This window comes from Vicia villosa, linkage group LG2, assembly GCF_029867415.1.
Source record: "Vicia villosa cultivar HV-30 ecotype Madison, WI linkage group LG2, Vvil1.0, whole genome shotgun sequence".
Taxonomy (NCBI): domain Eukaryota; kingdom Viridiplantae; phylum Streptophyta; class Magnoliopsida; order Fabales; family Fabaceae; genus Vicia; species Vicia villosa.
In genome coordinates, this window is record NC_081181.1 from 154,151,988 (window position 1) to 154,214,638 (window position 62,651).

The 62,651-nt window shown below is 34.6% G+C and overlaps 8 protein-coding genes across 9 annotated transcripts; 3 read left to right on the forward strand and 5 right to left on the reverse strand.

Annotated features, from left to right (window-relative positions):
- Window positions 1-1,060: 1,060 nt before the first annotated feature.
- Window positions 1,061-2,672, forward strand: LOC131652561 (protein CDC73 homolog). The gene is made up of 3 exons (XM_058922455.1): window positions 1,061-2,162; window positions 2,256-2,338; window positions 2,448-2,672. Exons 1-3 carry the CDS (start codon window positions 1,136-1,138, stop codon window positions 2,538-2,540), a joined length of 1,203 nt encoding a protein of 400 aa, XP_058778438.1. The 5' UTR covers window positions 1,061-1,135; the 3' UTR covers window positions 2,541-2,672.
- A 926-nt stretch (window positions 2,673-3,598) lies between these two features.
- On the reverse strand, window positions 3,599-4,920 carry LOC131652563 (non-specific lipid transfer protein GPI-anchored 5-like). The gene is made up of 3 exons (XM_058922456.1): window positions 4,324-4,920; window positions 4,085-4,147; window positions 3,599-3,984 (listed from the first exon to the last, which is right to left on the reverse strand). The coding sequence occupies exons 1-3, from the start codon at window positions 4,649-4,651 to the stop codon at window positions 3,866-3,868; spliced, it is 510 nt and encodes a 169-aa protein (XP_058778439.1). The 5' UTR covers window positions 4,652-4,920; the 3' UTR covers window positions 3,599-3,865.
- Window positions 4,921-6,384: 1,464 nt separating this feature from the next.
- On the forward strand, window positions 6,385-7,785 carry LOC131652565 (non-specific lipid transfer protein GPI-anchored 20-like). Its single transcript, XM_058922459.1, has 4 exons — window positions 6,385-6,944; window positions 7,045-7,071; window positions 7,156-7,224; window positions 7,396-7,785. Exons 1-4 carry the CDS (start codon window positions 6,605-6,607, stop codon window positions 7,611-7,613), a joined length of 654 nt encoding a protein of 217 aa, XP_058778442.1. The 5' UTR covers window positions 6,385-6,604; the 3' UTR covers window positions 7,614-7,785.
- Window positions 7,786-7,846: 61 nt separating this feature from the next.
- On the forward strand, window positions 7,847-9,574 carry LOC131652566 (non-specific lipid transfer protein GPI-anchored 25-like). Its single transcript, XM_058922461.1, has 3 exons — window positions 7,847-8,370; window positions 8,515-8,583; window positions 9,238-9,574. The coding sequence occupies exons 1-3, from the start codon at window positions 8,010-8,012 to the stop codon at window positions 9,420-9,422; spliced, it is 615 nt and encodes a 204-aa protein (XP_058778444.1). The 5' UTR covers window positions 7,847-8,009; the 3' UTR covers window positions 9,423-9,574.
- LOC131652564 (probable RNA helicase SDE3) lies at window positions 9,540-15,643 on the reverse strand. Of its 2 annotated transcripts, none has more exons than XM_058922457.1 (5): window positions 15,487-15,643; window positions 13,721-14,533; window positions 13,449-13,622; window positions 10,746-12,194; window positions 9,540-10,377 (listed from the first exon to the last, which is right to left on the reverse strand). In XM_058922457.1, exons 2-5 carry the CDS (start codon window positions 14,495-14,497, stop codon window positions 9,943-9,945), a joined length of 2,835 nt encoding a protein of 944 aa, XP_058778440.1. In that variant the 5' UTR covers window positions 14,498-14,533; window positions 15,487-15,643; the 3' UTR covers window positions 9,540-9,942. The 2 variants fall into 2 exon arrangements, with proteins under 2 accessions (XP_058778440.1, XP_058778441.1); XM_058922458.1 differs by lacking the exon at window positions 15,487-15,643 and adding an exon at window positions 15,233-15,369.
- Window positions 15,644-19,347: 3,704 nt separating this feature from the next.
- LOC131652567 (proteasome subunit beta type-2-A) lies at window positions 19,348-22,303 on the reverse strand. Its single transcript, XM_058922462.1, has 3 exons — window positions 22,014-22,303; window positions 21,801-21,924; window positions 19,348-19,910 (listed from the first exon to the last, which is right to left on the reverse strand). Exons 1-3 carry the CDS (start codon window positions 22,169-22,171, stop codon window positions 19,578-19,580), a joined length of 615 nt encoding a protein of 204 aa, XP_058778445.1. The 5' UTR covers window positions 22,172-22,303; the 3' UTR covers window positions 19,348-19,577.
- Window positions 22,304-24,957: 2,654 nt separating this feature from the next.
- LOC131650383 (uncharacterized) lies at window positions 24,958-26,715 on the reverse strand. The gene is made up of 2 exons (XM_058920096.1): window positions 26,457-26,715; window positions 24,958-25,930 (listed from the first exon to the last, which is right to left on the reverse strand). The coding sequence occupies exons 1-2, from the start codon at window positions 26,713-26,715 to the stop codon at window positions 25,119-25,121; spliced, it is 1,071 nt and encodes a 356-aa protein (XP_058776079.1). The 3' UTR covers window positions 24,958-25,118.
- A 20,062-nt stretch (window positions 26,716-46,777) lies between these two features.
- Window positions 46,778-51,070, reverse strand: LOC131652568 (type IV inositol polyphosphate 5-phosphatase 7-like). Its single transcript, XM_058922463.1, has 13 exons — window positions 50,665-51,070; window positions 50,457-50,556; window positions 50,274-50,351; window positions 50,078-50,162; window positions 49,886-49,990; window positions 48,850-49,582; window positions 48,574-48,767; window positions 48,360-48,468; window positions 48,120-48,268; window positions 47,760-48,016; window positions 47,603-47,664; window positions 47,278-47,476; window positions 46,778-47,147 (listed from the first exon to the last, which is right to left on the reverse strand). The coding sequence occupies exons 1-10, from the start codon at window positions 50,692-50,694 to the stop codon at window positions 47,794-47,796; spliced, it is 1,806 nt and encodes a 601-aa protein (XP_058778446.1). The 5' UTR covers window positions 50,695-51,070; the 3' UTR covers window positions 46,778-47,147; window positions 47,278-47,476; window positions 47,603-47,664; window positions 47,760-47,793.
- Window positions 51,071-62,651: the final 11,581 nt, after the last annotated feature.

The window sequence follows — 62,651 nt, forward strand, 5'->3', positions numbered from 1 at the left end:
TACCATTAATTTTTACAAGTTTTAGGTTAAAAAGGCGAAGTGCTTGTAGACCCTCCCCACCACACCCTCATTTTTTTAGGGGATATCTAAGATTTTAAGCTCGCATCCTACATATTGTTCGTTCCGCTCCATTTGTTTTTAGTGTCCTTTTGCGGAACAAACCTAAATAGGATGGACATGTCTGGTTGCCACTCATAATTAATCACAACTATAGTTAATTCTAATCATCAATATAACCACTATCTACCACTAACTTCCATTCTAACAACTAACTTAACCATCACAAATCACTATTCTAACAACCACTATTATGCTATCAAATAATGTTGTAACCATTATTATGCATAAACAGTCATTATAATTTATAACCACATTCTATTATCACCACTAATTGACCACCATTAACTATCACTCAAATCACTCTTATGACCGTTCCAATAGACTGTTGTCTATAATCCTCATTTTTATTCATTATTATTAAAACTACTACTAAAGAAATAAACACATTATATGTTTATAATATGAGAAAAATAATAGTGTACTAAAATATTTTTACACTGTCAATCAATCATTACAATGTATCTAATTAAACTATTCTTTTATTTAAAAAAAATAATGAGAGAACATATTAATAGCTTTACATTTTAACTTTTATAATATTTTAATTTTAATTATTTACTAAGATAATACTATAAATCATTTAAACTAAATTATATTTATAATAAATATGTATTTTTTTAGGGTTTAATGGATATGCACTGACAGTGTAAAATAGTTTTACACTGTCATCCAATAGAAAATAAGGAGTATGTCATGTCATTAAATTTTTTTTAAAATAAAAGTGTGGAGAAATTAGATACATGGTTGTGATTGGTTCACAGTGTAAAATTATTTTACACTGTCAAAATTATTTTACACTGTCAGTGCATGACCCCTTTTCTCTTTTTTTTTTAAATGATTTTAATTTAAAATTGAAACAGGTTTTAAATTTTGAAAATTTTTAATTGATTTTGTTTTTCCAACTTTCAAAACATTAAAAAAAAAACACACTCTAAACTGGCCCTAACCTTTATGTATTATTAAAAACAAGAGTTTAAGGAAGGGGGCGTGTGGTGGCGCACGGCACAGCAACAACATGAATCCGATGAGAATGCGAATGGATCCACTCACACTCCTCCGCGATTTCACCATGAGAGGTGAACTGGACAAGATAGTCCGCCACAACACCGACCTCTGTTTCGGCGACGAATACACCTTCCCCTCCTCTCTCGAAACCGCTTACCGCTCCACCAAAGGTAACCGTTACACCCTCGAAACCCTAGTTCACTATATCAAAAACCACCACCTCAAACACGCCGAGTATTTCCAAAACACCCTCGCTCTCGGTATCCCTTCTGTATCACTCCCTGATCGGAAACCGATTCTCAACTACCTTCAAGGCGTTATCTCCACCACCGATTCAATAGAATATCTCCCTGAAGAGCCTTCCTTCGCGCCGATACCCGAAGATCCATCTCTAAATCAACAACAACAATCTCTACTTCCCAATTCAAATTCAGATGAAGTCCTTTTTCAGGAGCCTCAATTGGATTTCATCTCCATGATCAGAGCAGCCGAGAAGCCTCTTAAGGACCGGCAATCCCTCCTCGAATGTAAGAATCGCGACTTCTATAGCGTGCTTGTTGCTGCTACGAAGCGCGAAGAAGAGCGACAGAGAATGGAGTCTCACCAACGGAAAGACGGGCTTGTTGCGAAGAGCCGTTTAATGGGGAGTTCTGATGATTTTGGTGATGAATTGGGATATGATCAAACTCCTAAACCTAAAATGCATCTCAAAATCGGGGAAGGGGTTCCGATTATTTTGGTTCCTAGTGCTTTTCAGACGCTTATTACTATTTATAATGTTAAGGAGTTTTTGGAAGATGGGGTTTATATACCTACTGATGTTAAGGTGAAGCAGATGAAGGGTGCTAGGCCTGATTGTGTTACTGTGCAGAAGAAGCTTAGTAGGGATAGAGCTGTTACTGCTTATGAAGTTAGGGATAAGCCTTCTGCACTTAAACCCGAGGATTGGGACCGAGTTGTTGCGGTTTTTGTCTTGGGAAAAGATTGGCAGTTCAAGGACTGGCCTTATAAGGATCATGTCGAAATTTTCAATAAAAGTAGGTTATTTTTCAATTTTCTCTCAAAATTCAAACTGCAATTTTCTTAGCTCGTTGTAATGTACTAAACTAATCCTTTTCAAATTACTGCAGTTACTGGATTTTTTATGCGGTTTGAAGATGATAGTATAGAGTCGGCAAAGACTGTTAAGCAGTGGAATGTAAAGATTATCTCGGTGGGTTGCTTGTTCAAACTACTGTTATGTTATGGTATCTACGTGTTTTTTTCTCTCCTGCTTTAAACTTGCATTGCACTCTAACTATGCTTTGCTAACTTGATGACAGATTAGTAAGAACAAGCGGCATCAAGATAGGGCTGCGGCATTGGAGGTGTGGGACAGATTAGAAGAATTTGTGCGCTCACGATCACATTCTTGATTTGTACCCATATTTAGAGATCAATGTATGTAATTTTGATTTTGCGCTCCTTGTATCCAATTATTAGAATTTTTGTTGTCTTATGATGTTTAAGGGATGATATGAGATAAATATTTCCAACTTCTAATATCAGTTTTTTGTAAAATTAGGGTTGTCCTCTTAGTGATATGCTTTTTTTGTATGCAAAAGATTAATATGCTATTGCAACTTCTAATCAATGGAATATTTTTAATTGTAACAAACTCTTAGTTATGCTAAGTCTCTCCGAATTTATACTACCAAAGTTCCTGTCCATATCAGATTAGTTTTCATGCAACATTTGGAACCTTTATCTTTACTTGGACCTATTTTCTTCATAAGTAATTGTAGGATGTAGACTCTTTTGAATGAGTTTTACTATGTTTTCTTCAAAGCATTTGTTTTGTTATTTGTGTCTCTGCTACTTTCATGTCGGCTGTTTATTCTTTTCCTGTCTTAATCAGACGTGGTTTGAGAGATATCCATATCTGTCTCTGGCTAGGAAAATTTAAAGATTCTTTCATTCCCATCCATGCCTAAGAAGATACTCCGTTTAGTACTAGAACATTCTGGGCCAATGGTTTTGTTGATCTTGGTCTACTTCTATTGGGTGAAGCTCAGTGTCGTTCATCATGACATATTCATGGTGATGACCGGAGATTACGCTCTGCTTCTGCTACTGCAATATGATATTCATTTGGGTAAACAGATTGTTAAATGAAGCAACTTCAAGATATTCTAGCATGCTTCCTGTGAATCCCAATTTTCTAATAGGAATGGAAACTAGACATATATCTCCTTCTGATTAGTGGTTTTTGAGACAGTCTTCCGTTTCTTACTTAATCTTTATATTTTTAAAATCAATTATAAATACCTGTGATAGAAGGATTTGGTAGTTGTTGTTATTCATGATGTGTTAAATAAGTTCAGTTACATTGATCAGTTTCAAGTGCTAGTTGACTCATTACTGCCTTGCTGCAAAGTACCGCACGACTGCATTGATTTTATTTTACTTTATTTTATTATTTGCGATCAGGCATTTGAATTCAGTGATATCCTTGTTAATGAAGACCATGATGGCACACAATAAATTTTCATCCATGTTTTATTTAATAAGTAGAGAATAAAGCCTTCTCATAATACAAATTTATGTAAACCCAATAGAGGTTACAAAATGAATAGACTAAACCCTTCAGCACAAGGGACCTTGAGAATATAAATGATTACACAACAACAATCGGTAATAACAAGCAAACAAAAAAATAGCATTTCAAATGGGAAGCCAACTGATTGAAGAATCAATATGTTCAGAAAACTGAAGCATATGTTGCTGCTGCCAAAATAAGCAACAGAGGAATTGACAGCTTGATTGAATTTCCACTGGATGATCCATCACCGGTTGAGGGAGTGGATTTGGATCCGGTTCCTGCAGGTAAAAATCAACTTAAATGGTTAACACGGAGAAGTGTCAATTTGGATAATCAAGCTGCGAAGCGTAACTCAATACTTCTTAAGTGTGGTAGTACCTGATGGAGCTGAATTTGGAGACTCTGCTTCTGTTCCTGCTGGTGAGATTGCTGGGGAAACAGCTGTTGACAAAATCATATATTGTAAGTTAGCAGAAAGACATAGTTTAAGGGGTATGCTTATCTTTGTGAGTATATTGGTTCTCTTATAGTAGTAGTTTCTAGTTGTTGTCTCTATTATAATGGTGGATATGTGCATACATAGGGTTGGATATTTTGAAGAAATTTTCTTCTCTTACCGGTAGTAGTTTTACACTGACTGGTGGGTGGGGTTTTCACCTTGCAAGCACCAGGCAAGGCCAGAGCCTGAGTTTGATTGATGTTGATTCCCAGTGATGATGCACCCCCGCCGAGAACCTGACACAAGCACAGTGGTGATGAACTCACAACATTGGCAAGGTTTGAGCAGCATCCTGAAGACGGGGTTGAGGAATTCCCTGTTATATAGTTAAGACAAGGTGACAGGCTGACTAACACATTTGTGCAACTCGATTGCGCTGCAGCTCCTGCACACAGCATTGCCATTACGACGAAAACCAAACCCATGTTCATTTTGCTGTGTGCCATTGGAATTGTTTTATGCAAATGTGTTGGAAATCTTTGTATATTCTTTTGTTTTTTGTTTAAGACCTTTGTATATCTCTGAAGACAATGATGGTTTTGGAAGAACAGGGTCTAAGATTTTATAGAGCAAGGAGGGAAGAAGCTGACAATAGTAAGTTGATGTGGGTGAACAACTCCTCCTACTATCCAACAGGATCTATTTGGTATTTTGTGGCAATATTTTTGTGGTAAGGTGTTCAAACATAGATATAATATTTAAGCTTGAGGTGGAAATTCCAAAGAGAAGTCGGTTAAACAGGTTACCAACTTTTGGCATCAGCAGCTAATTATCTGTTAATGATGATTGCTTTATTGTGTTCAACCTTGAAGACTTTGAAAACATGACTTAGATAATAAAAGAACCACGTGTCTTAGGGGAGAAATAGATGGCATATGCAACATTTATACAAGCAAGGAGATATTGTACTGTAACTAGCAGAAGATTAGTTAGTATGCTAAACAATTTGAAACCCAAAATAAGCATGGCAAGCAGTTGTGTAACAATTTTTGCCAATTTCTATTCGATAATTTAACTAGCCGAATTTCATAGAACTTTAACAACTAAAAGAGTTCTCCCATTTTATTATTACTGAATTGCCTCTAAATAGTTACCAAAAATATTTTTTATATTTAATTCGATCAACATATACAAGGAAGTTTTCATCAATGTTTTCAAACATAAAAGCCTAGTTAAGAGCGGTAAAATGGATTAGAACTAGTAAAACCAGCCAACTTGATCCGTTTTGTCTCATCGTGCTTTTAACTTGTCAAAACGGAGCCGACTAATTTGAATTGCTGAGTTAAAACTTCCACCCTTGGTGGACCGTGTGTAAAATAAAAAAGCTTTTAAAAAATGGAACAAACTAATTTGAACGGTACTTTGTCAAAATGGAGCCGACCAATTTGAGTTGTTGAGTTAAAACTCCCACCCTAGGTGGATCGGGTGTAAAAAAAAAAAGCTTTTAAAAAAATGGAACAGACTAATTTGAACGATCAAGACTTTGACTCTTATTTAATCCAGTGAATTAAACAGATCGATTCAAAACTTCAACTTGTCTTATTTAAACTAGTTGAGATCAATTCAGTAGATTTGTCATATTTAAAATAGCTTCAACTTGTCTTATTTATACTAGTTGGGATCAATTCAGTAGACTTGTCATATTTAAACTAGTTGAGATCAATTCAACCGCCTGACTTGGTAGACTCATTATATTTTGCTACTCCGACTTTATTTAGGTACTCCGATTATATGATGAATCATCTCGTCGTGCTAGACTTGATAGTTGGTTGAGTCATCTAACCACCAAATAATGTATCTAGACTTACAATCATAGCAAAATGATTTGTAAACATTTTTATTCAAGTTTTATGTAGAACTTTAATTTGTTTTTTAACCTACTGTAAAACTTACTAGTTAAATTGAAATTTAGCGATTAAACCAATTTGATTAAAAGCTCTAAACATCGGAATTTTTATTAAAATAATGTCAACCCTATAATTGAGAATTGCTAGTATGATTTGGTTATCCACCACAGCAACTAACCTAATAAAGAATGATTTGACTTGACCATTACCAACAAGTTTATGATCAAATAAGTCAATAATTTTGTGACAACATAACAAAGACCATAAACTGCTCAGTTAAAATGGGAGTTCTGTAGGGATCACAAGTCTATCAAAATGCCAATGATACATTCTTCAAAATCTTCATATCTGGTAGGTTAGTTAAAGTAGTTGAGCTTTTTAAACCAACTTTGGAGCCACCTATATTCCCTCCACAAGTTCTCTATCTATAAAATTCCATTCCCTTGTTGTATTCCTCATTCCCAACCATCAAACTCACAAACACATTTTGTTTTCTTTACTCTTGAACACATCAAATTCTCTTGACTATTCAAATTCCTAACATAAACACACATGGAGCATTTTCGGTCTCTCTACCGCCTAACTTTGGTATTAGCCATTGCTACTGTCATGGCTGCACCGGCCTACGCCCAGATCACAACTCCGTGTAACATATCAATGGTAACCAGTTCCATAAGCCCTTGCATGAGCTTCCTCACAAATAGCAGTGGCAACGGAACCTCGCCTACTGCTGATTGCTGCAATTCCATCAAGTCCCTCACAACTGGAAGCAAGGATTGCCTGTGTCTCGTTGTCACTGGCAATGTTCCTTTTCAATTACCAATCAACAGAACCTTAGCCATCTCTCTTCCTCGTGCTTGCAACTTGGCTGGTGTTCCACTCCAATGCAAAAGTACTGTTTCCTCAATCTTCATTCTTTCTTTTTTATGGAACAAAAATTAAAGTTTCTAGTAATTTTAAGTTATTAACACAACATGTGTTACTTTCTGCAGCCTCAGGTTCACCACTTCCTGCGCCAGGTAAACCGTGACGCGTTACTTTAATATGCCTAAAATTTACCAACCTGTTTTCATTTTACTAAATCTTATGAGTGATTTTGACAGGACCGGCGTCTTTTGGCCCGTCTCTTTCTCCAGCATCTACCCCAGCTGCTCCATCTCTTAGTCCTCAAGGTACATATTACCACGGTCAAGTTTCTACATTGTGGCTGCAATTGCTGTTGCAAACCGCAATTTGAACTGCGATTTCAAACCGTGTTAATATTTTAACAAAATTTTCAATCTTGCATACATAAAGATATTTTGAGTACTAATGTCTAACGTCACCTTATTTTGTTTGAGCAGGTTCTTCTGTACTCCCCTCACCAATTACACCTTCTCTGCCACCACAGCCCGAATCAACCACTCCATCATCTTCGCCAGTGAATCCCGATATCCCATCCGCAACACCCGGAAGCGGCCGCTCCAATGTCACTCCATCGTCTGCTGGATCATTATCTCACACTCTCCTATCATCTGCTGTGGTCATTTTATTTGGATTTGCTGTTTCTAAACACTACTAGGCTTCTGTTTTTGACATCCTACCTAAGTTTTCTGCAAGAAATCAATAGTTTGTTGCAATATGTGTGAACCCATATTGGGGGTGGATTTGTATTTTTATGTAATATATATATGTGTGCATTGAAAATTAATTAAATGTTTTTCACTTTTTCAGTCAAAAAGTTTGTTAGCCAATTTCTAATATCATTGGTGAGTGTTTGAAAAATAATAATTAATGCACACATAAAAAGAACAATTAATTAGACGCGCAATTTATCAACTACTAGAGTTAGTTAAGTACTTACTAGTCATAACCTAGAGATAGAAGGGTAATTCTGAGAATTCACCTGAATCAGTTAGTTTTTCTCCCGCCAAAACTGATAACCGTTTGATCGTTCTGTTTTGTAACTGCTTCCGGCATGGGAAACGCTTTCTTCTTCCTCCTCCTCCTTCTCGTGCTGAATCTGAACAACTTTGCCGTTACAGAAGCGGCGGCGCCGCCACCTTCATCCAGAGAAGGATGCACCGATCAGCTAATTCTATTCTCTCCGTGTCTTTCTTATGTTTCGTCTCCTCCAAACAACCTAACGGGGACAGCTTCAACCAAATGCTGCAACGCTTTCTCGTCGTCGTTCGCACCGAACTCCCTCTGTTTCTGCTATCTCCTCCGTGACAATCACATCCTCGGCTTCCCTATGAACTCCACAAGGCTTCTTTCACTCTCCTCCCTCTGTCTTTCCCCTCCGCCAACCATCTCTTCTCTCAACCTTCTTTGCGGAGGTTCGTTTTTCATCTTTCTTTTTCTTTTCTTTTTTACTTTTTTTTTTTTCAATTAGTCTTGCTAATTTAGATGCATAATACATAATTAACTATAGAAAATTGATTAATCAAAATTTAATTGTTGTTTGATTCACATTATTACAGATTCACCTACTCTTCCTCCTCTCGGTAGCGCTGATATTTTAAGGAATCCCAACAATTCTTCAGTAACAGGTATTTTGTTTATTTTCTGCTCTCAATTTTTGTTTTGTTAAAAATTATCATAATCACCATAATTATTAATTAGTTATGAAGGAGCTTATGTAAATAAAAAATTACTATTACATTTGTTTATTAAACAAATAAGAGAATCATATTTTTGTAATTTAAGCTAACTACTTGTAAATTTTATGTTACTATAGAAAGTAACATTTTATCATAAAAAATTATACTAGTTTTATTTTTAGTTATTTTAAAATATTTAGAGTGATAACAAGCCTTAATTATTATTTCTTGATGTATAGTTTTTGAATTGTTTTAAATATTATTTGGATGAGCACACTTCATATAAAGTTTAAAACAGAATTTTGATTCATGATTTTATCATTTTGGCAATCTTAATTTTTATGATTTATTTTAAAACAGTTTATAAGCATTACATGAAACACGAATATTTACATATTTCTTATATATTTATTTCTTTTATATCATTGTCAATATATTCACTGTATATTTTAAATAATATTAGACAGATTTTTTTTTATCTAATGATAATTTATCTAACTATTGGTTCAAAAAGCAACAAAAGCCAAACGATTGATTTTTCGACAATACCCTCAAAATCGTTAATTATTTATCGAAATTGACATGTAGTATGTGGTTAAACAGGGTCAGCATCCAGTGATTCAGGAGGGAAAACGGTACCCCGCAAAGGCAAGGATAAGGGAGCAGGGACAACATTGTACTTTCCAACGTCAAATGGTTCAACTTCAGTCATTGATGGCGGATACTGCTACAAGTTTTTGCTACTTGTTATGCTTCCACTCTTCAACCTCAACATGCTCTACTTTTAATGCTCAATGTTTCTCAATTAGTAGTACTTACTAGTTTTCATTACCATCACCCTGTACATTCATGTAATATGTAGTTGAAGCTCAAGTTTTTGTATCACCTCATATTGAGAATGACCATTACATTACAGACTTTTCCCCTTTGAGTGGGGTAGTGGGCCATTTTTTATATCCAATTTGCATAGTAAAAGTTGCATGCACCATTTGTTCCTTGCAATAATTCCTTAAGTTAGATAGACTCAGAAAACTTGATGTTGCCAACAAATAACCAAGTCAGGAGTTTAACATCATCTAATTAATCAATTCTTCTAGATTCAATGTCAGTACCAGATCATTTAAGAAAAATAAAATAATTCTAACTTTTCTTTTTCTCTAATCGCTGTCATAATAAAGCTCGCAGCAGTCTTTTTTTCAACATCATTTTAATTGCAAAACTCAAATGATGTTAAAAATCGGCATAAACTAATTGCCCCAAAAAGATAGTATAAATGTGAATATCAGAGTCCAAGTACTTGGTACTGGACTACTTCCAACCATCAGACCATTCAGCTTCATCGGTGACAGGCTTAGGGAGCTCTGGGAAGGTATCTTGACCAGATTCTACATTGTTAGAGGGTGTGTTCCAGCCATTAGAGCATTCACCATGACTAGATTCTACATTGTCAGGGGGCAATGTGTTCCAGCCATCAGACCATTCACCTTGACCAGATTCTACATTGTGAGAATTCCACCCATCAGACCATCCAGCTTCATTGGTGTCGGGTTTAGGGAGATCTGTCTGGAAGGAATCTTGACCAAATTCTCCATTGTTAGAGGGCCATGTGTTATCTTCGTTGAAGCCAAAGCCGGAGTTCTCTCCAACATCTTCATCAAAACGTTCTATCCTTTCTGGAAGAGCACAACCCAGATAGGATGAATTGTCCACACAGTGCCACAGCAATTGACTCCAATGATTGTCCTGCCAAAAATGACAAGTGAAGAATGATTTCATAAACAACCATGGTTATCAGAACAAAGGTCTAGTAAACAATCATGATTGGAACCTGTCTTTGTTTAGTATCAAATTTATTTTCATCTTTTATAACCTTAATTATGAAGCTAAACAGACAAACTAACTGTTAATGTAGAAAGTGGTAGTACTACATTGGTGAGCATCCCCTTTCCCATCACAGCGTAAAAATAAAGCTAATTAAACAAGTATCGATTTAGAGGTAGAAGGCTTTGTCTTACAGGCAATGTAATCAATGAAAGGATATATTGAAATGTTCTATTCACAGTAAAAAGTTGATATAATCGAGTCATGGTTTGTTAAATAAAAGGCAGTACCTTGCATATAATATGGGGATTTCCAATAATAACCAGCAATGATATAGCACGGGTTATAGCCACATTAAACCTTCTATGATTGCTCAAAAAGCCAAGACAGTGGACTTTGTCAAACTCATTGTGTTTGATGGTTGATCGAACAGTCGATACAATGATAACATCTTTTTCTTGTCCTTGAAATTGCTCAACACTGCCAACTTTGACATCAGGCATATCATGATTTTCAAGCGTATGTCTTATTTTCAATACTTGTTGCCTATATGGTGTTATAATGCCTATGTCTTCTTCAGTTATTTTACCACCAGCAATCAGCCTCTTAACAGTTTCTACAACCTTGCTCACTTCGATTCGGTTGAACCATGAAGGGTTATTCCCTTCTCTTTCATCGCACCCTTGGATACCAAAGAAAAGAACAGGGAAATCCTTATTAGGGAGAAAATCCGCAGTCATTGTGAAAGTTGTGGAATCTCTACATGCCATCAATTCCCCAGAATAGAACAGCTTTGAAGGGAGGTGTAGAATCTCTGGGTGACATCGGTAGTTTTTAACCAGTTTTGTAATATAATTGGCATCTCCATTGCCATATAACTCACATTTAAACAATCGTTCCATGTAAGAAACCCCCAATTGGAAATCATCTGCTTTCTTGGAAAATATTACTGGGCCTAACTGCAATGGGTCTCCAGCCAGAACAACAACAGTGTCTCTTCTGCAGAGATGGGCTATAGGGATCATGGTTTCAGGTTCTGAAGCTTGGCCAGCCTCATCCAAGAAAATGTGAGAGAAGTGACCGCGGGAAACATCTTCTGCAAAAAGAAGAGATGCACTCATATATGTGGATACCACAATCCTATAATGTTTGAGGGCACTGACTGGGGGGCACTTAAATATCATCTCGTCAAAGAAGGAGAAGCGAAGAAATTCAGGTTTTACATCCTCATATGGCCTGGTAGTAGCATTGAGCCTAAATACTTCACTATCTCGAAATTCAATATCCTTTTCAGCAAGGAGTTTCTCCAGTATGTGGTCTGCTGCACTGTTTGAGGGGGCACAGACAAGAATACGAGTATTCTTATAATGTTGGTAGAGCTGGAGGATTGCTTCAACTATTGTCCTAGTCTTTCCTGTACCTGGAGGCCCATGAATCACATAAGGCGGTGCACCTCTGCAACCCAGAATCATTTTGATAGAACACATTTGCTCCTCATTTAAAGAACCAGATATGGGAACCAGATTGGTGGTTTTAATGCACCTTCTTCTGGATGTAGATGGAAAAAGAAACTCAGTTCCTAAGTTTTCTGCTGCCTCAACTGCTTGATATAACCTTCTCATATTGATCCTATTATACGTGAAGTGGACATTATAGAGATCTTCATCTCTATGGTAATAGTGAAATTCAGGATCAAATTTCAAATAGACCTCGTCAGCTTCAACCCGGTGAACAAATCCCTGCAGAAATTAAAATATCATTTTAGTTTTTTGCTTAAAGAGAATGATCCTGACTGTAAATACATTTTTATACTAATTGAAAGTAAATTTGATTGCTTAAATTTGTGAAAAATAAAAGATACCCAAAATCAATTAATAGCATCATGTACTTCATACATACAGACAACGGTGGATTCATCTACTCTAAAATTACATATACAAACCTGCAAGTAGTATTTTCTTAAGAAAATACTCTAAAATTTTGGGATGGGCTTAACTCAACCCTAAAAAACCGACTTGTAAGGTGAGAGCAGCCCCCCACATATAAACTCATTTTCAGACCTTATCTCATTCAATGTGAGACTCTTAACAATACTAGTAATATAAATATAGTGTTTCCTAGATTCTACAATTGTGCATTTACCATTTATATGCATATCGAGAATACCTAACAATGGCATTGTAAAATATATCCAAATGAATTGAGACAGTTTAGAAGATTGAAAAATGTTAGTGCCAAAGCAAATTAAGTCTAACTCAGGCGAGAGCTGCATTATATGAACATGGAGGAGTTAAAAACAAATGATCTTTGGTTAGCCTTGTGCAAGGTCAACCGGCATATTTCAAGTGGCTAATTGCTGGTGATATATCCTTCGTAAAAGAGATTCCTAGGAGGTTCTCAAAGAGAAGAAAAGAGACAGACATGTCAAATTTATTACATGCTTTAATTTTATTTAAGGTTTTGAACCTACATAAGAGCTCGGTCCATCATAGCTGCCTCAGGACCATCAATGCAGAGGTAAGAACTGTACCATGTCAACAATTCTTGGCTTGATACTTTTCTCATTATTATTTCTCGTATATATAAAGGTTACAAGGCTATATCGGTAATTACACTAAATAATTACATTTAAACTAATTCCTATTCACAAGAACCATAAGCTATAAATAAATAACCACAGGGAATGCTATCAAACCAAGGCATTATCTAATGTAATTTTCTTACATGCATTAACACCAATGAAAGGGCATTGTATGGTCAATGATCAAGATACATGATAAGGACATATACTCATCTTAATACCTACAGACTACAGATCAGACTCCATTTATAACACTTCAAAAAATATATAAACATGTACATAATTACAATATGCATCTGATGAATAGGTTTGACGACCGAGTTCCAGTTCAACGAAGCTAAAGAATTGATTTATCCAAATGAGAAATACCAAGTAATAATGTGGCGGTATGCAGACAAAATAAGAACCAAACCTGATAAACAGGTGCAGAGTTCTGGTCTTGTTCGGAAGCCAGCTTGGCAAAGATATAATCCCCGTGCACCAGTGATGGCCTTCTTTCAGCAAGCCCAGGTACCTCCATGGACAAATAATTATTGCCTCTCCTTCTCATAGTTATACATTCCATGTCATAAGTTCTCATATCATCCTGAAAGCAGAAGTCAATAGCAAACAATAACAGAAACATACGTCAGACTTGTTATCTTATTTTAGTTTCTTTCATTTAAAAAAAAAAAAAAAGATTACCTCTAATTGTATCTCTTCCATTATGATTAGTGTTTTGAAAAAAGACGCATAACTCCTTCTTGTAAGACCATCTTCAACGACTTGAGGGACCTGATTCTGATTGTCCTCAAGCAAGAGTCTAATATCCTTGGGAACATCATATCTTGGAAGCCTATTAACGTATTTTCGATTTGCCTTCCCTGCAGGGCGTGAGCCGGGAACAAAAGCGTCAACAACAAATTTTTCTTTCTTCCTTCCTTTTGAATAAGGTCTGTTAGAAGCCAGAGATTTTGAGATCTTGTCTTCAACTAGGAGGAAAACCACCCTTTCAATTTTCTCATCTCCAATGTCAAAATACACTACAGATGAGTACATGCCCATGTCTTTTGTCTTGCAAGAGAGCCATATATTTAACACCTCGCGAGGCTGAAGCATCCTGTCCTCCACTCTAAAAGATTCTATAAAGCTCTCTGAATCTGAATTATCCCGTGGAGGCTCCATGAGAGAAAGAGTAAAAGAGTCCGGAGGATTTGATGCAAAAATATGAACACCCCACAGGTCCACTGGTTCATCAGTAGTATTATTGATAGTTATTAATTCCACAGCAGTGTCTCCAAGAAATACTGATTGAGGCTTCCCATTCACAAATGCAAACGGGACAGATACGACTACCGGAGCCCCGTCATCAGGAACGTAACTGCAAACAGATCTCTCTTCCTCAAAATCTAGAAATCCAATTTCAGCCTTTTCCCCTATAACGGAGCATTCCTCGTCTGACCTGTATCCAACAATACTCATTGCGAAAATGTTGCGTACTCCTTCCAAGTTTCAGTTCTGCAAAAAAATCACCCAGAAATGAATAAATAAGCATTGGATAAAATTTTCAGCAAAGGCAAAAAAATATATGAGAAAGATCTTGTTCCCCTTTAGAGTAAATTAAAATCATGAAACGAATACAATTCTCTTGTTTTACCAACTAACTAACAAAAGCACGAGAGGATCTTTTTCAATGAATGGCATACATTGTAAATCCCGAATAGCAGCGCAAAAGCGGCCAATTTCGAAATTGAGATAATGGTATACATGTAGGGTTACGACCTTAATCTAATATTATTCGAAGTAACAAAGAAGCAAAAAGCTGTCACTGGTGAAGAAACCCAAAACCCAAAGAGAGAAACAAATTCTTCATTAATGATACTCAGGCCCATCATTGGACTTTCTAAAAAGCCCATTATGTTAAATCCTAAAAAAGCCCATTATGCGAAACCCTAAAACCGACAACATCTCGTCTCCTATTTCCACAACCTGATCGCCACTATTGCGAATTCTGGCAGACATCTTGCTTGCAAAACATCATGACACCGGCCACCACAGCCGCAACATGAAAACATACTGCACAGCATTTAGCATTGCACAAGAGTAGACCTCATCGCTATTAACAACATACATTAATACATGAAGACATACACAAACCCAAAAGCGCATTGATGTAAAAATAGCAAGCCCCAATAGAATCATGACAGATAACTTAACTCTACAACAAAACCCATGCATTTGGTAAAACCAAAATAACACGATCATAACTTGCAATGCCACATTCAGTTCTTCAGTGTTTCATTCTAATTTCTTCATCTAAAATCATTCTGATCAATAAATACCCTAATAAGAGGAAATAAAATCATGCATATTGAAGAAAAAATTGAAGCAAGAATAGAAAGCATAGATAGCCATAAACATGAATAATGGTGAAAGTGAAAAAAGAGAGAGAGGGTTTCGGAATTGCTTACAGTTGATTGCAGTGTATGAAAACCCCAAGTGACGAAATGAAAGAGAGAACTCTTTTCTCTCACTTCCTTCGATTTCGAATCGTCATCATAATTCTCTAAATAAACTAAATTTTTTTTCTACTTCTTTTTACTCCCAAACATAACAAAAAAACTCAGCACCAAAAATTCTCGAGTAAATTTAGTAGAACCAACTTAAATTTTTAATTAATGAAAAAAATGCATTAAAAAAAGTGTGTATTAAGGAATGTTGCCATAAAACATACCCAAAAAGAAAAAATTTTGTTATCATAATTTTTGGATATTCCCTTTCAAAATATTCATCTTATATTGAAATTTAAGAGAAAAAAAAATACTTATATTTTTTAATTTAAATTTTACTAAATAAAATGCTCATTATACATTAAAAAATGCTACTAGTAATAATTAAATCGGTGGTGAATCACCAATTTGCATTGTTATTTTTGGATTTGAATACCCATTCTTACATAATACTGATTGTTTTTGCATAAAATTCTTTCAAAAAGAAAATAATTTTTTATTTTTAATGTATTAATTTTAATGATTTTTCAAGTGTATTATATGATTGACATGATGTGTATTGTTTATAAGGTTTTTTATTTTATTTTTATTAATCATAAAAAAATATGTTTAAAATATTAATTTGATAAAATTATTAAAAAATGTGTTATTATATGAAAAAATACAAACAGGAAGAGATGTGAGACATGTACGTGACCTATACAAAAAGGAAAAGATGGAGACATGCACCAAATTTGTTCAAAGAAATTAGCAGAAACAAAAAATTCATTGGTCCTACATTATGTAATAGAAATCCACCATATCATGTCATACATATAGAAACTTGCATTGTTTATATTGTATGTGCAATTATCGTCTTTAGAATAGATATGTGAAACCTTGTAACAAAAGGGGATGATAAATGCAGACAGTCTTTTCTATTTGGCTTGAAGCTTTGAACTATGGATATATTAGTAAATGCTTCAATAGTAAAAAGTGAATAGTTCTCTGGCCAAAGGTGTGTCCATCTTCTCATCTGAGCATTGTTGATTGCAACAGTAATTCATGGTAGCTCCAAAAAAAAAATGTTTCAAGCCTAAGTTTGTTGAGAATGCACCCAAGTATGTTCTCAAGTCACCATGAAAGACTCCACCATATTGTCAACCCTGGGTTAATTAATACTCCCTCCGTCCCAAAATAAATATCACATTTACTTTTTAGGTTCATTGAATATTTAATATATCTAGTCTGTATACAGACTAGATACATTAAATATTCAATGAACCTAAAAAGTAAATGTGACACTTATTTTGGGACGGAGGGAGTATATAAAAAGGCCTTACACAAACCATGTATTAATATATGAAAAATATAAGAGCTATGCTACGATGACACTATGTTCCTACACCTTATCAATTTATACCGTATGTACACATTCAATTTGCTATTTTGACACTGATTTTCTAACACCATGTATGACACCAACTTTATACTCTACAAAGCAAACATAGCATGACACAGATTTTAAGATAAAAAAATTATTTAAAAACCACAAATTATATACAAAAGAGTATAACATACAGTGTAGGTGTTAAATTGTGTGTCAACCTAGCTTTTCTCAAAAAAGTTATTAGTGTAAATATATAATTTGATAATATCAATTCTCAAAATAGAAATGAAGGCAAAAGAATTTTGACCGATGAACTTCCTATATTTGATTTGAGTCTTACATTTGCATGGTTGATGACAACTTATTATTGAGATTTGATTTTAGTGTTAGTATATACTCCCTCTGGTCCCATTTATAAGAAAAGATTCTCTTTTTAGATACATTGAATAAATAATGTATCTAGACAGTATGTTGTCCAGATACATTATTTATTCAATGTATCTAAAAACAGAATTTTTTCTTATAAATGGGATCAGAGGGAGTATCTCTTATGACATACACACAATCAATCTTTTGATCTTTCTATTGCTTTTGCTTCATTGCTTGCACATATTCTTCCTTTTTTTTTATGGGTTTTACTCACATGTTGACAAATCAAACTATCTGAACCGATCAAATTGTCATTCGAAAAACCGACCACCCGACCTAATCGCTGAAGAAAATGGTTGGAAGTGGGTTTACAATAGCCAACCACGGGTGTCCATTGGATTGAAATTTGAAACATAATCCGACCGAATCTGATCCGTGTCTACCCCTAGTATCTAGTACGCACCCCCTACCATTTACACGTAGCGTATAACTAATAGTTTTGAGTTAAATTTATAGTTTTCTCTTATATAAATTTAATATATTTATGTATTTAAATTTCTTTATTGTTATCATTGTATCTTAATAACACTATTTTTTTTTTAAAAAAACTTAGCCTTTATTCATACATTTTATAAAAAAAAAACTTTTATTAATACTTGTATTTATTAGTATTAATGAATCATAGTTTTTTAAATGGTGTATCGCATACTAGTACTAATATATGCACCAGATACTATACTCGATCCTAAGGGTGTTCATGATTCATGAAGTGCACTGAACCAAACATAAAAATTTAGTTAAATATTAAAATGATTTCAATTCAATTTATAATTGATTTAAAACCAATTTATATTTATGGATTAGTTTATAACCAGTTTGCAATTTTAAATTTTATAAAACTTACAAAAAAATTATATAAAAAAAAAATTCAAAATATTTATTTTCAAAAAAAATAAAGGTTAAATATGTTTTTGAATGATTATAATCTCTGCTGTTATATTAATATGTAATTTTGAATGATTATTTTGATATTGAATGATTTAAATGCACTAATAATTACTCTTCATGAGCGAGGTTCGATCGGCTCATATTGACTAATCGGGGTGACCTTTGTTAAGTTCTTTGACGCCATGATGGGACGAGCTCATTGAGATTCTTTAAGCGTCATGGTCGGGTGACCTCACCAAGATCTTAGAACTAGCATGACCGGGGACACTCTCACCCCGTCTTTAAAGGATATGATTTAGATTTCTCCAAATCATAGTCTTTAAATTATAAATATCTCTTTTTTATCTTTTTAATATTCATAAATTTACCATCTTTTTATTTTATTATTTATTAGTTTTTTAATTATTGTATACTAGCGTTCAGACGGGCACTCACGTGATCGTCTGTCCGCTTTCTCTAGTGTGCAAGCGGGTAAAAATTTAAACAGTGTTTTTTATGGGTTGATTTTTTATTTTAATTATAATTATTTATAAAATAAAAAAATAAAAAAGAAATAAAAAAAATGAAAACCGTAAACAGAGATTGAAGTTTAAAAAAAAAACTAAAAAAAAGAGTATAAAATCATGTTTTGCCTTTATACATTGATATAGATTAAATCAATAAATATAAGAAAAAGAAAATGACATGTAAAATAGGGTAAATGAGTTGGTAGTGTCCACATCAATCATTTAAAATGTGCCAATTTTTAAAAAAAATTACATGTCATCTCTTTTTTGACCAAAAATAAAAAAATGGACCAAAACTATTTAAAAATAAAATAGAGGGATTAATTTTATGATTTATCTAAAATAGAAGGACTAAAATTATAATTCAGCCTAATAATAATAATCCATTAGTATTATAAAACAACTAATAATTTAATAAAAATGTTTTTCTGAGAGTGACATTTAATAATAACCGGAGTAAGCGGTTTATAATGTTGGACTGATGAAACATATTTTTATATTTAAGTTTGTTAATCAATTTTCCTTAGAGTAAGTGTTTAGATGTTGGTTTGTTTCTTCATTGCTGAATTGATGTGCTCATGTCACTAAATAGAATATGTTGTGTCTTCTTTTCTTGTTTGCTAGAATTGGTTCATTAACATGCACCTTTTTTCAAATTAAAATTTAAGCTAGTCTCCTGCATTGTCACAAATCTGAGTAGAACAGGTCATACATATTAATTCAAACAACAAAATGTCTAACTTTTAACTATTTAGAGACCGTGATTTTCAGAGATATCTCAAAATCAATAAGAGAAAGTGAAGTATTAAAAACACAGGCATAAGAGAATAAGTCCAATCAAGACCAAGAACAAGATTAACTCAAGCTGAAGGAACAGGTGTGTCCTGGACTGATTGGCGCCATGCATACTCTCTTGCTCCGTCCTTGTCAACAATTTTGATAACAAAGTTTGGAGGTGCGACAACCAACCTTGATCTGATTTCCACAATGCACTTATCAACAAGATCAATTGCTTCTTCCACAGACATTCCACTATGGAAGTGTCTGTCCATCATTGACAGTGAGAAATAGGAACCATAACCAAAAGCTCCCTTTTCAAGCTTGTGAAGTGTTGCAATGTAGTCAATGTAGTATAGTGATGGCCCTGTCTCTTTGTCATAACCAGCAAGAAGGATGTTCACGGAGTAGGGGTTCTGAAGAAAACCAAATTTTCATATAAATAAACTCATTACTCATAATCACAATGCAACATGGCTAATTAATTGCAGCCAAACAACATAAATCATCTACGCATATAAATAGCTGAATTCATAAAAGCTTTTAACTCTTTTTTACATTTCTATGGACCAATATCAGGATGTGTAAGAGTGTTGAGTCTCCCGTGGTGGGAAGGGACATGTTTTTTCTGTGTATGACGGGAACTTGACAAGTTATTTCCTTTTTTAAAAAAATCTTCTATATAACAGATTCCAACACAGCAAAACATAGAACGTAACTACCTATAGAAGTATTTTTTTATATGCAAATAGAAAATTGCAGAAATCTTATAACTCGGGTGGCATATAAATTTAGACAATTGAGTATAAATCATTGGATAGGGATTCTCTGAGTTTATGGAAAGAACCGCCCTCTACCTGTCTATCTATCTTTCTCTAAGAACACTCTCTCACGCATCTTGTTTCCCTTTCTTTCCCTCTCTTTTCCTTCTCTTTCTCACTTCTCTCTCTTAAAAAAATGACCAAAGTCACCAAAAGTTAGGGAATACAAAATTAGAGAATCCATTACCTAAAGTATTAGGATATCACCACTTATGAGAAAACAACTCAGGCTCTCACACTTACATCAAGCATGACCCGGAAATATTACCATGTGATTAATAAAATCAACATCCTCCAAATCAATATACTATACCAACCAATGGGTTGAGACACTACTGGTCCATAGAATTATTTCAACAACTATTCCATGACGACAGTAGTACAAATAGCTATGAACAACTTGCCACTACCATTGCATGGCAACAAAAACACAAACTCAGGGTTCCAATTATCCTTTCAGCAATCTATAAATGATAAATATCCTTCACCAGCAACCAATCCAAATATGTATATCTCTATATCCATTTGAACCAAAGCAACAGATTTCATCACTACATCAACTTTTACTAAATGTTTGTTTCTTTCCTTTTCACTCAATCCACCCCTATCCTTACCATTAACCTGTAGTGTAAAAAGCTAATGATATGATAATCCTGAAATCCCTTTTAAGATTCGTGAGAAGAACATGAGTAGAAAACTTCCCTCAACCAAAAAGTCAGACATATATGTAGGGAGTTCATTCATTGAGGAGCTAGTTGAGCGGTAAGCCAACCATAAACGACCAAGAGATGTATAGTAACTACAATTTACAAGTTTGGGTAGCTCAAATGGTTTGAACTAAGGATTAAAGGAGTTAAAGTACAAAGGCTCAAATCTCCATGAAGGAGAAAAATGCTAACATAACAACTAACAAACTAACATTGGCTTATAAAAAAATGAAATGTTATTTCGACAAGATTAGACAACAATACATTGACACCGCATGTACTACAGCGTAATATAAGGTAACAAACAATTTAGACTCTAAGAAAACCAGTTCCTTCATACGGTGTATACAATATTATGTCTTAATAGCATTTCTCATAAGAAAAAGCTATACAACTTACAAGTTCATCTTCATCTCATCATCTAGACCCAAATTATATACACTAGCAAGAAACATAAAAACCAAGATAGCAATATTTCTATGCATTACAATAGTCACAGTTCTGGACTACTTATTTATATTTCAACCTCTTTCAATGAAGAAACAGATTCAACTATAGAACAGTCTATAAATAAAAATAATAATACAATAACACACTTTTTTGTGTACAAAAAATCCCAATTGACATAAACTAACTAAATCAAGACATTAAACTTTAGCATTAGATCAACCAAATAAAGCAGTATGAGAACAAAAAGAGCAATTAATTATAGTACTAATTATTAGGGTTTACAAAAAAAACAAGTAAGCAAAAAAAAAAGTTTTGGGAATTCGCATACCTTGCGGAGAGCAGTGGCGAGCTCACCACGAGTGAAATTAGCGGCGGCGGCGGTGGTGAGAGGGATCCCATTACGGAACTGATACAAAGCAACGTTCTTTTGAATATACTCAGTAAATTGAACCCTGAAAGTGAAAGGGGGTGAATCAAATTCAAATTCAAAATCAAAATCAAAATCAGAATCAAAATCAAAACTATTTAGAAAGAGTGAAACCTGTCACCGGGTTCGCCACTAGCTGCGACAAGTTTGTGCGAATCGAGGACCATGATCTTGTCCTCGTTGGACTTGTGAACGAGGATGCTATGAACTGCCGATGTATCGGCGACCACAATTGCGAAGCCGTTACCGACTAATCCAAAAACGCACTCCATTGTTGTTTTCTTCCTTGTTGCTCAATCGATCTGTGAGGGTTTGTTCTGATGAATGAATAGTGAAGTTGTTGTTTGTGTTGAAATAATGAAGAAGGGTCGTATAGCAAGTTTCTTGCTCTCTAACCTAAAATTATAACATTTGCTTGAAAGTCCCTTAAATTAGAAAATAATCTATTTTTTCTATTATACTCCCTGCAGTTAGGGGTGAAAATAGGCTGGGCCGAGTTAGGCTTTGTCAAGCCTAAGTCTGGCCTGTCAAAAAAATTGAAGCCTAAGTCTGGTCTGTAGCCTACCGTAGGCTTATTTTTTAGGCCTGAGTCTGGCCTTTCCGAAAGCCTGGTTAGCCTGTTAGCCTACATAAAAGCCTATTTGTTTTAGACATATGTAAATAAGCAATTAAAACAATGTTTAAATAGACTAACTAACTAAAAGAACTTATGAGAATGATGTTCATTAGGCGTTTTCATCTTATTTTCACAAATTCTTTGAGATAACCAAGTTTTATTAATGTATGTTAATTCAAAGTACAAAACATAACATAATGATAATAAAAAAAAGTATTCATATTTATTTAAATAGGCCGGCCTGATAGACTTAAAAGACTTTTTTTAGAGCCTGAGGCCTAGCCTTTTTAACTAAATAGGCTTATAAAAAAGCCTAGGCCTTTTCTATTTAAAAATAATCAGTGGCCTGGGCCGAGCCTATATAGGCTAGCCTATAGACCCCTGTTATCGGCCTGGCCTATTTCCACCCCTACCTGCAGTCCTTTTTATAAGGAACACTTTGCAAAAAAAAACTGGTCCTTTTTATAAGAAACACTCTTTAAATTTAAATTTTATTAAAGACATAATTTCATTTGTACCCTTATTAAATAAAATCAGATAACTCATTTCAATGTAAGTGCATTAGTCACATAGACATATTTCCCATGCAAAAATTTGGAGGGAGAATTTCAAGCACACAAAGAGGCACTACCTAAAATCTACATATTCACGTTTTCTTTCTCTTCACTACATTATTCCATTGTTTCTCACATTAGTATAGGCATGGAATCTCATAGCTCTAATGAAGATGGCTTTGAGTCTTATACTGGGAAACTGAAATTTTATATTGATTTGAACAAGTTTCCAGAGATTCAAGATTGTTTTGAAGTGGAAGGTGAGATTATTGAACATTCACTTAATGCTACTGCAACTGTTGAAGACTCACTTGATTCTACCGAGATTGTTGAGGAATCAGATATTGAGAGTGAAGAAGAAGGTAAACAAACAATCATTAGAAGGAAGAAGCAAATATGGAATGAGAAATATGCAAAAGAAAATACAGAGGTGAATTCTAGAAATTGTGCTAACTCAACTTCTGGTACCTTGGACAAGACTGAGAACCTTCATGAACTTAACAAAGATGCAGCGGGAGAAGTTCCTTTTAGCCATGAACGTGAAGGTGTGAAGAATGAGGCTATGAAAATGATTCGAATTTATTTTGACCGAGTTTAGTTCTAAAGAAATGTTATGGTTATTTTGTTTTTTAAATATGGAAATTTAATGGATATTGATACATCCTTTTCATTGTAGTATTGCTCTTATGGTTAACTATGTTATACCGAAAAATTCTCATTTTTGGTTTATTATGTTAATTTGAACAGAGAATGAAACTCTCATTTTTATGACTATCTTATATTTTTTTTCACTAACTTGCAGGGCCTGTTTCTTCAAATAAATGAGTAATTTCATTAATTTTAATGTAACCATTTTGGTTTTAATCAAAACGAATGTGTTGTTTTAAACAAGGTTTTTTAAAACTAACACGTTACGGCGAAAACAAATGTGACAAAACAGTTTCGGAAGTTACCGATACCGTTATTCACTGTTTTTATAACAACGAACAAATTGTGATTAATTAACACCGCATCAGTCGTAATAGGTGTCAGAACACTTATACCAAACAAAGTTTTAAAGTATATACGCAACCTCGACACTAGTGTGACGATAACATTATACTCACGCGCAATACATAATGTCTTAGGAAATGTTGGTGCCAAAACTTTTATGTTACAGCTACCACTTAGGACTTTGGTTATACTTGTACGAGACAAAATGATTAAAATAGCTAAGACAAAAAGTGACTTTGGCCATGTTTAATGGAGTAGTACATTCATATACAACAAAAAAACCACTTACAAAACTAAGAGGCAACGTTAAATCTTAAAAAAACACTTACACAATTATTCTGTTAAGTTAAATCTAAGGAGGTTACATTTGCATTGATTTTAGGCTATTTTTTCATTGTGTTGTTTAGATGACCATTTATTTTTTGTTACAGCAAGTTATCTAGTTTGAAGACTTTAAACTAGATGAAAGGATGCTTCAAATATGTTAGTTTAAATTATAAAAATTCTGAATCATACTCTAAAATTCTGAATCATACTCTAAACTAAAAAACAAACACCTGCTAATTAATCATCAAAACTTTGAAGATATTCAGTGACTTCTTGAACTAACAAAGAATCACAACTTAATTGAGTAGGTATACAACCTTGGCTATATATCATGTCTTTCTTCATGTGAGGAATTTTGTACTTATTTGATCCCTTGATCTTCATTATCTCAATCATGAATGATTGGAGAGTAGAAAAAATTTTATCAGATTGTTGACAGGATAATTCATCAAATGCTTTTTGCACTGCATCAATAAGTTCATCAATTGAGTTCACTGGTTCCTGTTGCTGTAAAGCCAGGATGGCATTGAAAAATCCTAAGTCCAAGACATTCAAATCTGGTGAATTTTGAGGTTGACAAGTCATTTGAATGTTAAACCCATCTTCACTTGCTGCTTTACAAAAATCGAGATCATTTGTAGCAATATGTGACCTTGCATTATCTTGTTGAATGTAAATTGTCTTCCCTACATCTTCTCTTGGCCACATACTCTTAATGGCTGGTAGTACTTAACTTATTAAGAAAGATTTATTCACCTCTCTTGTAACAGAAGTGATAGGTTTTCTTTCTAATGTCCCTCCGACTCTATTGACACTACTTCTTCTAGCTGGTTGTTCATACACAAATGAAAATATACCAATCTTACCTGAGAATGTCACATTTTTTTCATCGTCAAACCTAGGTCTAGCCACAGCATCTAAGAACATAAGCTTACCAATAAAGTTCTTGCTTTTGCATGTTCTATATGGCTTTTCTTCATCCGAAAGCAAGTAATAATTGTTTTTGGTTTTGGTAATATAGAACCATTTTTCATCGATGAAAACAATATTATGCATGGAAATAAATTTTGGATCATGAGGCAAGTTGTTACTATCAAGCATATCCTTACAAAACCTTAAATGATTAATCATGTTATCCTCTTTTAAATACGGCTTAAGCGTATTTGAATGGCGCCGTATAACTCCTGACTTTTGCAACCTTATCAATGACGTCTTAGGAATGTTAAGAGAATTAGATAAAGCTCGATAGGTTAACCTTTTTGATAATGGTACTTGACGCATTCTCTCAAAGTCCAACTGAACCCTTTTCCTTCCGCACAAGGTTTTTCTATGACAAACATTACATGTGTCCTTTACTTGATTCCATATACGGTAAATGACACTTCTATGAACATTGTATAGTGAAGATATTCTTGGTATTACTCCATACTTATGTGACTTCCCATCCACACTCAAACTCATCAGTAAATGATATATAGCCTTCCTCTGCTCATTAGTTAGAAATCCACGTTTTCTTGAATTGATTTCACTTGTCAATGAGTCTGCATAAATAATAAAAATGTGATGGAGAATCAATTTAAGGTGATAAGTTTGCCGACAAAAATTTCAAGCTGAAATGTACCGGACCAGGTGACTTTATGTACTTTTATCACAGATAATATAATTCCATGCATAAATTTGCATCCATAAACATGATAATCTTGATATAGTGGCTCACTTTTGAATGAATATATGTTTTTCATGCTACTGTACATAATTCCATGCTACTGTTAATAATTTCACGCTACTCATAATATAATTCCATTGCATGGATGTATATAACTTGTTCACCTTAGATAATGATAAATATACTTCATGATATGGTTTAATGTAAAGAGAAAGTGACTCTAGTATGATAACTAGTCCAGTTTTTTCTTCCATGATTTACAAACTCCTTGAACAAAAAATTTAGACAAAAAGTTCAAACAAAATATACTTGTAATTCAAACAAATAGGAAAATAAATTACAATAAGAAAAGAAAATAAAATGACAGTACGTTACTACTATTATTTGAAATAATTACTCACCATTTTCAATTGAGAAAGAATCATTGTTACCTTCAACATTGAGAAATGGGAAATGAGTTAACTCTAACTCAAATTCAGGTGCTTCTATATTTGATGGTATATCTTGGTTCATGTTATCTTCAACAATGAGATTTGATGGATGATTTAGCTCAAACTCAAATTGAGGTGTTTCAATATTTGATGGTGCAATAGTCTCACATATAGATGATTGTTCTTCTGGAAAAGTGAAAGCAACATTTAAGTCTATGTCAAGAGGCATTTTTTAGCATGAATGAAAGTAAATATGGAAAGCTCAATATCTTTGTATAGAGAATGATTGAATTTGTAGAGTTTTTTGTGATAATGATTCAAATTTTAACATTTGAAATTTCAAAAGTTTACTTGCTAAAAATTTGGTGGTAAATTGCTAATATAAAATGGTGGGAAACCAAATTTACAAAAGTTTTGTTTTTCTAAAATCTGAATCTAACGTGAAGTTTGAGTAGCACTGGAGTTATACTGTATTTGTGATAATTAACATAACTATTCTTGTGAAGAGGAAAAGATACTATTGGAATTAAGCATAGTGATTTATTGATAATTACAAGAAACAAGAATAATAATGACTATGATTAATATTTCAAGGTTAGTTTTGGAATGAAATAATCAATTTTTAAATTATTAATAAAAAAATTTGTTTTCTTGGTCTGTGTGATTTTTTCAAAGTGTTTCTTATAAAAATGACCGGAGGGAGTATCTTATATTTTGTATGAGTTAAATAAGTTTTTGTCCCTATAAATATTGTTGTTTCATTTTTAGTCTCTTCTGGGTTTAGGCAACAGTTTTAACTGATTTTGGCAACAGTTTTTTTATAAAAACCGTTACCTAAAGGCAGGGAGGGACTAAAAATGAAAATTGCAATATTTATAGGAACCAAAAACTTATTTAATCCTATTTTTATTTATAGTAAGTAACACTGTAGTAGAAGAGTTGAGACTAAGGAGAAAAAGAGAATTTAGGGATTCAAATATAATATGAGACATATTTATAGGTCATATATGATAAATAAAAAATCAATAATAAATTAACTAATTGATAAAATTTATAATCATGTCATTTATAACTCTTTTCTCGAATATCGACAAAGAATATGTCTCGTTAAAATTTTATTAGAAAAAATCTAGTAGAAAAAATTCTAGTAAAGAAAAGTGTACAACATTCTTTGTGTGAGAACTTACCCTATTACTAATCAATACAAATTATTACAAATAAGAAAGAATAATATAATCATTCATTATTCACAATAGTTCACTGGAATGTTTGTTCAGGACATGCCTCGTTAAAACCTTACTAGAAAAGGTCCAGAAAAAAATTAGTGAAGAAAAATAGTACAGTATATTTTTAAGAAAAATTCATTTCTCCCCATCAACTGAACAAATTCATTTCTCCTTCAAAGTTGAACGATCATTTCTTCGACGATGAAGATCAATTTTTTGCAATAGTTGGTTAAAAGTTCCACTAGAGAGTGACTTTGTGAAAAGGTCTACAAGATTACCACATTAATAAATTTGTTGGAGCTTATATTGTAACACCCGAGGCCGAAGAAGGCGAGGGGCGGTTGCACCGCATGGAACACCTGAGGCCAATGGGGGCTAGGGTGGTCGCCACATCGGAATGAGAGGAATCCTAAGGCCGTGTAGGTATGAGACTGCATGGTTGAAGGAAAGCTTATAAGGATTGATCGGTACTACCTATACCAACAAGATGCATCTTCTTTTCGGAAGCCCGTTCAATAAGAACTTCACAGTTAAGCGTGCTTGACTTGGAGTAGTATTGGGATGGGTGACCTTCTGGGAAGTTTCCCGAAAAGCATGCGAGTGAGGTCAAAGCATACTGAAAAGACCCGTGTTGGTTTGTGGGGTCAGTCGATCATCCTGAAAGCAGTTTGAGGTGTTACAAATGGTATCAGAGCCAGACCTCTCCCAGTACGATGTGGTTCGAGGACGAACCATGCGGAAGCTGGTGGGCATGTAACACCCGAGGCCGAAGAAGGCGAGGGGCGGTTGCACCGCATGGAACACCTGAGGCCAATGGGGGCTAGGGTGGTCGCCACATCGGAATGAGAGGAATCCTAAGGCCGTGCAGGTATGAGACTGCATGGTTGAAGGAAAGCTTATAAGGATTGATCGGTACTACCTATACCAACAAGATCCATCTTCTTTTCGGAAGCCCGATCAATAAGAACTTCACAGTTAAGCGTGCTTGACTTGGAGTAGTATTGGGATGGGTGACCTTCTGGGAAGTTTCCCGAAAAGCATGCGAGTGAGGTCAAAGCATACTGAAAAGACCCGTGTTGGTTTGTGGGGTCAGTCGATCATCCTGAAAGCAGTTTGAGGTGTTACAAATGGTATCAGAGCCAGACCTCTCCCAGTACGATGTGGTTCGAGGACGAACCATGCGGAAGCTGGTGGGCATGTAACACCCGAGGCCGAAGAAGGCGAGGGGCGGTTGCACCGCATGGAACACCTGAGGCCAATGGGGGCTAGGGTGGTCGCCACATCGGAATGAGAGGAATCCTAAGGCCGTGCAGGTATGAGACTGCATGGTTGAAGGAAAGCTTATAAGGATTGATCGGTACTACCTATACCAACAAGATGCATCTTCTTTTCGGAAGCCCGTTCAATAAGAACTTCACAGTTAAGCGTGCTTGACTTGGAGTAGTATTGGGATGGGTGACCTTCTGGGAAGTTTCCCGAAAAGCATGCGAGTGAGGTCAAAGCATACTGAAAAGACCCGTGTTGGTTTGTGGGGTCAGTCGATCATCCTGAAAGCAGTTTGAGGTGTTACATATATCACCACTTTTCTGAAGATCACGAGTGAAAAAGAAATTTGGAGGAATGTGTTTTGTTCGATCTTCTTTAATGTAACGATCTTTCAATTGAGCAACGCATGTAATATTATCTTCATATATGGTGGTTGTATACTTGTATTTCTTTTTCCAGAATTCAAACCACAAGTCTTTTGTATGTGTTAAATTTGGAATCTCAACCAAACATATCTTTCAGTTGAGCAATGCATGCAATATTACCTTCTTATATGATGGTTGCGTTTCTTTTTTTAGAAGTCAAACAACGAGTCTTTTGTGTGTTGAATTTGGAATATCAACCAAACACATTCTCGACTTGTGTCATGTAATGCTAAAAAATTTGTCATAATTAAATGAAGTTGCTGCTATGATTTGTCTTGTAGATCTCCATAAAATAGTTGTACCATCATAAGTAAACAAACAATATGTGCGATTTACCATTATGAGGATCTGATAAGTACCTTATTTCTACATAACCGATTAATTATAATTTGGATACTTTGGATTAAAACAAACTCATGTCCATTTACTCTTACGATAACAAAGTATGTGTTTGACTTTGTTCAAATGTTTTCGTGTAGGTGAAGAACTATATCTTGCTAATAGAGTTATATAAATTAACATATCATGGTGCGTATAATTAGCAAGATAGATCATTGCTTGAATTACACTAGAATATTGTATTTCAGGACCAATTAGTTTTTTACCCTCTTCTTGAGGTCTAAAAGAGTCGTATTCACATCCCATGATCTAATATCATAGAGGTAAACAACATACAAGATTTGTCCATATAGGAACATTTTAACATTTTTTCTATATACAATATTTTCTCATATAGAAACGTTTTAATACTTTTTCTATATAACCTTCTTGGTGTATAAATGTCCCATTGTCTAAATGTTCATCTAACTAGTAAGGACTTTTTCTTTCCCAAGTCCTTCATCTCAAATAATTTCTTTAAACAATTTATAGCTTTTGGAATCTCTTGAGGAGTTCCAATAATTTTATGTCATCTACATAGACAACTATTATAGAAAAAAAATTCTAGATTTTTTCATAAAATTACAAGGACATATGGACCTATTTGTATATCACTCCCTTCGAAAATATTCATTGAGACACATGTTGTTAGAAGTAATTCATATTCAGAAGTTGTTGTTAGTCAGAAGCAGTAGTTTCTGAGGTTGTTAATCAGAAGCTTTTCTAGAAGCTGTTCTTAACGGTTAGACTAGCTTAGCATACTTTTGGTTGTGCCTACGAGGCAATTTAATTTTGTATATTTAAACATGGTTGTTATAGTGAAATCTTAACTGGATTTTCATAATTGAGAGTTTGTTATGTTTTTCTCTCTTCTCTCTCTCTCTCTCTCTCTCTCTCTCTCTCTCTCTCTCTCTCTCTCTCTCTCTCTCTCTCTCTCTCTCTCTCTTCCATCTTCATCTTCATCTTCAACTTTGTGCTCCAACAATTGGTATCTAAAGCTTAGATTTGAGTCATTGAGAAACACAAGGGTACGTGAGACATGTGTGATTGATTTCATTTTTTTGAATTTGCGTTAAATTCACGATCAGAATCGTAACATAATTGCATTTCTTGATTTTGTAGGATTGAGAAACACGAGTGTTTGGTGAGATCTGAGTAAGTTTCAGTGCACAAGAATGAAGATGAACGGTGGAAATAACTTGAATACATAGCTTCTAATGTTTGACAAAATTAATTGGAATCAGTGAATGATTTAGATGCGTGTGTTGTTTGGTGCTCAAGACGTTCTTGATCTCGTCACCGACGGTTACATTCCTGTTGCAGCAGACGCAACAGAGGAACAAAGATATACAATGAAGAAAGATCAAAAGGCGTTGTTGTACATCTATCAGTGTGTGGATGCGAATGTGTTTGAGAAAATCGCTAATTCAACGACAGTGAAGATTGCGTGGGATATACTGGCTCGATGCTGCGATGGTGATGCATCAGCCAAGAAGGTGAAGCTACAATATCTATGTAAGCAGGATAAGAATCGCAACATAAAGGACAATGAACAGATACCAGATTACATTTCTAGAGTGATTTTGATCACAAATAAGATGAAATCTTGTGGATAAACTCTTTCTGAACAAGTAATATTGAAAAGATATTGAGATCTCTTACTCTTCAATTTGATTACATAGTTGTAGCAATTGAACATTCTAAGAATCTTAGCACCGTGAGAATTGAAGAGCTGCAGACTAGTATAGAGGCACGAGAGTTGCGTTTGACTGAGAGAATCTCTAAAAGAGAGGTAAAGCAGGCTTTAACGGTGTCTTCTGGTAAGAAGAGTCAGAAGCAGTCTTGGTCAAAAGCCAAGAAGAGACATGGTGGTAGTGCTTAGAAGTCAGAAGCCTCCAACTTTGATGAGAAGAAAGATCATAAGGGAAAGGAGAAACTTGACAAGAGAAAATTTAATTGTTACAACTATAATAAGATTGGTCATTTTGCTAGGGACTGTTGGTCAAGCAAGGAAAGAAAATCAGAATAAGGAAACATAGCCAGAGGAGATTGTAATGATGGACATGTATTATTAATGGCTTCTGAATCTGATGGTGGATACTTGGTAGACTAGTGGTATATGGACATTGGCTGCACAAATCACCTAATTGGAAACAAACAATGGCTGATTCATTTTGACTCTAGAAAGAAGGAAAATATCAGATGTGTTGATGATAAGTACCTTAATGATGAAGGTATGGGAAATGTCAAAGTCAAAGTGAAGAATGGTAAAACTGTTCTGATCAAGGATGTTTGGTTTGTTCCTGGCATGAAGAGCAATCTGATGAGTGTATGTCAGCTCATTGAGAAAGGTTTCTCAGTAACTATAGTGAGCAATCTTTTGAAGTTGTATTATTCTGATCAGAATTCGTTTATGCAATTTGAGTAGGTAAGCAACAAAACATTAAAGTTGAATGTAGAGACAAATAAAACTAAATGCCTCAGTGCTGAAAGTGGCAGTGAGGAGAATGGAATTGAGCATGAGGTTACTGTTCCACAAACTCCTCAACACAATGGTCTTGTTGAAAGAAGAAATAGGACTTTGCTTGATATAACAAGGAGCATGTTCAAAAAGAAGAAGCTATCTAACACCTTGTAGGGGTGAAGTTGTTGCCACTGTAGCATATGTGCTCAACAGATGTCCAACTAAAAAACTGAAGGAAATTGTTCCTTTTGAAAAATGGACTGGAGAAAAGCAAAGTGAGAGTCATTTCAGAGTATTTGGTTCTGTTTGTTACAAACATGTTTCAGGTGCTACTAGAAAGAAGTTGGATGATAGAAGCAAAGTAATGTTGTTGATTGGGTACCATAGTATAGGTGCTTATAAGCTTTATTATCCAATCACTAACAAAGTTGAAGTCAATAAATATGTCATTGTGAAGGATAAAGCTGTCAAAATGGGCCGAAGCCCATGGGCCGGCCCATCATGGCCGAAAATAGTTAGGGTTGGGCCTTATTTTTGGAGCCCATTTACATCCGGGCCTTTTTAAGCCCAACCCTAAAAAGCCCTAAAAATTATGGGCCGGCCCGTATGGGCTATGGGTAGCCCGCCAGCCCGAAAAAAATTAAATTTTTTAATATAACTAAAAATTATCCTTTCCTAATTCATAAAGGTATGCTATAAATAATTTGCGTATTATGTATTTTAATATTTTTTGGTATTATAAAGGTATAAATATCAAACAAAAGTTGATGGTTTGAATTAATTTCAAACTAAAAGGTTTCATCCTAATATAATTATGTAGATAGTATAGAAAAGATACCGTGATGTATTCTAATTAAAAATAAGGATGTTTTGAATAGTTGAAAAAAGTTATCATGTAATTTTTTATGGTAGGATAGAGTTAGTACAAATCATATATATATATATATATATATATATATATATATATATATATATATATATATATATATATATATATATATATATATATAACAATTTGCTATAAAATAATATCTCATCAATCTAATTATAATTGTTATAAAATTTTATAACAGTTTGTTGTTATGATTGTTATAAAATTATGATTGTCATGAATATTTATATCTTAAAATTTGTTGGAACAAGTTATTTAATTTTGTGTGCTACATTGGATAATTTATAATGTATTTTGAATAGTTGAAATTAAGTTAATATGTTGTTTTACATTTTAATTGTTACTTATATAGATTATATAGAAATCGTAATACCAAAAAATAAGGAGGTTCCATCCTAATTTAATTGCATGGCTATTAGAAAAATAAGGAGAAAATTTTGTTTTTTTAGAAATAGGTCCGTTTAGGGCCGAGGCCCATTTAGGGTCGGGTAGCCTGCAACCCAGATAGGGCTGGGCCTGGGTAGTAAAAATGGAGCCCATTTAAAAATGGGCTTTTTGGGCCAGGACCTGAAAAGCCCGAGGCCCGCCTGGGCCGGTCCGTTTAGGACTGGGTAGCCCATTTTGACAGCTCTAGTGAAGGAAGCAAGAGTGTGGGATTTTAGCAAGTCTTAATCCAACTCTGGTGCAATGTTGACACATGAGATAACTTCTGAAGAAGAATCTTCCTCTGAAGTGGATTCTGCCCTTGAAGATGGGTCAGAGTCTGAAGGTGACTCTAAAGATGAAGGATACTCTGAAGGCGAGTCTGACTTGGAAGGTGAATCTGATTCTGATCCAAATTCTGATGATGATCCAGACACTAATGGTAATCTAACCTTTGACAGTGATCATGCTTCTGAAGGTGGTCCAACTTTTGAAGGCGGTCTAACATCTAATATTGTTTCAGTATCTGAAGAAGTTTCTGGACAGGTTCATAGGCCATAAAGAATCAAACAAATAGCAAAAAAAATTGCAGAGTTTGACATGTTGCAAGATGTTGAGATAAACTCTGAAAGTCATTCAGTGTGTCATGTTAGTAGACTTTGAACTAGTTAGTAGACTCTGAAGGATATTTTTGTACTAATATAAACAATTTATTGATATTCGTAAATCGAGAACCTGCTGGCATCGATACGGACTGACATCTTAATTAGCTGTCATCAGGCTAGCCCGCTTGAGCGATTCCTTACACTTTGGAGATTTAGGAAAGCATGCTCCACCTTCTGCAGATGAGCCGAATTGACTCCTTTTTCATAGGTCAGCTAACAACTTTTAAAAAATGTAATAGTTTTTTAATAATTCAATTATATAACAATATTATATTATAACACAATAAATTATACTTTAATTTCAATTTAAAAATCACTCAATTATTTTGATTTGACTTGTGTAATATAATATTTTAGTTAAAAAAATTAAATATAATAATTTCCCTTAATTTAATAACATTTTACTTTATTTCAAAATAATTCAATGCATAATAAGATTGTCTAGAAAAAATACAATGTATTTAAATTATTAAATTTCTTGTGCATTAAAAATATAAAAAGAATAAGAATCAAATGGATTTTAAGCTTTAAGGGGAAAAGAAAATTCATAGTTATACTATCAGAGACACAAAACTCTAGCTACCTTCTTCTAAGACTCCAATGGGCTCCAATCCCAAGCGACGTCGTTTTGGTTCATCATTTTCACTCACGTCTTTAGATGATTCATCTACTGGTGTAGTTGCTTGTGGTCAGATTGTTAATGATCAAAGTATCGTTCAAAATCCAACAATAGACAATGTTGTGGTGCTAAAGGGGAAACAATTATCGTTGGATTTGTCTGCTTCAAATGCTGCAACTAAAAAGACATCACCAGTGTTGTTAGGGGATTTTCTAGAAGCTTGTCGTTGGTGCAAGAAAAAGATTCAAGAAGAGATGTATATGTATGGGTATGTATTATTTCTCCTTTCTTTGTTTTTCCCATTCTTTTCATATATTTCAGCATTAATCATGAGAAGTGAACAATAAAGATAAAGTTAACTCTATCTAATGTCTAAATAAATTGACAATATTGTTAGCTAGATCTAAAACCTTATTTTAAATTTGAATTCAAAATTTCACAATTATGATTTTCATCCATTGATACTATCATGTTAATTACATAGATTAATTTTTTTTTCCGTTCTATTTACTCAATCCAAGCATCCATTATTGACTTTATTTATTGTTAAAAGTCTAAAGGTTTGACTGTGATGATATTTTATGTGACATTCCAAACTCAAATGCAGATCACTATATTTTTTTAATCAATTTATTTAAATATATGTTAATCACTAAGACAATAACAACAAAAGCTCGCCATAGAATAGAAAAATTGTCTAAATTTATTGTCTACTTGATTGTAAAAGTTTAAAAAATTGATTTTACTTCGTTATCATTTACACACAATCATGCGGTCAAGACACTATTATTTCTTTGATATTTGATAGGATGAACAAAATATTATTAGTTGTTTGATATTTAATAATTTTGAAATGGTATCTTAGACACAGAAATCCAACATGTGTTTATTTTGAAAGGGTATCTTACAATTGTTCAAAATAGACCTAGCAACACTGACATTAACATGCGCTAGTATAAAATTCCCTTGATTAAAACTATCATCATCAAAGATATTTGAACAGGAACTTGTTTAGAGTCGAGATATTTAAAAGAATATTTGTAAGAATGAAATTCAAAGATATCATTATTATCTTGATCAAATTTACTAATAGAGAGAAGATTTTTAGATATATTTGGGACATGTAAAAGATCGTTAAAAGATAAATGAACATGTGGATAAGAGAGAGAAATAAAGGAATAGTGTCCCAAATGGTTGAGTTGACACACCTTGTCCATTCCTGGTTAATGCTTGAACTTGACAATTGTAAGGAGTATTATGAGTAATGTATTGAGGATTAAATGTGAGATAAAATAATACTCCTGAATCTAGATACCAAAGAGATTCAGAGTATGTTGAGCAACCAACAAATTTAGATTAAGGCATTTGATAACCTTACATTTCCACATGAGAATTTGATTTGCAATTGTTCATTGTTATACTCAAATTTTAGGGGAATTTTTGGATCAAGGATGAGTCTATGAATATCCAGTTTAGTGATTTAACCATTCACATGTAGACTCCATAGCAAGAAATTCTTCTCATCAAGTTTAATTATAATGGAATACATTAAACAAGATCTTACTGAATATTTGGTTATATCATGAAGAATGACAAAACATTAGAAAATGTTATGGACAGATTCCGCATTAGGAGATGAATGTGACATTGGTGAAGCGTATAGGAAAATGAATATGTGATGCAAAATCTTTAAGGTCAAGGACCTTGAAGGATCATGATAACATGTTAAGATTCGTGAACAAAGATATTGCTTGTAAGCTATTCATATTCTTATTTATTTCATCGATTAGAAAATACAAGAAAGAGCTTGTCTTATATAGCAAAGCTCCAAAGAGACGAGTCTTGTAACTAACTTTCCACCTCAATAGAGTATTGAGTTAGTTATAAGTATTCTAACTATCTTAATTAATTATTCCATGTTAGTAAACTACATAATTACAAATGTGATATCACATTAGCGAGACTAAAATATACTTATAAATTAGAAAAGAATGGTGGGATTGTAAATGTGTCATTTTGGAAATATTTTCGATAGGAATATTTCATACTAAAATGTGTTTATTGTGACACTACCCCTATTTCATGAGAACTTCTATAATTCATAATTTAGAATATGAATACAACTCCAATCACAAATTACATTGGGACCTTGATGTACATTTTATGATGATTTGTGATAATTTATGATACTATTGTTAATTTAGGTTGTAAATAGCTAGTCATACGGTTCTAATTATTATTTTATTGAATGTTACCTTAGTTGATTTGTTTTGTTTTGATATTTCAGCATCTTTTCAGCATTTTGCTCCCCCAAATGTCGACAAAATCAGATGACATCGGAAAATTATATAGTTGACATGTGCTCCAAAAAATCAGGTTATGCAAAAGAGGAAAATGGTGGTATTAATAAAAAGTGATTCAATGCATAGTTTTTCTTTAATTTTGGAATAAATAAAAGTTGTGACCAAGTCTATTATTATGCAAGTTCATTTCATAGTTATTGCAAAGATACTTAGCAAAACTTTGATGTTGTCATTAAATTTCCCTTTCTATTGTTGTTATTTCCGTGGCTTCATTCGAGAATAATTTAACTGTTTGGTCAACATACAAGTTTTGATTTGGCATGTATTTTTCGTGTTGGGCTCAACGTAGCTCTTTTCGTGTGATTCCTCCTTATATTGAACGACAACTGATTAACGATATGAGTTAAGTTTCTTTGTGTAAAAAATAATAATAACTAATGTTGTATTGAAAATTAGAAAGATCATTTATTTTAATACACTATATAAAAATAGGCTTAATACCCTTTTTGGTCCCGTACCTATTCCTCTAGGTTCATTTCAGTCCTCTTCCTTTTAAAAGTTTCAAGTTGGTCCCTTGCGTTATTAAAATGATACCACGTTTATCCTGACTGTTAGAAATGTTAGTTTATAATTAAAAACCTGGCTGACATTTTAAGTTATTGGTGAGGTGTAATGAATGGCTTGGTTATGTGGCATGATGAGTATTGGCCTTGTTGAGGTGTTATATGAAGTAGCATATTATTAGTTGGTTCATGATTTTAATTGATTTATCATGCCAATAAGATATTCAACCTAACCAAGAACATCAAACCCATAAATGAAAAGATTAAAAAAAATACCAATTTCTCTTTTTCATAAACCCTATTCACAATCTTCTAAACTTCAACACAAAACCCATATTATTATCATTATTCAAATAAATATCCAATGAAAAATTCAAAACTGGAGTTGTTTTTCTGAGAACTCTAACCCTTCCTTTACCAACGGCATTGCCACCAAAGACATTCACATCGATCCTTTCAATTCTCTCTTTATCCGAATCTTCCTTCCTTAATCCGCACTCTCCCCACCTAAGCCTCAATCCAAACCTAACTCCAACCCTAAACAACAAGATCATGAACCTGGATCTGCCGCTTTGCAACGAAGTGGCTATGGTCCTCCGTTCAGGGAAGAGCTCCGAGGGAGGAATAGTAACGGTGTTGAGGGTTTAAATTTGATGGGATCTTCTTCAAAAATTAAATTGGTATGTTAACTGGTTTCTTACTCCAAGTTTTCATAGAGAGAAAACGGGTCACGGATAAAATGGGTCATATCTAGATTTTCATGGAGAGAAAATGGGTTTTGAAAATTTTGATTAAGTTGTACGTTGAAAACTTTTGGATTAAGCGCTTAGAGTGGATAAATGGTGTCTTCCATGGATTAAGTGCTTTGTTGATAAATAATAAAAAAAAATTCTTGTTCATGATTGAACTGAAGCAACATTGAAGATGATTGAAATTTTTAGAGCAACAATGAATAAGGTTCTGTTTGGATACAAATTTGAATTAAACTTTAGAAACTTGTGAATATATATTCATTTAGTAAATTATATCATTAGATGTGCAGTGGCTTAGTGGTGCACCGTCTTGTCTTGCCACTATAATGTCTTGTGTTCAAATCTCAATTGAAGACAAATTTTTGGAATTTTTCTTGGAATTTTGATCACCTTGATGATGACTGAATGCCACGTCGGATGCCACACGTACAAATGTTGATGTCGTTTGTGAGAATTAGACGGAAAGGACTTAAATGGTGATGTTTTAATACATAAAGGACTACACTGGTCCTTTTAAAAGTAAAGGGACCAAAATGGTCCTAGAGGTACAAATAAGGGACCAAAAAGCGTATTTATCCTTAAAAATAAATAGATGACTTATATTGAGATGGAAGAAAATACCATTTATCATTAAAATTTTTAGCCCCCTGTGTCATACATGTATGGATTCGTTTGTGGTTGCCATGTTATTTGTATGTTTTTATCTATTTATGTAGGTGGGGTTTTCTTTTTGTATTGTGGTTGCTCTAGTGGTTTCTTTATTTGTATTATGGTTGACCTCTATTGTAATTTTCCATTCCTTCTTCCTAAATTAATCACTTAGAATTAAAATTTGGGCAATTAAATGAAGTAGAGATACTAAGGGCATATTTGGAAATAAGGCTAACTAGGAGGGTAAATTAGTCTTTGCCTAGTAAGGTACATATAAGGGAGATTAGATATTTTCCTTTTATTATATCCTCCTGACTCTATCTCTTCTTATATCAGAAAATTATTTATCTCATCTCACACTTAAAAGAAGAGAAAACTTGTATTGGTATATTTGTGAAGGGCCCGCCAGAGATGATATGGGAGGCAAATGATATAACACCTTGCTCATATTACATTCCTAATCTCTCATCTCCTAAATCTATTTTCCATTTACCGAATACCACACCCCTTCCTTAAATATGTCAACCATTTTCTATATAACTCGCAGATCAAGGGAACATGGGAAATGATGTGTCCCTGGTCTACAATGGTGTATGGAAGAAGAAAGAGAAATTAACCATGCTCTCCTGAATAACAGTGATTAACCGTCCACTCCCATGTTCTTTAAGAAGTTATTATTAATTCCCAAAGGTATGTGATACAAGCCTAAAAACTACTATAAATATCTCAACTCTAAAATTGAGAGGGGGAAATCTGATAACACACTGATACCACATATAGAGTGCTCCTCACTTCCTATGTAAGCTAGATATAAACCCTACAACCAACCCTAAAAGTCTATGACAACTGTTAATCATTAGAGGTTGTCACATATTATACTTTTAGCAAGTTCAATTGGGCTTCCATCACCATATTCATCCAAATTGATATCCTCCTGTTCAATTCACATATCCATCATGGTAAAAAGGAGGGAAACAACTCTATCCAATAGTTAATTAGACGATGATGAGGATACCATGACAGAGATGTGAGTTGGCTTGGGTGATTTACGTCACCAGAATCAAACTTGGGAGGATAACAACCTCCACATTCAGCAACTGTAGCGAGAGGCTGGTCCTTCAAAAAAATTAAAATGATGGACCCTAGCCTCTCTCTCATAAAATACGAGAGGCTCCGGTAACAAAGAATTTCAAGCCACCCTCGTTGGCTAAGTTTGATGGGCGTATCGACCTATATGAGCATGTTGCCTCTATCAACATGTTGTTTACCCTGGATTTTGGTAAACAACCTCTAGTTTCTTATTAAAGGTTACTTGCAGGATCAACTAAGGAATCCTAGAACATAGCTCTAAAGTCTTAACAATTTTGTGTTTGTTTATAATAATGTGGATGCTCAATTTATTGGAATGTTCGTCGAAACTGAAATCTTTGAACTAGACTAGGAAATTGACTAAAAATATGTAAGGTAAAAAAGGGAAACTGTTTGAAAAAAACTTAAAAGGGAAAAGCTTTACTCCATCCGTCCCAAATTATAAGTCACCTTGCCAAAAATATTTGTCCCAAATTATAAGTCACTTTACAATCCCAATACATCATTAATGACTTTTTACCTAATATACCCTCTTCTATTTATTTCTCTTTCTTCTTTCAATTCTTTTAATTTCGCTTTCCAATATAACCATTGAAGGGCATTTTTGTAAATTTGCACATCTTTTCACTTTCCCATAAAATAATAATTATGTTTCTTAATTCCCGTGAAATGCCCAAAACGTCTTATAATTTGGGACGAAGGTAGTAAATTACAGTGAAAGTAAATTTGCTTGAAATTTATAATATGGAACACATACATATATTCTCCAAATAACACTCTTTTCTCTCTTTGACGCATATACTTTTAGTTTCTTAAGAAATGTAACAAATGCGGACCTCTAGAACTGGAAACAAATGCTACTTATATAAAGATCCTAAAATAACCGTCTACAACTGTCAACTAAGCAAAATCTGCCACGTTTATTTTCCATTCAAATCTCGTTCCACAAGCTTCCACGTGTCTTCGAAAATCGTTCTTATTTATCCCCTTAAAACTTGTGTCGACTACGCTTCATGGCAGCAAAGAAAACCCAAAATTTACTAATTTCTTAGAACTGCAATGACTCTGGCTCCCCAATAGGATGAATCCGACTAAGAACCATGGGCGTTGTATTTCAAGGAATCTAAGTAAGTGAAATAGACTTCCAGGTTGACTAAGACTTTTTCGACCAAAGCATGAGTAGCAAGCTTCTTCTTAATGGAATAATCTAAATCTCTTGCGAACATTTTGACCAACTCATGCTCAGGGACTTGTGTAAATTTTTTCGCCTTAAGAAGTCTAAACCTATTTAGATAGTCATCAATTTACTGAGACATCTTAGGACTCAGACTTGCCAACTGCTTCAGGCTAATCTTTGCTATCCCATGTAAAATTGTTCATGAAACAATCTCTCCAATTGCCCTAAGGTGTATATAGAGTGTGGATGGAGTGTAGTGAGCCAAGTAAATGCATTCTTAGTTAGAGAATTTGGAAAATATTTCATCTTTAAATTCTTATTATTTGCTATGTATCCAGCCTCAGTCTGGTATCTAGCGACATGTTCGATTGTAGACTCATTAGTGTCCCTTGCGAACTGGATGAATTTTTGAACTTTCCAACCCCTGGTTAAATCGATCTGTCGAACATATTTCAACGGTGGAGATATATAATTGGGTCTATGTAAACCTATGTTCAGGCCGTTTAGAACTAAAATTTGTTTGACCATATTTGCTATATTGTGGTGGCCCTCATAATTATTTTGTTGGGCCTTCTTGAGAAGTTGGCCGACATCTTGATTTCTATTTACCACTGTCACCCTTGGGTTGTTTTGATCTATACATTCTTCATCGTCCATATTTGGTATTTTCCTCACATTACCGGGAATTGCTCCATTATCATTTGTTTCGACTGGTCTTTGTTGCACCCTAAAATTTGCCCTTTTATTTTAACATTAATTAGCTCGTGTTTCATTATCATATGCATTCATACATTGAGATGAGATCAAGGTACATTGGTGCTCAGTGGCTTCGTCAAGCTATAGAAGATGGTTGTTTCGCTAATCCATGCGAGGAGGATCCATTATCCTCATTCTTTCAATCAATTCAAGAAACATCAGGGCTTTCAGTGGCCAAAGTGATTATAATGATAAAGTTTGATTCTGTTGTTTCTTCAAATAGTGAAGCGTGAACTCAAGATTTCGGGGTTAAGATGCGCTCGGCGCGTTTCTCTAGGCTACTTAATTAGTGATTCATCGAGTCCTTATCATACTAAGCTCTCATGTGTTCCAACATGCCTCAGATTGCAAGAAAAATCAAGTGTTTCAGTTGATTCAAAATAGTTTGGCCCGAAATTCAGCATTCCACGGTTCGAGTTCAGAAAATTATAACTTTTTCATAGTATAACATTTTCAAGTGGTTCTTTGGGCATAGAAAACTCCTTGATATTCTCTCCAATTCATCTGTTCGGGTCAAGGTCCAATCTGGTATAGAAGATCTTCGAAGATGCAAATACTTTGGAAATTTTATGGTGAAGCGTATTTTTTAGTCCATTGATTCTCAATATTGCAAAAATCATAACTTTTTTCGATTTTTAACATTTCGAGATGGTTCTCGTGGCAAGATTTCACAAATTTAGTCATCTACAAACTTGCATCAAGATTTGAGTTCGAATTATGCTCAGAAAGTTTCGGTTTATGGCTTGTTTCTCAAATTGCACATGAAAATATGATGAAAAAGTCGCGCAACCAAATTTGGCATGAAAAAGAAAGGGAAATGTGGCTCCAAAAACTAGTTTTTCAAGTATCAAATGCCATAAAAGACTTAAGCCTCCCTCTATATATTGTTTTCACCATAAATTCAAAAGGGATTCCATCATTCTTACAAAAATCACTCTCAAAGTTCAAAAGCTCTAAAACTCTCAAGTAAAGTTCTCTCATAAGTTTCCGATCAATTTTTCGATGAAGCTCCGACCACCGATGAAGCTCCACACGGACTAAACGACCGCCGCGATCACCTCCGCCCGGAGCCGCAACGACCGTCGTGATCTCCCTCCTCTGACCACCTGCGATCACCTCCGCTCGAAGCCTCGAAGACGTTCGCGATCTCCCTCTACCACGACTCTTTATCACCATCTATCACGACTCGGTGAATAAACTAGTCCTTCAGTTCATAGCATGCATGCACAAGAATATGACCACCACTAGCCTCTTAATATTCTCCAAGGCCCCTTTGAATCTATGAGGAGTACCTTGCACGTTTCAATGAGCAACAATCATGGTCGTCCATCCCAACCAATAAATTTTCGTAGGCGCATTTTAGAATGGGCTAAAGGTGAGACATTTCAACAAATCATTCTCCAGAAACCAACGACTTCCTTACATGTTATCCTGACACGTGTGAAATGTTATATAAATGGGAAAGAAAGCAATGCTTAAAAGAAGGCAAGAGATGCCAAAGAATGCATCTTTAATCCTAATAATTAAAAACACTATTGAAATAATCATTACACATCGCTTGTCAAAGACAAAAAACATTCAAAAGAAAAAGAAAACCCGTAGAGAACTTCACGCTTTTACACACTCGTCGTGAGCAGATATGTTGAGAAGTCCTCTATATGTATGATATTCAATAACTGCCAGCTCCAAAGTCAGATGTCATAGGGCGTAGACCTATTATATGGTGCAAGTTCCACAAATTCAAAGGACATCATACAAAGGACTGCTATAAACTCAATAAGGATATAATACGTTTGATCCAAGAAGTTCACGAGAAGAAGTATATGAAAGGCACCTCTGCATAAAGACTAGGCATATCTAACTCTTAAGAGAGAAATGCTTTTGGGAGCTCTAGATCTAGAAAGGGAAAAGGATAGAACGAGAGGAGGGGTGATAATTGAGCCGCATACCATAACCTTAGTACCATCATGAGAGGATTCGTAGGGGCCAGAGAAACTAGTTTCGCATGCGAAAGATACACTTGCCAAATCATAACCATTGAAACCTCGTTTACCAACACTAATTTAGGCGAGCTATAGGCATTCACCCGCATAATGAAGATTCCATGGTCATCACTATAAAGTACTCCCTCCGTCCCAAAATATAAGAGAAAAAAAAGACATTTTCTTGTCCTAAAATATAAGAGAGAAAAAAATCAAATTTCATTATTTTCAAGGTTATATTAAATGCAATTGCATTTAATTTATGCTCTCTCATCCTTTCTATAACCAACAACCAATAAAAATTATTTTTACATCTTCCTATGCATATTATTTCAAAAAAATCACAAGTCAAATTATTTTGTTTTTTTCTTATATTATGGGACAGAGGAAGTATGCCAATTGGGAGATTAAAAGGGTATTGATTGATCAAGGAAGCTCTACGGGCATCCTCTTTTGGGATGTTTATGAAAGGCTTATCTTGGACTTAGATGAATTGAGAGCTCTATAATGATCATTGAAGGGATAATCGGGCGAACAAGTGCAGGTGAAAGGTAATATAACACTGGAGACCATGTTTAGAGAAGAGGAAACGTCGAGAAAATTTAAGGTGAGATATCTTGTCATAGATGCACCTTTCTTATATTACATGATTATAGTGCGATCTTCTTTCAACTAACTACGAGCTTCCACATCTAAATTATATATCTGCTTGAAGTACCCACACCTAGATGGGCGAGTCGGGGTCGTCTAGGGAGATCAAGAGATCACCATGAAATGATACGTAAAAATCCTGAAGTTGAAAAAGATTAGGATCGTGAGTATGAATGTTGTATGTGTAAACTTGGGGTCCAAGCCACTAAAGGAAGCTCTCGAGGATGAGGACCTGGCCGCTCCATGCAAGGAAGACGTGAAGGCGATAGGAAATGGATCCTTTGTTAAAAGATATCAATTGTTTAGGTGTCAAGGCATGTTTAGCTTAGTTTCATTTACTATTCTAGTTTAATTAGGCGAGTTACATCTTTGATGCTTGTAAAGTTAAACTCTTTATTTTGTGGGGAACACTCTTTTCCTCTGCGTTGCCAACGCGACACATGGGTTTTTAATGAGGCTTTTCATGTTATTATATGAATGTGGAATATTGTTGCTTTATTTGTAGGAAACTGAAGAGCGAAAGAAATGTTATCAAAATTTCCTTACAAGGCGACCGTATATGCTGGATCCTCATGCATGATTCCTCGACTCCCTTTGAGGTGATTACACATGATAGATCCTCGTGAAGGAATCCTTACCGCTCTTTGAGACGATTACACGTGATGGATCCTAATGAAGGAATTCTTTCCGCCTCTTGAGGCAATCACACATGTTGTATTTCTACTTAACATTGTTTAAAGGAGTCAAGAAATAATTCATAACTGAGGGGTAAAATTTATTGCTAAACATAATCACTTGGAGAAAAGCAATCATGACTGAGAGCTACTGAGAGCTCCTATCTGATACCCATTCAACAACAACATCAACATCATAAGAGATGCGATACACGTCCATATCTAATTTATCATCAATTGTAGAAATACAACATACACTTAAGTAACATAAAGTCTTGAACTCAATAAGAAAAAAAAATTTGTTAGAGTAATTGAAGTACTTGACTATAGATATATACCAAAAGGTTAAAAAAACATGGACCATAAGAATAAAAATAGTAAGATTTTTTTTATATCTTAATAGACATATAACATTGTTTGTTACTATTAGAATGCATGATTGAGAGTGTATTTTTGTTTTAGTCTACTTATACCAAAATGATGTGATGTCGTTTCACTTGACTTTTAAATGCTCATGAAAAAGGTGTGAGACTTACGCATACATGTTCTAATGAAAAAAAAATTCTAAATTTGTCTATCAATCTATTCAAAGATGAAAGAAAACTTAATTTTATCTAAATCTATTTAAAAATGACGAGGAATTTGTGAAAATAAAAATAAAAATGACGAGGGATTGGGAAGGAAACTTCTGAAATATATTTGAAAGTTTTCAACTGTAATACTCCCTCCGTCCCACAATGAGTGACCCATTTAGAATAAAATGATGTCCCAAAATGAATGACCCATTTCAATTTCCAATAAACCTGGGTCATTCATTATGGGACGGAGGGAGTATATCACTACTAACAGAATTCAATACTACTAACAGAATTCAATGGACACAATACATGAAGTGGCCAAATGGCCATGATGTTTGATTCATAGTTGCAAGTTCAACTCAAAATTTTTCAGCAATAATAGGTAATACTCCCTCCGTTCCTTTATAATGGTCACTTTTTAAGTTTTTTCACATACCAAGACAATCAATGATTATTGTTACTTTTTAAGTAATGATTATTCTTTTTCCAATAATACCCTAAACTTTTTAATATTTTATTTAACTTTTTCTCTCTCTCTATCATAATGATTAGGGATAATTTTGACAAAACAACAAAAATACTTTCTTGAACTTTGAAATGTGACACTTAAAAAGAAACAAATTTTTTTCATAAAAATGACAATTATAAAGGAACGGAGGGAGTAATAATAATAATAATTGAAAAGAGAATAAAAGTTCACATGTTTCAAAGACATGTTTGAGTTTCTGAACTAAAGAATATCTTGGACTTTGGTCACTATAGTTTGTTAATAACTCAGTAATAAAAAGAAGAGCATGCTACTTATAATGATGACAAAACCACCTTTATCAGTAAACTCACTAATCATATAAAGAACCACTACAACCTCTGAAATTCTATCATTAATTAACTATAAATTTCATTCTCTTTCTTTTGTACAATTTCTTTTTTTTCATCACTGTTACAATCAGTATAAATATCAAAATTCACATTTTCTTATCATTAGAACCAAAAATAATAATAAAAGTTAGAACTCCTTCAAATGATGATTTTGACAATGCATCACTTTCATTCAGTCATCATGAATATTCTCCAAAAATAATTAAAGAATCATGAATAAAATAATATCTTCATCTTCTTTCACACTCCTGCACAACAATAGTAATAAAAAAATTGATCATGAGTATGCGTGCAGCGTGCATATGTAACATATGTCACGAGTAATTTAAGGTAAATAAATAGTAGCATAACATTAATGTTAGAAGAATATTAAAGTACCTGTATAATAATGATGTTGCAGGAAGAGACAATGTAAAGTTTTGTGTTTGTTAAATGGTTATCAAAGTATGAAGCTGGCATGAGTTAGAGTTAACATTAACAACATTATGATGATGATGTTTGGTGTTTGATGGAATCTACTGAACATGTGTTGTTGTTGGGTAAGGCATGAGGGTTAAGTAAAATTACATATTAGTACCTGAGATGAAAAAGAGAAAAAGGTAAAGTTGAAATTAGACAATAGAGATAAGAGATTGTGACCAAAAGCAGAAGCAAGTAAAAAAGTATGAAAGAGTGGAAAAAAAAATGAATGTAAGTTGTTAACCTTTCTTGGTATTTGGGAAGTGCTTTGTCTCTGTCATGAATGTTCAAAGGAACTCCCGCTTGCTGAATAGTAGTGATGGAAATTGTAAGTTTTGTAATTCAGAGGTAAAAATAAACATAAACTGTTGCTATAAAAGTAAACATAAACTCCCGCTTACTTGAATAAGGCTGCGCGTATCTCGTATCTAGTCCTCAGAAAAAGTTTAACTCGGTGTATCCGTGGGAATATGGCAAAAGTTCCTCGACCTGGATTCTGGATCGCGAACAGCTAATACTTTTCTTCAATTTTCCGTGATTTGATTCAACCTCAGCCCAAAACATGCCATAAACTGGTCTGTGGTCTGAAAATCTTGATTCTCCGCGTACGTAAGATAATTGATGCAGGCCTTCTCCGTACCATAAAATCCGGTCACACCTATATTTACACTGCCATAATAAGTTTCGAAATTGCAACAAAAGTAGCCTCTTTTTTACTGCTAAATTTGTATTAGTTATGGTTAAGTGTCCGATGATCTTACCAAGCAGGTGTTCGTCTTTTCTCTTTCGGATGCATATCGTCTCCAGCGTATCTATCTGAGTTTGTTGAATACTTATATGTTGGAGGGAAATAGATCTTCCCTTCTTTCCATCCAGAAAATGCGCGACCTCGCTTTTGCTCTATTCGCAACTGCCAGTAAAAATGTCAACATGCATAAGCACTCATTCATATAGTTGAAAGTTAAAAAAGACAAATAGATGATGGAAAAAGTTATAAGTACCTGATCATTTTCCAACAATGCTCTCCAGTTTTGCATCTCGACAAGTGCCTTAGCAGAACGGTAGTTGAGGGCTATTCGATAATTTAAATCTCCAAGCCATATGATTCGACTGGATAAAACAAATTCAAAATTAGAACGATTCAAATTTGTTAATGTATCCATTCTACCTAATAAGACTAGACAAGTAGACGACGATGTATTAAGAAATTCTTACTCATGCTCAAGGATTGTCTCTGGAGACTTCTCATTGTCAGATCCGTGAACGCGCGGAAACCTTGTCTTCTTAAGAATCTCCATTACATCAGAATTTCTTCTTAGTTCATCACCCTCTTTCTGTCCTGAGGTTAAATGGCTACAAATGAAGCAGAAGCTTGTTTCATGCAGAGACATGCTAATTGAGATGGATCCCTACAAATACAATAGAAGCAGAATAACTCTCTCACTCATGAAAGAACAATGAATAATATCATATGATTGATTAAAAACTTACCTTATTTCCAAGATAACCCATCAATCCTCTACCAACACATGATACTTTCATGTTTTTAACATGATCCTTCAATTCACTTCTTACCCAAACGGTAAGAAAGATTCCGACCATTTGCTTACTTGCAACAACACAGTACTTCGATCGCCCTGGCATGCCATGTCCATCTTCGCCAGAGGCAGCAGGTCCTCCATAAGACATTGGCGAAAACAAGACTGTACTCGGAGAATCTCCGAGGCCGTTGTCATCATCAGATGAACCCCATCTTGAATAGTCACTCGGTCGAGAGTAGTCACTTGTCCTTGAATAATAGTCACTCGTTCTAGAGAAGTCACTTGCTCTTGAATAGTCACTAGGCCTATAACCCCATCTAAAACTAGGATCAAAATCACTTTTTCTGTTACCAAAAATCACACGATCACATACGCTGAATCTTCGGTCCAGTCGCGGTTGCACGGTTGAGGGATCATTGTCCATTCCCCAGCTGCTAGAAGTTGTTTGGAAGGATCTCCGATGGAAGAATGATGAATTGTTCTGCCTAGCTGATCCCTCAAAATCTGCATTCAATTCTACAACTGGCTGAGGAATTGGAGAAGGCGTGTAGTATCCGTTACCTCCACTCGTACCAGGAAGGTTGTTTAAAGTATTTCCAATGAGAGCGAGCCATTTTTTAGCAGGGCCATTGTCTTCTGCCCCTAAGATATTACCAGCATTCAAGGGAACTATCTCTTGAAATCTGCAATCCAAAGATAGAAATATGTTGTCAGTACAAATAGTACTGTGCCTTGTTTGGATAAACAACTTAATCAAGCATTTATAGCATAAGTGTTTATCACATAAATACTTACATATAAGCTATTTCTATAACAAAAGATACTTTCACAACCTATCTTAGAGAACTTAACATGTCATAAGCTACTTTCATAAGTTTTCTCAAACAGTCTTAGAAGTACTTATGTAGGTAGATAAACTCAAATAAGCCGATTCAATCAGATATTGTGTTTCGTTTGAAAAAATGCTAACAGAAATCAAATCCTACCCGAGTACATAAATATCTGCAGGCGGCGAGGCTTGAAGCCAATCATTGATACTCAAATTACTCGGCGGCGATCTTCCAGCCACATTCCATGTAGCAACAAAAACGCTGCTCAAAGAGAGAAAAAAAACCATTCATGAGAAATTAAACACACAACAAAAACAAGATTTTACCAAAATCAAAGAAACAACATACCTATAGTTATGAACATCTATAATTCTAGGATGGTCAAGGTTCATTCTCGCTCTCCTAACATGATCCGAACTCCTGCTAAATTTCTCTGTACATTACAATTAAGGGTTATAATTATAAAGATTTTGTAGTAATCAATTTCATCATTTAAAAAAGAAAATAATGAATTTCAAAATTGGTAAAGTGTGTGTGTATGTACCTGTTTTACTCTTCTTGATTGTGCATGGCTCTCTCTCAGATAAACTACTTCTGCTTCTGAATTCTAATCCATGACCTCCTGAACATGAAAACCAAACTAGGTTTAATTCCCTAATAGATAGAATCAAAGAAATGAAACATTTCCTTTGAAAATTGCATATAGAATGTGAAAAAAGATAGAAACCTCTAGAAGCAAAAGCCTCCCTGGGATGAGTAGTAGTGTCTTCTTGAGTTTTGCATTTGATATTGAAGAATTTTCTGACCATTCTCTTTGACCATGAGAGCTTCATTAAGTAAAACCAAACACAGAAAAAGAGTAAAAATGTTGAATTTCAAAAAGTAGAAAAATTGTAGTAGATGTTTGTTAGAGAAGAAGAAGAAGAAGTAAAAACCTTGGTTTTGTTTGTATACACATCATTCATTGTTAATTTTGTTCCACTTCATGCAGCAGCTAGTCAAGTATGTTAGAGTTACTAGTTTGTGTTAATTGAGAAGATGTTGTTGTGAGTGTGATTTGAGAGAGGGTGGCTAGGAAGTGAGTAAGAAAGAAAGTGAGGAATTAATAATGGTTGGAAATGAGGTGAGATTGTGAAGTAGTCCTGGAACAAGACATTGTGACAGGCAAAGAAAGAAAGAAATAAAGAAAGAGAGAGATGGTTTTTAACTTTCAACTTTGAACAAGTGTGTCTCTTTGTGTGTGAGAGAGAGTGTGTGTGAGTTTCTCTCTCTTTGAGTCCTCGTTCTCTGAAACAACAGCAAAGTATCGAATTTCAACAGAATAAAGTGATGCTAGATAGAGAGAGGTGGATAATAAAATTGAGATGAAATATAATAATCTATTTAATGAGATTCCGGTGAATTTAAGCAAATTAACAAGTATCTTAAAAAAAAATGTGCGCAAAACATGTATGTACTACAGGTCGAATCTGTTTTGTCATCCCTAGCTCTAGTTAAATTGTTTGTGTATTAATGAGAACAAATTAACTCATTTTATGCATTCACCTCTTATTGGACGAAATGACAATCAAAGAATTAGATGAAATAAATTCTATCGTGTTTCATTCCGTTCATATCATTGAATGAAAGGCCAAATAACAAAATATGAACAAATTTAGACATCCAATTACAATTTTCTTTTTAAATTAATGGACAAGGTTTCTTTTCTTAAAAGAATTTCAATCAATCACCAAAATTAGTATTGATGGTTACATGCAAGGATAAATGGTTAGGCTAAAAAGAAATGGTAACCTCAGATGAAGACAAGGCAGGAAAACATGAAGGGGCAATGGGCAGGTTGTTTAGCTTTAAAGTCCCTGAACATAAAATGTCTAGGTCAGATAAACAAAGGCTGCCTCTATAATCAGCAAAGTGAGTAAAGATCTACCAGTACAGTATAGAATACTAAGGTATCCAATAGCTGTATTCTTCTCACAGTTTTTGTCTTCCAATCAAAGCAAAAAGCACTTCAACAATGAAAAAAGGTAAAGTAGTGGTAGTTCTTGTAGACCTATAATATTTTTTTTTACAACATTTATTTATTTTATTTTTGTTTCTTCTTTTGTTGGACAAGTAGTGTTTGAAACACAAATAGTGGTTATGAGTTATGACTTTGGAGGAGGATTCATCCCCACTTCATATGAAGAAGGAAAAAAATTGTTGTGTTCTATTTTGGATATGGTGAATGAATGAATCTCTTCAAACAGTGACTTTTGTCTATTGTATTTGTCATTTTCATTACATTTAAGGGAGCAATGTGATGTTTGGTGAAGGGGTATGATGCATTGTTTTTGGGATGTTTTTGACAATCAATTTTAAGGGATTTTTGGTACTTATTATTTACCTACTCTCACTGTCTTTGGAAACAAAGGTTACTTACCCAAATTTTGTGGTGTTGGGACCTCATTCACTATGTTTCATTGCTTTAACTCATAGAAACTACTTCCAACTTTGTGCAGTTGTTCATTGATTGAATTGATTTTACACAATTCTTGTTGGTTGAAAATGATTAATAATTTATGTTTAAATATATTTATTAAAAATGTTTTTTCTTTCAATTTATGATTGAATTATCATATAATTAAAATGCAACAATCTTAAATCTTTTAAAAAAAATTTGTTGTCTATTGTAATTCTCTCCGACTCAATTTTTTTAAAATTTCTTTGCCAACCTCCCTACCTTCTAGTCCACCTCTGGTGAAAACCCCATACTACCCCTGACTTCGGAAATGCATTTCCGAAAATGCAAGAAAAAGGTGTTTTCGGAGATGCATCTCCGAAAACGCCTTTTTTCTTGAAAAAATTGTCTTATTTCGGAAGTTCATTTCCGAAAACAGTATTTTGGAAGTTCATTTCCGAAAAAAGTATTTCGGAAGTTCATTTCCGAAATGCTGCGCGTTATGCAGATTTATCAAAACACTCCCCCTCCCCATTCATTTACCCTAACTCAAATCAAAAACAAGCAAAGGCGAAAATTTGTGCAAACACACTTCCAAGGCTGCATCAAGGCTCCAATCACATTGCTATACAACATTCAAAAGCCCACAAATCACTCAATTTGTAAGTTTTAAATTTGTTAGATTCATTATTCAAATGCATGTTATTTAGGGTTTCAATTGCATAAATGATATATGGACTGGTTGTTAGTAGTATTTAGGTTGTTTAGAAGCTTTTTGAATTGATTTTATGTTTGATTTTGGGGTCTGCCATGGAAGTTGCAGAAAACTCCATCGCAGGGGTGTTTCGGAAGTTCATTTCCGAAAACACCTCCATCCCAGTTTTCGGAAATGAACTTCCGAATTGTATCAGAAGTTCAAATTTTTTAGTTTTTTATTTTGTCTCGCATATTAATCGATTTCAATTGTTTACAGGAACATGTCAGACAACCAACCGGCACGCATCAGACAGGGTAGGGAGACCCAGACTGCGTCGGCTAGAGAGGGTAGGGAGTGTCCGTTTTAATTTGCAAGTACTTTATTTTTAACGCCTTTGTTTATTGTGCCTGTTTCTTTGAAGTTTGTGTGCATGCGTTCTGACTTCTTTGACGGCGTGTCGCTGGTTTCCAACGTCTTTGTTCTTTAATGACTTGTCTGTTTCCCAAGCGTTTTTGTCCCCTTTCTTCTTTTATAAAAGGAGGTCTCATGGACCTTTCTTTCTTCATTTTTACGCAAGAATGGGTGGCGCTAAGGGAAGAAAGGGTTCTTCAACCTCGTGCTCTCGCGGAGTGAAGGAGGTGAAGGAGGTGAAGGAGGTGAAGGAGAAGAAGAAGGTTTTGACTGGTTCTGCTTCTCGTCCCCTGGGGGTCCATGGCTCGGACGTGCAGGCTCAGTCTTCAGGCGTGAGAGTCATGATCAACGTTGATGGTTCTGAGACTGAGTGGGATGAGGATTGGTATAATTATCTTCATTCGGAGGAGTTCGCTCGTCGGGCAGAATAACGTGTTTTTGTTTTGTTTGATGTGTATTTTGTAACGCTCGTCGGGCAGAATAAAGTGTTTTTGTTTTGTTTGACGTGTTTTGTTTTGTTTTGTTTTGATTTCGGATTGTATCTTTCGCACAGTATTTTTGGATTGGATTTATCATCTTAGTATTTTCAGTTTATCTGTTGCTTATTTTTATTTGGCGTTTGCGTTTAATTAAAATGCGAGACAGTTTAAGAAAAAACATAAAAAAAAAACACAGTTTCTCCATAATTCGGAAGTTCATTTCCGAATTCACCCCCATGAGGTGTTTTCGGAAGTTCATCTCCGAAGACACCCCCCCCATGAGGTGTTTTCGGAGATGCACTTCCGAATTGTAGATGTTTTGATTGGCTGCATTTTGTGGTAAAACATTCATGTGTATTCTGTTGTCTTGACTAAGGTCATGACATGTGATGTGTAGTGTTAAAGGTTATGCAGGTTCTGGTTGTGTAAGCTAATACATGCTGTGAGTTGGATGTCATGCTTGACGTCATGACATCAGTGTTTGACAGCAGTAGCTGCTACATTTTCTATTCTATTTCTATTATGTTTCCTTATTTATCTCAGTCTTTATTTTGGGAAACTAAAGATTGTGCTGATTGTACATCAGTAATAGAACAAATCATGGGCTGTCTTTTTGGCACCCTGATATGTGAGAAGCTGAGAATTGAAGTGAAGAATACTGTTTGCTGTGATTTATGCAGAACATGGAATGTCACGACATGCTCTGTGACATCAGTATTTGACAGTGTAATCTCCGATTTTTTTAATACCGGGCCATACCTCTGATCTGTAGAGATACGTGAACTGACTCTTTTTTATCACTTAATGCTTTCGCATTTTTTTTGAAAATATCACAGAGTCGCCACCGACCTTTTATTTTATCCAATTAAGGAAAGGTTTATAAAAGAAACAGAAAAAAGACCTTTAAGAAATTCTGGGTAAGGGGGTAGGTTATAAAAAGGGAAGGTGTTAGCACCCTTTGTATCCATGGTTATCCATGGGCTCTTAAGTTTGCTTAGCTCACTTGTTTTTCGATCACTTTTCAATTGCTCTGAAATTGCTCATATGTGGTTCCAAATACCTTTGTAAATTGAATTTTGTAATGATCCGTGTGTGGATGTATACAAAATGCTTGTTTATCTTTCGAAAGATGTTTTGAAAAGAACGTTAACTTTGTAATAACCCGTGTTTGGATGTATACAAAGTATTGTCTTTTTTGAAAGTTTTGAAAAATCAACAGTGTATGAGAATTTTGTTTGTTTTGATTTGAGCAAGCAAACTAGGAGGTCTACCCTGAGTTGTAAGGTCTTTATCCTATTTCCTTTAAAAATCTATCCTTTCACCGGATATAAAAGCAAGGTTCGATTTTGTACTCGAAACAGTAGAATTTTGACTTTGATTTTGAAAGGAATGAGAAGGGATTACCTGAAGAGGTGCAAGTGTGATTGTGATTGGATTCAGATATTTATCTTTGAAGTTAGTGATCTAACGGTTCAATTTTATCTTTGACATACACGCAGTTTATATTTGCTGGAAATTAAAGTGCGGAAATGTAAAGTGCGGAAAGTAAATCTACGCTATTACATCGATTGTGCGGGAAATGTAAACTAGCCTATTTACATGAATTTGACATCCTATACATTTATCTAGGAATTTTAAATTGCAAGAAACATAAAAGGCATGTTTTTGGAATTTTTATGATTGGTTTTAACTATAATTAATGCATGATTAATTAAATTAAAATGAAGAAAAAAGATGAAAATAGATTTAAACCTAGAAATTAAGTTTAAAATATGTACAAAATATTTGTTAATTAATTTTAAAACAAAACTAATTTTTTTGGAATTTTTGGAAATTGATTTGAAATTGATTTAAGTTAATTAAAACATAATTATGCAAATAATTATACAAATAATTAAAACTTAAAAAGAAAATTATTCAAAATATGTACAAAATTAGTTTATAATATATAAACAATATTTAACACAAAGAACAATTTTTTTTATGATTTTTTGATTGGTTAGAATAATTAAAAAGCAAATATATAAATATATACTAATTAATTATGCAAAAATATTAAAATTTTGAAGAAAATAAAATATTTTTATTTCAGAAAATAATATATTATTTTAGAAGTCTAAAAATATTTTTTGTGTATTTTTTGGATTTTTAAAACTATTTTTAATTAATTTAACAAAGAAATTAAAATAAAATAGAAAATAAAATAGAAAATAAAAGGATACTGATCCTGTGTGGTTGGATTGAGGGAGTATGGTGTGCATGCATGATCTGAAGCGTTGGATGACTCATTAAATGAGATCAGATGGTCCAGAAATTGAGGCACGTGGTAAAAGCTACACCTGCAAAGCACTTGATTAGTGTAAAGTTTAAAAAAGTACGCGCGCTGCTGAACCAATGGGAGGAAGACACGTCTTCGTCTTCAACCTTCAGACAAGGCTTTTAACAGCGCTTTTGTAAAAAAGCGCTATTGTAAGTGAACCCTAAATCTGCAAAATAACGAATAGGGGTAAACAAGCATAAAAATCAGGCGCGATGGCACCATTGAATTCGTCTTGTTCCACTGAATGTAACCATGTCCTTAATTTTGCTTAATTTTGGCCCTAATGAAAAACCCTAATTTTGAACTAAGCAAACCCTAAAATGGTATACGACACAAACAACCATTAAAGTCCAATTGAAGCTCCAGAAACGACCAGAGCTTCAAACCAAACACAATTATGCATCTACATCTTGTTAAATGTGCGTGAATGATGAGATATAAGTTGATTTTAGTTTGAACAAACCGTGGCCTAGGTAGCTCGATTTATGAGGTTTCAAGACTTGGAAATGATTGAGATATGTTCAGTAATGCTTGAGGAAAGTGTTTAAGTGTTTAGTTTGTATTGAAAATGGATTAAACTCAGAATTCGAATTTTGAATTTCCTTGAAATTTTTAAAGTGTTACAAGCATGGTACAAGCATAAGCATAGCTCTGAATTCGTGTCTCTCTTGTTACTGAACTAAGATAGCTTATTTATAAGCTATGTGTGGTTAGAATTGAAGCTAACTTGCAGCTAGTTGCCTTTGTTGAAACTTTGGTTTTTTAATATTAAAAACCTTTGAAAACTTGACCAAGTCTTGCCCTCCTTCAATGCACCTGCCTTGCCCTTCAATTCTCTGCAGAAGATGAAGATTCCTTAGGGGTGAGTCATGCTTGGAAGTTAAGCTACCATTATCCATGCATTTTCCTTTTAATTTTAATCTTAAAGTAAGATAAAATCATGCAAAAAATGGATAAAAAAGGTATGGGCTTAGTCTTGGTCGTGGGAGGCCCATAGTAACATGGAAATGATGTTTGAATGCTGAAAACTTGGCCCCTTTTGGAAAAAATGCAATTTTGAACAATGTTGGTTTCATGCATTTTCCCAAAATTTAGCCAACTTCAACAAGGTGTAAATCCCTCAATTTTTGTCATATGAAGGAGATCTTGCACTTTTTGGAAACCTCAAAGAGTCCTCTAACCAATGTCTTTGGTCTCATGTCAAAATGATTTTTGAAGCTCCTTGTGTGTCCTTTTGAAAAAAGTGTCTTTTTGTTGACTTTGAAAATGACCTGTAATGTCTTTGGTCATATTTTTCAAATGGTGAATCCAATGACCATGGGATCAATGGCATTTAAAAGATAATTGAATTTCCTTCAAAACAAGCTTTGGTTTGAATTTTTTGGATGAAGGATGAGAGAGTTATGATCAGTCAAAGTTGAGTTGACTTTTCAGGCAAAAACCCTAATTTTGAATCTTAGGGTTTTGTTGATTTTTGATCTTTCCTTGATGAATTATGATCATCCAATGATCAAATGATGAATCCTTTGACAAAATATGGACTTTGACAAAAAATTTCATTTTTGACTGTCTGTTGACTTTTTTGGTCAAACGGGTCGTCTGTTGACTGTTTGAGCTGCTGACGGTGCGTCTGAGTGAATTGAAGTTTGAAAATTTGTATGATGGTACTTTGAGATATATGGATGTGTATGAAATCCATTTGAGCTCTCAAAAACTTGTTGCTCCTGTAAAAACAAGAAAAACCCTGATTAGGGACTGTTTGTGTAGGAGATAGTTAAGCGTACCTGATTTTTGTGCAGTGTTGAGTCTCTGCTAATCGCTTGATATTCAGAAGACTTCTAGAACAAAAATCTTGGAATTTTGAATTGTGAAAGATTGATTTGATTGATGGTACAAAACACTGAGAATTGTACTGCCAACAGTTTGGCTGTCGACTGACTGTTCAGGTATTGATGTAGCAGTTAGAGTGAAAAATCAACAGTCAAAGTTAATTTTCTTTTTTGTTGTTTTTTTTTGTTTTTGTTTTATGTGAAAAATGAAAGTTTACTTACATGACTTGTTAGAAAAACACAGACATAATAAATAACTAATATTTACGGTATGCGGGCAAAATTACCGATAATAACCCTGAAAATCATTTAATGCACAGAAATAGGAATATTTGACTGGCAGAAAACACACAAAATATTATCTTAGTAATTAAGCAATATTATGACAAATAGTACAACATTTAACACTGACAGTACAAATATCACATACTATATTGAACAGTACGACGAATAAACGGTACATTTAAGAAATAAGAAATACGGCAAATTTTAAGAATGACGATTAATGACCCATGCTATGAACAATAACATGTAGATGATTGGGAGTGCAACCATTGCAGGTCCACACTCTTCAGGACTGTGCAGGCAGAAGAAAGTCATGATCACCGTAGCAATGGTGATGACTGTAAGAAACAGTGTCTCTATCCACTTTGCCATTCTTGTCAGGGAAGAAGAGAAAATAGATATGAGATATTTGAAAGATGAGTTGGAATTTGATGTGAGATTTTATGGAAGAAAATGAGAGGTATTTATAGAATGGAAAGAAGGATAGAGACGTTGGGGAATGATGTGATTCCGTACAAAAGGAAAATTTGAGTGGAAGTAAGATTTGAAAGAAAGTGGAGATAGTGTTGGAAAAAAGAGAGATTTGATTTTTGAAAAAGAGATTTGAAAAGATTTTTGCAAATAATGGAATATAGTACAAAAATTAGTGGGAAACAAAAGATAATAATAATCTACTTGTTACCAGTACAGTCTGAGTTTCCTGATTCTGCGCCTGCAAAAAGATTTAACTCTGTACCAATTGTGTCAGTACTATTTATCTGTAAATAAATAAATAGCATGTGTGAAGTAATAAACAGTATTTGGCGTTTGCGTAAGAATAAATTCAACTGCAAGCCAAATTACTGTATAAGAAAAATTCTAAAAACTAAGTATTTCATATGTCAGGATATTTGTTGAAAATAAAAATCCATGATTATATGAGACCCTTAATTTTCAGATTAGAGTTTTCTTGAAAAATATGTGGGCAAATTTTGGGGTATAACAGTTGCCCCTATTCAATCTTCTTAAACCTGAAGAGATTGTCTGAAATCTGAAGGTAGAAGATGATTGAATATTTAGATGCCCTGAAAATTTGCACTTACCTTGATCAGAAGAGATGTTGGAAGTTGCATTTGAATGTCGTCTGCGAAATGTTGTTGGCAGATTGAAACATTACCTGAGATGGGCTTTCAGATGCCACCTGGTAAATGGGTTGAGGGTTTGTTCATCAGAATGAATCCATTGATTATATCTTGATGAAGGATTTGAAAGTCTTTGTGTTGACTGTTTCGGAACCGTCCAAGGTTACCGCTTTAAGTCTTGGAAGATAATCGTTACGGAACTTGTCCAAAGTTTTTTAGATTTTGGAAGTTGATCATTATGGAACCGTCTGAGGTATCGCTTTAGATCTGCAATGTTAGATCGTTCTGGAACCGTCTGAGGTATCGCTTTAGATCTGCAACGTTAGATCGTTTTGGAACCGTCTGAGGTATCGCTTTAGATCTGTGATGCTAGATCGTTTTGGAACCGTCTGAGGTATCGCTTTAGATCTGCAACGTTAGATCGTTTTGGAACCGTCTGAGGTATCGCTTTAGATCTGCTATGTTAGATCGTTTTGGAACCGTCTGAGGTATCGCTTTAGATCTGTGATGCTTGTTTTTGAGTTGGTAAGTGATCAGAATGAATCTTCGGCTTGATTATATCTGAGAGAACCGTTCATGGAATTCAGGTGAACACGGCATGTGATTGAGAACATCTTTGTTGAAGATATCTGCCTACCTGAAAAATCAAGTTAGTGATATGCAATGTTTATGATGCATGTAAATGTGAGATATTCCCGGAGAAATATGCATGTTATGTTGTGCATGATGTATGATGTATGATGCATGATGTATGATGTATGATGTATGATGTATGATGTATGATGTATGAATATGATGTATAATGTATGAATATGTGAATGTGATGTCAAGCTTCTAATTGGAAAAATAAATTCCCACTAGTCAGCTGGACATGAATGTATTGCGATCGTTGATGATCTTTTGTCTTGCTTGAGTACCCTCGTCTGGAAAATTTTTTTTTTTTTTTTTTTGAGAACCCGGGTATCCCGTTGAAGGATCTTTGACTACTGCTTGGGGAACCAAAGGTAACTGGAAGTTCTGATGCCCTTTCAAATGGGAATGAGGAAGATGCATAATCCTCCGATGCACTATCTGACCAAGTCCGGGTGCGGGGATCACACCTTCTGAAGATAGTAATCTGGAACAAACCTGCTGGGGAATAAGACTTCTTTTGAAGAGAAAATCTTTTTGAGGAATTTGCTGAGAAATGCGTTTCTCTTGGTGATTTCCTTCTGATGGAATGATGTCCAGATGATCGGGACATTTCCTGAATGCCATTCCTGTTTATCCTGGTAAACATCAATCATATTCAAATGCATATGTTCATTCAAAATTATCATTGGGATGCTTACGTATTTAAACAGAAGAAATGAAAATAGTGATTTTTGAAAGAGCTGCATTGAAAAGAGCCATGATAGGCGGGTTAGCACAGGGAGACAACAATCCTAGAAGTAGGAAACTGTCAGAAAGTTTTGAAAAATATTTATGAAGATAAATAGCTATGTGAAAATGATCCAGTCAAGTTTCAACTCTGCTATTGCCAATCTGTCTTCGAGCATCCCATCCCTCACTTGTTGGAAGAAAGTGATTAGACTGATCGGTGTCTTTGAGGTGTTGAATCTTGATGGTGAGTAGGCAGCTGAACGGAACACAGTTGTATGCTTCATTCCCTAACTTTTGCCTAGGCCGCCCTTTCAGGTTTTCAGCCTACCGGGATAGTATTTGTTTAGTCTCTAATTTTTGCCTGGACCGCCCTTTCGGGTTTTCAATCCACCGAGACGCTCATTTTTGCCTAAGTTGCCCTTTCAGGTTTTCAACTTAGCGAGCTGTTTTTTTTTAAGAGAAGTATTTTTTGACTATGTCAGCATTCACAGGGTGTGGGAAATCCTCGCCATCCATGGTGGTAAGCAACATGGCGCCGCCGGAGAATATTTTCTTGATTATGAATGGTCCCTCGTAGGTGGGAGTCCATTTGCCTCTGGGATCACCTTGTGGTAAGATGATGCGTTTGACAACCAAGCCACCAGTTTGGTATGCTTGACTTTTGACTTTTTTGTTGAAGGCTTTGATCATACGCTTTTGGTATAGCTGACCATGACAAATAGCTGCGAGCCTTTTCTCATCAATCAAGTTTATCTGGTCCAACCGTGTTTGAATCCAATCGTCTTCGTCTAGATTGGCTTCTTTCATAATCCTTAGGGAAGGAATCTGAATTTCAATTGGAAGAACTGCCTCCATACCATAGACTAAGGAAAATGGAGTTGCCCCTGTCGAAGTACGCGCAGATGTGCGATAACCATGAAGAGCAAAAGGTAACATCTCATGCCAGTCTTTGTAGGTTACTATCATTTTTTGTATGATTTTCTTGATGTTCTTGTTGGCAGCTTCCACCGCGCCGTTCATCTTTGGTCGATATGGAGAAGAATTATGATGTTTGATCTTGAACTGTGTGCAAAGTTCAGTAATCATTCTGTTGTTTAGATTTGTGCCATTGTCCGTGATAATCCGTTCAGGGATGCCATACCGACAAATGAGATTGTATTTGATGAACCGGGCCACCACATTTTTGGTGACAGAAGCAAATGAAGCTGCTTCTACCCACTTTGTGAAGTAGTCAATAGCGACCAGGATAAAGCGATGTCCGTTGGAGGCAGTAGGTTTGATTTCTCCAATCATATCAATACCCCACATTGCAAAAGGCCAAGGAGCCGTCAGGACGCTTAATGGAACTGGAGGTACATGTACTTTGTCAGCATATATCTGGCATTTGTGACATGTTCGGGAGTGATGATGGCAGTCTGTTTCCATGGTAGACCAGTAATAACCTGCTCTCAGGATCTTTTTAGCCATTGTATGTCCACTGGAATGAGTACCGAAGGCACCATTGTGTATTTCTTCCATGATCTGTTCTGCTTCCTTCTTGTTTACACAGCGAAGTAAAGTCGAGTCATGGTTGCGTTTGTATAGGGTTCCATTGCTTAGAAAGAATTTGGCAGCAAATCTCCTTAGAAACTTTCTGTCGTTAATGGATGCCCCTTCAGAGTACTCCTGAGCCTCGAGATATCTTTTTACCTCATGGAACCATGGTTTTTCCTCGGTTCCTTCGGTATTGATCTCATTGCAATAGGATGGTTCATCTTGCCTGTAGATGGTGATCATAGGCGCCTCGTTGTCCCACCTGACTTTGAACATGGATGACATGGTAGCTAAAGCATCAGCTAGTTGATTTTCCTCGCGTGGGATGTGTTCGAAAGTGATTTCTTCGAAGTAAAGAATCAAACTCAGCACATATTCTTTGTAAGGAATTAGATTTGGGTGCTTCGTGTCCCATTCCCCTTTGACTTGGTAGATTACCAAGGCCGAG

Coding starts and splice junctions, on each gene's coding strand:
- LOC131652561 (XM_058922455.1), top strand. CDS start 1,136: ATGAATCCGATGAGAATGCGAATGGATCCACTCACACTCCTCCGCGAT. Junction 2,163..2,255: donor TGTCGAAATTTTCAATAAAA/GTAGGTTATTTT, acceptor AAATTACTGCAG/TTACTGGATTTTTTATGCGG. Junction 2,339..2,447: donor GGAATGTAAAGATTATCTCG/GTGGGTTGCTTG, acceptor ACTTGATGACAG/ATTAGTAAGAACAAGCGGCA.
- LOC131652563 (XM_058922456.1), bottom strand. CDS start 4,651: ATGGCACACAGCAAAATGAACATGGGTTTGGTTTTCGTCGTAATGGCA. Junction 4,148..4,323: donor TCAGTGTAAAACTACTACCG/GTAAGAGAAGAA, acceptor TTTTGTCAACAG/CTGTTTCCCCAGCAATCTCA. Junction 3,985..4,084: donor TCCAAATTCAGCTCCATCAG/GTACTACCACAC, acceptor TTTTACCTGCAG/GAACCGGATCCAAATCCACT.
- LOC131652565 (XM_058922459.1), top strand. CDS start 6,605: ATGGAGCATTTTCGGTCTCTCTACCGCCTAACTTTGGTATTAGCCATT. Junction 6,945..7,044: donor TGTTCCACTCCAATGCAAAA/GTACTGTTTCCT, acceptor TACTTTCTGCAG/CCTCAGGTTCACCACTTCCT. Junction 7,072..7,155: donor TTCACCACTTCCTGCGCCAG/GTAAACCGTGAC, acceptor TGATTTTGACAG/GACCGGCGTCTTTTGGCCCG.
- LOC131652566 (XM_058922461.1), top strand. CDS start 8,010: ATGGGAAACGCTTTCTTCTTCCTCCTCCTCCTTCTCGTGCTGAATCTG. Junction 8,371..8,514: donor TCTCAACCTTCTTTGCGGAG/GTTCGTTTTTCA, acceptor ACATTATTACAG/ATTCACCTACTCTTCCTCCT. Junction 8,584..9,237: donor CAACAATTCTTCAGTAACAG/GTATTTTGTTTA, acceptor GTGGTTAAACAG/GGTCAGCATCCAGTGATTCA.
- LOC131652564 (XM_058922457.1), bottom strand. CDS start 14,497: ATGAGTATTGTTGGATACAGGTCAGACGAGGAATGCTCCGTTATAGGG. Junction 13,623..13,720: donor TGGAAGAGATACAATTAGAG/GTAATCTTTTTT, acceptor TTCTGCTTTCAG/GATGATATGAGAACTTATGA. Junction 10,378..10,745: donor ATCCCCATATTATATGCAAG/GTACTGCCTTTT, acceptor CATTTTTGGCAG/GACAATCATTGGAGTCAATT.
- LOC131652567 (XM_058922462.1), bottom strand. CDS start 22,171: ATGGAGTGCGTTTTTGGATTAGTCGGTAACGGCTTCGCAATTGTGGTC. Junction 21,925..22,013: donor AGTGGCGAACCCGGTGACAG/GTTTCACTCTTT, acceptor TTTCACTTTCAG/GGTTCAATTTACTGAGTATA. Junction 19,911..21,800: donor TCGCCACTGCTCTCCGCAAG/GTATGCGAATTC, acceptor GGTTTTCTTCAG/AACCCCTACTCCGTGAACAT.
- LOC131650383 (XM_058920096.1), bottom strand. CDS start 26,715: ATGCCTCTTGACATAGACTTAAATGTTGCTTTCACTTTTCCAGAAGAA. Junction 25,931..26,456: donor TTCTTTCTCAATTGAAAATG/GTGAGTAATTAT, acceptor TTATTTATGCAG/ACTCATTGACAAGTGAAATC.
- LOC131652568 (XM_058922463.1), bottom strand. CDS start 50,694: ATGAATGATGTGTATACAAACAAAACCAAG. Junction 48,768..48,849: donor TGGGTTATCTTGGAAATAAG/GTAAGTTTTTAA, acceptor TTGTATTTGTAG/GGATCCATCTCAATTAGCAT. Junction 48,017..48,119: donor AAAAGACGAACACCTGCTTG/GTAAGATCATCG, acceptor GTGTAAATATAG/GTGTGACCGGATTTTATGGT.